We start from the raw sequence: 72,089 nt of genomic DNA, 5'->3' as shown, positions 1-72,089 counted from the left end.
ACTCCACCTCCCATGGCCGGCCAACCCTAAGGGGGAGGAGTCCCAAGTGGACTCCCCAAAGGGGGCCGGCCACCCCCCCACATGGAAGGGGGGAATCCCACCCCAAGTGGGATTCCCACCTTGGGTAGGTTTCCCTATCACATGGAAGGTTTTGGGTTCGGGTCTTATTCGGAGACTTGTAGTCCAACACTTGGGGCTTCCACCTATATAATGAGGGGCCAAGGGGAGGGGGCCGACCACCCCAAGACCACAAGGTAGCCGCACCCCTAGATGGCCGGCGCCCCCCTCTCCCCAAACCCTAGCCGCCCCACTCCTCCTTCTTCCCCGCACGCTTAGCGAAGCTCCGCCGAGATTCTCCACCACCACCGACACCACGCCGTCGTGCTGTCGGATTCAAGAGGAGCTACTACTTCCGCTGCCCGCTGGAACGGGGAGGTAGACGTCGTCTTCATCAACAACCGAACGTGTGACCGAGTACGGAGGTGCTGCCCGTTCGTGGCGCCGTGATCAAGATCTTCTACGCGCTTTTGCAAGCGGCAAGTGAACGTCTACCGCAGCAACAAGAGCCTCATCTTGTAGGCTTTGGAATCTCTTCAAAGGTGAGACTCGATAATCCCCTCGTTGCTACCGTCTTCTAGATTGCATCTTGGCTTGGATTTCGTGTTCGCGGTAGGAAAATTTTTGTTTTCTATGCTACGTTATCCAACAGTGGTATCAGAGCCGTGTCTATGCATAGATGGTTGCACGAGTAGAACACAATGGTTTTGTGGGCGTTGATGCTTTTGTTATCTTTAGTTTGAGTACTTTGCATCTTTGTGGCATAGTGGGATGAAGCGGCTCGGGCTAACTTTACATGACCGCGTTCATGAGATTTGCTCCACGCTCGACATGCAACTTGTATTGCATAAGTGGCTTTGCGGGTGTCTGTCTCTCCTACTATAGTGAAGATTCAATTTACTCTTCTATTGACAACATTAGTATCACCGTTGTGGTTCATTTTCGTAGGTAGATTAGATCTCTCTCGAAAACCCTAAACCACGTAAAATATGCAAACCAAATTAGAGAACGTCTAACTTGTTTTTGCAGGGTTTGGTGATGTGATATGGCCATAATGTGATGATGACTATGTATGAGATGATCATTATTGTATTGTGGCAACCGGCAGGAGCCTTATGGTTGTCTTTAAATTTCATGTTGAGTAGTATTTCAAAGTAGTTGTAATAGTTGCTACATGGAGGACAATCATGAAGACGGCGCCATTGACCTTGGTGCTTCGCCGACGATGATGGAGATCATGCCCGTTGATGATGGAGATCATGTCCGTGCTTTGGAGATGAAGATCAAAGGCGCAGAGACAAAAGGGCCATATCATATCACATATGAACTGCATGTGATGTTAATCCTTTTATGCATCTTATTTTGCTTAGATCGCGACGGTAGCATTATAAGATGATCCCTCTCACTAAAATATCAAGATAATAAAGTGTTCATCCTTAGTAGCACCGTTGCCAAGACTTGTCGTTTCGAAGCATCTCGTGATGATCGGGTGTGATAGAATCAACAAGTGCATACAACGGGTGCAAGCCAGTTTTGCACATGCGGATACTAAGGTGGCCTTGATGAGCCTAGCATGTACAGACATGGTCTCGGAACACGTGATACCGAAAGGTAGAGCATGAATATATGATTGATATGATGAACACTTTGAGTGTTCGCCATTGAAGTTACATCTTGTCTCGTGATGATCGGACTTGGTGTGGTGGATTTGGTTCGTGTGATCACTAAGACAATGCGAGGGATATTGTTTTGAGTGGGAGTTCACCTAGTTTTTAATTTTGTTAAATTAAAATTTGAACTCAATTTGTCATAAACTTAGTCTGAACTATTGCAAATATGTTGTAGATATGGCGTCCCCAATCAATTTTAACCAGTTCCTAGAGAAAGAAAAACTTAAGAGCAACGGTAGCAACTTCACCGACTGGTTCCGTCATGTGAGGATCTTCCTCAATGGCGGAAATCTGCAATATGTGCTTGATGCACCGCTAGGTGACCCTCCTGCAGAAACTGAAACCGATGAAGTAAAGAATGTTTACGCGACTCGGAAAACTCGGTACTCTCAAGTTCAGTGTGCCATCCTGTGCAGTCTGGAAGCCGATCTTCAAAAACGTTTTGAGCACCACGATCCACATGAGTTAGTCAATGAGTTGAAAACTATCTTTGAGACTCATGCGGCCGTGGAATGCTATGAAGCATCGAAACACTTCTTCAGCTGCATGATGGAAGAAGGCAGCTCCGTTAGTGAGCACATGCTCGCCATGACCGGGCATGCGAAGAAACTCAGTGACTTGGGAATAGTGATTCCTAACAGACTGGGGATTAATCGTGTCCTTCAATCACTGCCACCTAGTTACAAGAACTTTGTGATGAATTACAATATGCAGAACATGAACAAAGAGTTACCTGAACTCTTCGCCATGCTAAAATCTGCTGAGATTGAGATTAAGAAAGAGCACCAAGTGTTGATGGTCAACAAGACCACCAGCTTCAAGAAACAGGGCAAGTCTAAAGGCAAGAACAAGAAGAGTGGCAAGAAAGCTGCCACGCCTCCTGTGAAACCTAAGACTGGCCCTAAGCCTGATGCTGAGTGCTATTACTGCAAGGAAAAGGGACACTGAAAGCGTAATTGCTCCAAGTATTTGGTGGATCTGAAGAGCGACCTTGTCAAGAAGAAGAAAGAAGGTATATCTGATATACATGTTATAGATGTTTATCTTACTGGTTCTCGTACTAGTACCTGGGTATTTGATACTGGTTCGGTTGCTCATATTTGTAACTCGAAACAGGAACTAAAGAATAAACGAAGACTACTAAAGGATGAAGTGACCATGCGCGTTGGAAATGGATCCAAAGTCGATGTGATCGCTGTCGGCACACTTCCTCTACATCTACCTTCGGGATTAGTTTTAAGCCTCAATAATTGTTATTTTGTACCCGCGTTGAGCATGAACATTATATCTGGATCTTGTTTAATGCAAGACGGTTATTCATTCAAGTCTGAGAATAATGGTTGTTCTATTTTTATGAATAATATCTTTTATGGTCGAGCACCTGAAAAGAATGGCTTATTTCTGTTAGATCTCGATAGTAGTGATACACATATACATAACATTGATGCTAAACGAATTAAATTGAATGGTAATTTGATGTCTACGTTCCCCCTCCTTTCCTGTAGATAGTGTTGGGCCTCCAAGAGCAGAGGTTTGTAGAACAGCAGCAAGTTTTCCCTTAAGTGGATCACCCAAGGTTTATCGAACTCAGGGAGGAAGAGGTCAAAGATATCCCTCTCATGCAACCCTGCAACCACAAAGCAAGAAGTCTCTTGTGTCCCCAACACACCTAATAGGTGCACTAGTTCGGCAAAGAGATAGTGAAATACAGGTGGTATGAATATATATGAGCAGTAGCAACGGTGCCAGAAAATAGCTTGCTGGCGTGTAGTTGATGGTGGTAGTATTGCAGCAGTAGTAACACAGTGAAACAGTAAATTAGCAGTAGTAACGCAGCAGTATTTAGGAACAAGGCCTAGGGATTAGACTTTCACTAGTGGACACTCTCAACATTGATCACATAACAGAATAGATAAATGCATACTCTACACTTTTGTTGGATAATGAACACATTGCGTAGGATTACACGAACCCTTAATGCCGGAGTTAACAAGCTCCACAATTAATGTTCATATTTTAGTAACCTTATAGTGTAAGATAGATCAAAAGACTAAACCAAGTACTAACATAGCATGCACACTGTCACCTTCATGCATATGTAGGAGGAATAGATCACATCAATACTATCATAGCAATAGTTAACTTCGCAATCTACAAGAGATCATGATCATAGCATAAACCAAGTACTAACACGGATGCACACACTGTCACCATTACATCGTGCAGGAGGAATAGACTACTTTAATAACATTGCTAGAGTAGCACATAGATAAATTGTGATACAAACACATTGCAATCATAAAGAGATATAAATAAGCACCTCACTATGCCATTCATCAGTGAATAAGTATTCTGTGAAATATAGCCTAAGAGACCCACACGGTGCACACACTGTCACCTTTACACACGTGGGACAAGGAGTCTCCGGAGATCACATAAGTAAAACTCACTTGACTAGCATAATGACATCTAGATTACAAGCATCATCATATGAATCTCAATCATGTAAAGCAGCTCATGAGATTATTGTATTGAAGTACATAGGAGAGAGATGAACCACATAGCTACCGGTACAGCCCCGAGCCTCGATGGAGAACTACTCCCTCCTCATGGGAGACAACAGCGTTGATGAAGATGGCGGTGGTGTCGATGGAGAAGCCTTCCGGGGGCACTTCCCCGTTCCGGCGGCGTGCCGGAACAGAGACTCCTGTCCCCCAGATCTTGGCTTCGCGATGGCGGCGGCTCTGGAAGGTTTACGTGGGTTTCGTCGAACGCATCAGGGTTTTCGCGACGGAGGCTTTAAATAGGCGGAAGGGCAGCCTCGGAGGGTCGAAGGGGCGCCGACACTATAGGGCGGCGCGGCCAGGGCCTGGGCTGCGCCGGCCTATGGTCTGGGCCCCCTGTGGGTCCACTCTGGCGACTCTCGGGTGTTCTGGATGCTTCCGGGCAAAATAGGAACCTGGGCGTTGATTTAGTCCAATTCCGAGAATATTTCTTTACTAGGATTTCTGAAACCAAAAACAGCAGAAAACAGGAACTGGCACTTCGGCATCTTGTTAATAGGTTAGTTCCAGAAAATGCACGAATATGACATAAAGTGTGCATAAAACATGTAGATAACATCAATAATGTGGCATGGAACATAAGAAATTATCGATACGTCGGAGACGTATCAGCATCCCCAACCTTAGTTCTGCTCGTCCCGAGCAGGTAAAACGATAACAAAGATAATTTCTGAAGTGACATGCCATCATAAACTTGATCATACTATTTGTAAAGCATATGTAGCGAATGCAGCGATCAAAACAATGTATATGACATGAGTAAACAAGTGAATCATATAGCAAAGACTTTTCATGAATAGTACTTAAAGACAAGCATCAATAAGTCTTGCATAAGAGTTAACTCATAAAGCAATAATTCAAAGTAGAGGCATTGAAGCAACACAAAGGAAGATGAAGTTTCAGCGGTTGCTTTCAACTTATAACATGTATATCTCATGGATATTGTCAACATAGAGTAATATAATAAGTGCAATATGCAAGTATGTAGGAATCAATGCACAGTTCACTCAAGTGTTTGCTTCTTGAGGTGGAGAGAAATAGGTGAACTGACTCAACAATGAAAGTAAAAGAATGGTCCTCATAGAGGAAAAGCATTGATTTCTATATTTGTACTAGAGCTTTGATTTTGAAAACATGAAACAATTTTGTCAACGGTAGTAATAAAGCATATGTATCATGTAAATTATATCTTATAAGTTGCAAGCCTCATGCATAGTGTACTAATAGTGTCCGCACCTTGTCCTAATTAGCTTGGACTACCGGATCATCACAATGCACATGTTTTGACCAAGTGTCACAAAGGGGTACCTCTATGCCGCCTGTACAAAGGTCTAAGGAGAAAGCTCGCATTGGATTTCTCGCTATTGATTATTCTTCAACTTAGACATCCATACCGGGACAACATAGACAACAGATAATGGACTCCTCTTTTATGCATAAGCATGTAACAACAATTAATAAATTTCTCATTTGAGATTGAGGATATATGTCCAAAACTGAAACTTCCACCATGGATCATGGCTTTAGTTAGCGGCCCAATGTTCTTCTCTAACAATATGCATGCTTAACCATAAGGTGGTAGATCGCTCTTACTTCAGACAAGACGAACATGCATAGCAACTCACATGAAATTCAACAATGAATAGTTGATGGCGTCCCCAGTGAACATGGTTATCGCACAACAAGCAACTTAATAAGAGATAAAGTGCATAAGTACATATTCAATACCACAATAGTTTTTAAGCTATTTGTCCCATGAGCTATATATTGCAAAGGTGAATGATGGAATTCTAAAGGTAGCACTCAAGCAATTTACTTTGGAATGGCGGAAAATACCATGTAGTAGGTAGGTATGGTGGACACAAATGGCATAGTGGTTGGCTCAAGTATTTTGGATGCATGAAAAGTATTCCCTCTCGATACAAGGTTTAGGCTAGCAAGGCTTATTTGAAACAAACACAAGGATGAACCGGTGCAGCAAAACTCACATAAAAGACATATTGAAAACATTATAAGACTCTACACCGTCTTCCTTGTTGTTCAAACTCAATACTAGAAATTATCTAGACCTTAGAGAAACCAAATATGCAAACCAAATTATAGCATGCTCTATGTATTTCTTCATTAATGGGTGCAAAGCATATGATGCAAGAGCTTAATCATGAGCACAACAATTGCCAAGTATCACATTACCCAAGACATTTATAGCAATTACTACATGTATCATTTTCCAATTCCAACCATATAACAATTTAACGAAGAGGAAACTTCGCCACGAATATTATGAGCTAAGAACACATGTGTTCATACGAACCAGCGGAGCGTGTCTCTCTCCCACACAAGTACGATGTAATCCAATTTATTCTAACACAAACAAAAACAAAAGCACACAGACGCTCCAAGTAAAGTACATAAGATGTGACCGAATAAAAATATAGTTTCAAGAGAAGGAACCTGATAATTTGTCGATGAAGAAGGGGATGCCTTGGGCATCCCCAAGCTTAGACGCTTGAGTCTTCTTGAAATATGCAGGGATGAACCACCGGGGCATCCCCAAGCTTAGACTTTTCATTCTTCTTGATCATAGTATATCATCCTCCTCTCTTGACCCTTGAAAACTTCCTTCACACCAAACTTCTCATAAACTTCATTAGAGGGGTTAGTACATAATCAAAAATTCACATGTTCAGAGGTGACACAATCATTCTTAACACTTCTGGACATTGCTCAAAGCTACTGGAGGCAATGGAACAAAGAAATCCACCCAACACAGCGAAAGAAGCAATGCGAAATAAAAGGCAGAATCTGTCAAAACAGAACAGTCCGTAAAGACGAATTTTTAATAAATACTTCCGTTGCTCAGATCAGAAAACTCAAAACAAATGAAAGTTGCGTACATATCTGAGGAACACGCACATAAATTGGCATATTTTTCTGATTTATCTACAGAGAAAACAGCCCAGATTCGTGACAGATAGAAATCTGTTTCTGCGCAGAAATCCAAATCTAGTATCAACCTTCGATTAGAGGCTTCACTTGGCACAACAAAACACAAAACTAAGATAAGGAGAGGTTGCTACAGTAGTAAACAACTTCCAAGACCCAAATATAAAACAAAGTACTGTAGCAAAATAACACATGGGTTATGTCCCAAGAAGTTCTTTCTTTATAGCCATTAAGATGGGCTCAGCAGTTTTGGTGATGCACCCGCAAGAAATAGTATTTGAAGCAAAAGAGAGCTTCAAGAGGCAAAGTCAAAACACATTTAAGCCTAACATGCTTCCTATGCAGAGGAATCTTGTACACAAATGAATTCATGAAGAACAAAGTGACAAGCATAAGAGGATAAAACACGAGTAACTTCAAGATTCTCAACATAAAGAGGGGAAACTTAATATTATTAAGATGCATATAACCATATTTCCCACTCTCATAATAACTTTCAGTAGCATCATTGATGAAATCCACAATATACCCATCACTTAAAACATTCTTATCATGGTTCATATGCATAGAAGTATCATTAATTTTGGCATAAGAAGAGTTATTCTCATTAATAGTAATTGGAGCAAGATTATTATCAAGAATTTGAACATGGTAAACAAGTTGCATATTAAAAGAATTGTTTTTGGTAATCCAATCATGACTATGACAAGTTTCATAAGGGTAGTTATAACCTATATCATAGTATTCTTTATAATAATCATCAAAGATCGGAGGCACAGTGTCATCATAAGAAATAGAATAGTTATCTTTCACAGTCGGTTTATCTATGACCATACCATCGTTGTTATTAGAAGGAGATGTATCAAACACATAATGATCAGTAGCAAAAGGATTTTCAAACACCTCTTCCCCAAGCTTAGAGCTTTCTATATCATTATGGGAGGAAGCATGGATAGCACTGACACTATGGCAATTATTATCATCATCATTTTCAGAATTAGTTTCCCAGAGATTTGCAATATCAAAAGTAGTGTGCTCATTCAAATCATGATCTCTAATGTATGTAAAGGGCATAGGAAGATCATCATATTTAGATTCATTATCACAATAATCATTAGGAGCAACATACTTACGGTTACTTAGCGTTATCTCATTCACGCGGGGATACGCCGTTACCTCTTTCTTTTTATTCTCCTTCTTCTTCTTCTTCTTCTTCTTCGTTCCCTTCTTCTTCTTATTCTCTTCCTTCTCCTCATTTCCTTCTTTAGGAGGAAGAGGCTTGAAGGGTGGCTTGTCCGCATAACCTGATTTACTTTTAGAAACAATAGAAGAAACTTGGGAGGATTCCTCCTTTTCATTAATTAGTTCAAAACACATGGCGGTCCTATCATATTTTGGCAAGGTGTCATCTTCTAAAATATTTTGTATGTAAGTATTTGTATGGCTATTATCAATGCAATAAGAAAAACACCCATGCAGGACATCATCAATATCATGATCACTCATATGTAACAAAGAGATTTTTCTCGACAGTTCTTCACACCCCAAAAATAAAGTAAGTTCATCATGCTGATTAGGAGTAATTTCATCATCACAATACAAATTTGCAGCACTCATTGGGTTCAAATTATCATTGGAGGAGCATTGAAAATTAAAATGACCCACTTCATGGCAAACTTCACAAATAAAAGGATAGAGGGCATAAACTTTTTTACCAAGATCATCTAGAGTCCTAGCCCACTTTCTAGTTTTTTCATTAATATGATGGATACAATATTCATCTTCGATTTGATTAATTCCACAAGGTCTATGCATTCCACAAAAATTAACATGCTTATAGGATATAGCACTCTTAGGAGTTTGAGCATGCTTATTGCAATAATTAACAACAATTTTATTCTTCATGCAAGCCTCTTTAAATGGTTCATGATACTTATCAAAATTCTTCTTAGGCAATTCAAAATGAGAAGCAAAGGCTTTATAAAGATTTGCAGCAACTTGAGAGTCAAGACCATAAGTAGCACTCATATTTCGAAATTTATCGGTATCCATAAAAGCTTCAATGCATTCATAATCATAATTTATACCTGACTCTTTACCTTCATTGTTCTCCCATCCTTCAGCGTTCTCCTTAATCCGATCAAGAAGATCCCACCTAGCTTCAACCTCCTTGCTTGTGAAAGATCCCTCCGAACACGCGTCCAGATAGTCCTTGTGTTGTCCTGAAAGCCTCGCATAAAAATTGTTAACAATAACATTACGGGGGAGCTCATGAATGGGACATTTGAGCATTAGTGACTTCAGTCTCCCCCACGCTTGAGAAATACTCTCTCCATCACGAGGATAAAAGTTATAAATATAATTCCTATCAATATGCACTTCATGAGGAGGATAAAATTTTGAATAAAAGAGAGATGCAATTTCCTCCCAACCAAGAGAATGTCTATTCTCCAACAATTTATACCAATGCGCCGCTTTACCAGACAGCAAAACAGAGAATAGCTTCTTCCTCACTTCATCCATAGAGATACCTGCACACTTGAATAACCCGCATAATTCGTGCAAAAACAGTAAATGATCTCTAGGATGGACAGTTCCATCCCCTTTATAGTGGTTGTCCATAACACGTTCAATAATTTTCATAGGTATTTTATACGGAATACTTTCAGCAGGTGGATTTAAAATATCAGAAGCATCATTAGAGTTATCGCATATGGGAGATAAAGCATTATCAGAGCAAAATATTTCTTCCAAAGGCTGAGGAGCAAAAAGATTATTTTTATATAAACTAGCTTCCCCAAGCTTAGACTTATCCATAGTATTAGCAGTAATTGCATTCATACTAATAACATCGCTACTAGCATGCAAATAAGGTTCCATAGGTTTTTTAATTTTCGCATCAAACAATTCTAAATCAGGAAAAAGATTAAAAAGCTCACCAAATTTTTTGTTGTTTTCCATTATGCCTAACTAGTGAAAATAAAAACAAGAAACAAAAAGATGCAATTGCAGAATCTAAAGGAAATAGCTTCGAGTACTTACAACGGCGGAAAATAGCTTGGTAGCCGAGGTCCGGAGTGTGAGTACCTTTTACCTTTCCTCCCCGGCAACGGCGCCAGAAAATAGCTTGATGTCTACGTTCCCCCTCCTTTCCTGTAGACAGTGTTGGGCCTCCAAGAGCAGAGGTTTGTAGAACAGCAGCAAGTTTTCTCTTAAGTGGATCACCCAAGGTTTATCGAACTCAGGGAGGAAGAGGTCAAAGATATCCCTCTCATGCAACCCTGCAACCACAAAGCAAGAAGTCTCTTGTGTCCCCAACACACCTAATAGGTGCACTAGTTCGGCGAAGAGATAGTGAAATACAGGTGGTATGAATATATATGAGCAGTAGCAACGGTGCCAGAAAATAGCTTGTTGGCGTGTAGTTGATGGTGGTAGTATTGCAGCGATAGTAACACGGTGAAACGATGTAAACGAGCGTAATGCGCAGCGGTATTTAGGAACAAGGCCTAGGGATTAGACTTTCACTAGTGGACACTCTCAACATTGATCACATAACAGAATAGATAAATGCATACTCTACACTTTTGTTGGATGATGAACACATTGCGTAGGATTACACGAACCCTCAATGCCGGAGTTAACAAGCTCCACAATTAATGTTCATATTTTAGTAACCTTATAGTGTAAGATAGATCAAAAGACTAAACCAAGTACTAACATAGCATGCACACTGTCACCTTCATGCATATGTAGGAGGAATAGATCACATCAATACTATCATAGCAATAGTTAACTTCGCAATCTACAAGAGATCATGATCATAGCATAAACCAAGTACTAACACGGATGCACACACTGTCACCATTACATCGTGCAGGAGGAATAGACTACTTTAATAACATTGCTAGAGTAGCACATAGATAAATTGTGATACAAACACATTGCAATCATAAAGAGATATAAATAAGCACCTCACTATGCCATTCATCAGTGAATAAGTATTCTGTGAAATATAGCCTAAGAGACCCACACGGTGCACACACTGTCACCTTTACACACGTGGGACAAGGAGTCTCCGGAGATCACATAAGTAAAACTCACTTGACTAGCATAATGACATCTAGATTACAAGCATCATCATATGAATCTCAATCATGTAAAGCAGCTCATGAGATTATTGTATTGAAGTACATAGGAGAGAGATGAACCACATAGCTACCGGTACAGCCCCGAGCCTCGATGGAGAACTACTCCCTCCTCATGGGAGACAGCAGCGTTGATGAAGATGGCGGTGGTGTCGATGGAGAAGCCTTCCGGGGGCACTTCCCCGTTCCGGCGGCGTGCCGGAACAGAGACTCCTGTCCCCCAGATCTTGGCTTCGCGATGGCGGCGGCTCTGGAAGGTTTCTGTGGGTTTCGTCGAACGCATCAGGGTTTTTGCGACGGAGGCTTTAAATAGGCGGAAGGGCAGCCTCGGAGGGTCGAAGGGGCGCCGACACTATAGGGCGGCGCGGCTAGGGCCTGGGCCGCGCCGGCCTATGGTCTGGGCCCCCTGTGGGTCCACTCTGGCGACTCTCGGGTGTTCTGGATGCTTCCGGGCAAAATAGGAACCTGGGCGTTGATTTAGTCCAATTCCGAGAATATTTCTTTACTAGGATTTCTGAAACCAAAAACAGCAGAAAACGAGAGCGGCACTTCGGCATCTTGTTAATAGGTTAGTTCCAGAAAATGCACGAATATGACATAAAGTGTGCATAAAACATGTAGATAACATCAATAATGTGGCATGGAACATAAGAAATTATCGATACGTCGGAGACGTATCATAATTCTACTTATATGTGGCACTGTCGTCTTGGTCATATTGGAGTGAAACGCATGAAGAAACCCCGTACCGATGGATTACTTGAATCACTTGACTTTGAGTCACTTGATAGATGTGAAGCATGTCTAATGGGAAAAATGACTAAGACTCCATTCTCTGGTATTATGGAGCGAGCTACTGACTTATTGGAAATCATACATACCGATGTGTGCGGACCAATGAGTGTAGCATCGCGCGGTGGTTATCGTTATGTTCTAACCTTCACAGATGATCTGAGTAGATATGGGTATATCTATTTCATGAAACATAAATCCGAAACTTTCGAGAAGGTTAAGGAATTCCAAAGTGAAGTAGAAAATCAACGTAACAAGAAGATTAAATTTCTACGATCTGATCGTGGAGGTGAATATCTGAGTTATGAGTTTGGCATGCATTTATAGAAATGCGGAATATTTTCACAATTGACACCGCCGGGAACACCACAACGAAACGGTGTGTCCGAACGTCGTAATCGAACTCTCTTAGATATGGTTCGTTCTATGATGTCTCTTACTGATTTGTGATGACCCACAAGTATAGGGGATCGCAGCAGTCTTCGCGGGTAGTAAAACCCAATTTATTGATTCGACACAAGGGGAGACAAAGAATACTTGAAAGCCTTAACAACGGAGTTGTCAATTCAGTTGCACCTGGAAACAGACTTGCTCGCAAGAGTTTATCAGTAGTAACAGTTTTATAGCAGTAGCAGTAGTGAAATAACAGCAGAAGAGTAACAAAGACAGCAGTAGTGATTATAGTAAACAGCAGGATTAAAATATTGTAGGCACAGGGACGGATAACGGGCGTTGCATGGATGAGAGAAACTCATGTAACAATCAAAGCAGGGGCATTTGCAGATAATAATAAAACGGTATCCAAGTACTAATCAATCAATAGGCATGTGTTCCATATATAGTCGTACGTGCTCGCAATGAGAAACTTGCACAACATCTTTTGTCCTACCAGCCGGTGGCAGCCGGGCCTCAAGGGAATCTCTTTTGGATATTAAGGTACTCCTTTTAATAGAGTACCGGAGCAAAGCATTAACACTCCGTGAACACATGTGATCCTCACATCACTACCATCCCCTCCGGTTGTCCCGATTTCTGTCACTTCGGGGCCATTGGTTCCGGACAGCGACATGTGTATACAACTTGCAGGTAAGATCATAAACAACGAATATCTTCATGAATCAATAACATGTTCAGATCTGAGATCATGGCACTCGGGCCCTAGTGACAAGCATTAAGCATAACAAGTTGCAACAATATCATAAAAGTAACATCTACGGATACTAGGCACTATGCCCTAACAATCTTATGACTATTATATGACCAATCTCATCCAATCCCTACCATCCCCTTCAGCCTACAGTGGGGGAATTACTCACACATGGATGGGGAAACATGGCTGGTCGATGGAGAGGCGTCGGTGATGATGATGGCGATGATCTCCTCCAATTCCCCGTCCCGGCGAAGTGCCAGAACGGAGACTTCTGGCTCCTGAGACGGAGTTTCGCGATGTGGCGGCGTTCTGGAGGGTTTCTGGCGACTTCGACTTTCTCCCGTGCGTTTTTAGGTCGAAGGCAATAAGTAGTCCGAAAGAGGGCGTCGGGGGCCAGCCGAGGGGGCCACACGCTAGGGCCGCGCGCCCCCCCCTGGGCCGCGCCGCCCTAGGGTGTGGGGCCCTCGGGCCTCCACCTGACTTGCCCTTCTGGCTCCGTAAGTATTCTGGGAAAATAGGGCCTTCTGTATAAATTCCGAGGATTTTCCTGAAAGTTGGATTTCTGCACAAAAACGAGACACCAGAACAGTTCTGCTGAAAACAGCGTTAGTCCGTGTTAGTTGTATCCAAAATACACAAATTAGAGGCAAAACAATAGCAAAAGTGTTCGGGAAAGTAGATACGTTTTGGACGTATCAACTCCCCCCAAGCTTAGCTTATTGCTTGTCCTCAAGCAATTCAGTTAACAACTGAGCGATAAAAGAACTTTCACGAACACATTTGTTCATATGATGTAAATATTCTCATGTTATGGCTAACACTTAGGCAGTTCACAATAAGATACATGCAAATAAGATCATCTAATAGCTATGTCAATCATGGAAAGGCACCAACAATTAATAAAAAGCATCATGAATCATGTCTATAAGCAGGATTGCAATGTTCATATAAGGATATGATAAAGTGGTATCTCGCTTGCCCGTATTTGTGAAGGAGATATGCCCTAGAGGCAATAATAAAGTGGTTATTATTTATATCTTTATGTTTATGATAAATGTTTATATATCATGGTAGAATTGTATTAACCGAAACATTAGTACATGTGTGATATGTAGACAAACAAGAAGTCCCTAGTATGCCTCTTAAACTAGCTTGTTGATTAATGGATGATTAGTTTCATAATCATGAACATTGGATGTTATTAATAACAAGGTTATGTCATTGTGTGAATGATATAATGGACACACCCAGTTAAGCGTAGCATAAGATCTCGTCATTAAGTTATTTGCTATAAGCTTTCGATACATAGTTACCTAGTCCTTATGACCATGAGATCATATAAATCACTTATACCGGAAAGGTACTTTGATTACACCAAACACCACTGCATAAATGGGTGGCTATAAAGGTGGGATTAAGTATCCGGAAAGTATGAGTTGAGGCATATGGATCAACAGTGGGATTTGTCCATCCCGATGACGGATAGATATACTAGGCCCTCTTGGTGGAATGTCGTCTAATGTCTTGCAAGCATATGAATGAGTTCATAAGAGACCACATACCACGGTACGAGTAAAGAGTACTTGTCAGGAGACGAGGTTGAACAAGGTATAGAGTGATACCGAAGATCAAACCTCGGACAAGTAAAATATCGCGGGACAAAGGGAATTGGTAATGTATGTGAATGGTTCATTCGATCACTAAAGTCATCGTTGAATATGTGGGAGCCATTATGGATCTCCAGATCCCGCTATTGGTTATTGGTCGGAGTGAGTACTCAACCATGTCCACATAGTTCTCGAACCGTAGGGTGACACACTTAAAGTTGGATGTTGAAATGGTAGCACTTGAAATATGGAATGGAGTTCGAATATTTGTTCGGAGTCCCGGATGAGATCCCGGACATCACGAGGAGTTAGGAATGGTCCGGAGAATAAGATTCATATATAGGATGTCATTTTATGTGAAATAAAATGTCGCGGAAGGTTCTATGGAAGGTTCTAGAAGGTTCTAGAAAAGTCCGGAAGAAACCACCAAGGAAGGTGGAGTCCACATGGGACTCCACCACCATGGCCGGCCAGCCCTAGATGGGGTGGAGTCCCAAGTGGACTCCACCATAGGGGGCCGCCACCCCCACATGGGAGGTGGAAATCCCACCCTTTGGGTGGGAGTCCTAGTTGGGCTAGGTTTCACCTCTTATGGAAGGTTTTGGTTTCGGGTCTTATTCGAAGACTTGGACACCAACACTTGGGATCCACCTATATAATGAGGGGCCAAGGGAGGGGGCCGGCCACCCCAAGACCACAAGCTGGCCGCCCCCCATAGAGTGGCCGGCCACCCCTCCCAAACCCTAGCCAAGCTCCTCTCCTCCATATTGCCCGCATAGCTTAGCGAAGCTCCGCCGAACTTCTTCACCGCCACCGACACCACGCCGTCGTGCTGTCGGATTCAAGAGGAGCTACTACTTCCGCTGCCCGCTGGAACGGGGAGGTGGACGTCGTCTTCATCAACAACCGAACGTGTGACCGAGTACGGAGGTGCTGCCCGTTCGTGGCGCCGGAACCGATCGTGATCAAGATCTTCTACGCGCTTTTGCAAGCGGCAAGTGAACGTCTACCGCAGCAACAAGAGCCTCCTCTTGTAGGCTTTGGAATCTCTTCAAGGGTGAGACTCGATACCCCCTCGTTGCTACCGTCTTCTAGATTGCATCTTGGCTTGGATTGCGTGTTCGCCGTAGGAAAATTTTTGTTTTCTATGCAACGTTATCCTACAGTGGTATCAGAGCCGTGTCTATGCATAGATGGTTGCACGAGTAGAACACAATGGTTTGTGGGCGTTGATGCTTTTGTTATCTTTAGTTGAGTACTTTGCATCTTTGTGGCATAGTGGGATGAAGTGGCTCGGGCTAACTTTACATGACCGCGTTCATGAGATTTGCTCCACGCTCGACATGCAACTTGTATTGCATAAGTGGCTTTGCGGGTGTCTGTCTCTCCTACTATAGTGAAGATTCAATTTATTCTTCTATTGACAACACTTGTATCACCGTTGAGGTTCATGTTCGTAGGTAGATTGGATCTTACTCGAAAACCCTAAACCACGTAAAATATGCAAACCAAATTAGAGAACGTCTAACTTGTTTTTGCAGGGTTTGGTGATGTGATATGGCCATAATGTGATGATGACTATGTATGAGATGATCATTATTGTATTGTGGCAACCGGCAGGAGCCTTATGGTTGTCTTTAAATTTCATGTTGAGTAGTATTTCAAAGTAGTTGTAATAGTTGCTACATGGAGGACGATCATGAAGACAGCGCCATTGACCTTGGTGCTTCGCCGACGATGATGGAGATCATGCCCGTTGATGATGGAGATCATGTCCGTGCTTTGGAGATGAAGATCAAAGGCGCAAAGACAAAAGGGCCATATCATATCACATATGAACTGCATGTGATGTTAATCCTTTTATGCATCTTATTTTGCTTAGATCGCGACGGTAGCATTATAAGATGATCCCTCTCACTAAAATCTCAAGATAATAAAGTGTTCATCCTTAGTAGCACCGTTGCCAAGACTTGTCGTTTCGAAGCATCTCGTGATGATCGGGTGTGATAGAATCAACAAGTGCATACAACGGGTGCAAGACAGTTTTTGCACATGCGGATACTAAGGTGGCCTTGACGAGCCTAGCATGTACAGACATGGTCTCGGAACACGTGATATCGAAAGGTAGAGCATGAATCATATGATTGATATGATGAACACTTTGAATGTTCGCCATTGAAATCACACCTTGTCTCGTGATGATCGGACTTAGGTGCGGTGGATTTGGTTCGTGTGATCACTAAGACAATGCGAGGGATATTGTTTTGAGTGGGAGTTCACCTAGTTTTTAATTAAGTTGAATTAAAATTTGAAATCATTTTGTCATAAACTTAGTCTAAACTATTGCAAATATATGTTGTAGATATGGCGTCCTCAATCAATTTTAACCAGTTCCTAGAGAAAGAAAAGCTTAAGAGCAACGGTAGCAACTTCACCGACTGGTTCCGTCATGTGAGAATTTTCCTCAATGGCGGAAATCTGCAATATGTGCTTGATGCACCGCTAGGTGACCCTCCTGCAGAAACTAAAACCGATGAAGTAAAAGCTGTTTACGCAACTCGGAAAACTCGGTACTCTCAAGTTCAGTGTGCCATCTTATGCAGTCTGGAAGCCGATCTTCAAAAACGTTTTGAGCACCACGATCCACATGAGTTGATCAATGAGTTGAAGACTATATTTGAGACTCATGCGGCCGTGGAATGCTATGAAGCATCGAAACACTTCTTCAGCTGCATGATGGAAGAAGGCAGCTCCGTTAGTGAGCACATGCTCGCCATGACCGGGCATGCGAAGAAACTTCGATGACTTGGGAATAGTGATTCCTAATAGACTGGGGATTAATCGTGTCCTTCAATCACTGCCACCTAGTTACAAGAACTTTGTGATGAACTACAATATGCAGAACATGAACAAAGAGTTACCTGAACTCTTCTCCATGCTAAAATCTACTGAGATTGAGATCAAGAAAGAGCACCAAGTGTTGATGGTCAACAAGACCACCAGCTTCAAGAAACAGGGCAAGTCTAAAGGCAAGAACAGGAAGAGTGGCAAGAAAGCTGCCACACCTCCTGTGAAACCTAAGACTGGCCCTAAGCCTGATGCTGAGTGCTATTACTGCAAGGAGAAGGGACACTGGAAGCGTAATTGCTCCAAGTATTTGGCGGATCTGAAGAGCGGCCTTGTCAAGAAGAAGAAAGAAGGTATATCTGATATACATGTTATAGATGTTTATCTTACTGGTTCTCGTACTAGTACAGGTATTTGATATCTTGGTTCGCTGGCTCATATTTGTAACTCGAAACAGGAACTAAAGAATAAACGAAGACTACTAAAGGATGAAGTGACCATGCGCGTTGGAAATGGATCCAAAGTCGATGTGATCGCTGTCGGCACACTTCCTCTACATCTACCTTCGGGATTAGTTTTAAGCCTCAATAATTGTTATTTTGTACCCGCGTTGAGCATGAACATTATATCTGGATCTTGCTTAATGCAAGACGGTTATTCATTCAAGTCTGAGAATAATGGTTGTTCTATTTTTATGAATAATATCTTTTATGGTCGAGCACCTGAAAAGAATGGCTTATTTCTGTTAGATCTCGATAGTAGTGAAACACATATACATAACATTGATGCTAAGCGAATTAAATTGAATGATAATTCTACTTATATGTGGCACTGTCGTCTTGGTCATATTGGAGTGAAACGCATGAAGAAACTCCATATCGATGGATTACTTGAATCACTTGACTTTGAGTCACTTGATAGATGCGAAGCATGTCTAATGGGAAAAATGACTAAGACTCCATTCTCTGGTATTATGGAGCGAGCTACTGACTTATTGGAAATCATACATACCGATGTGTGCGGACCAATGAGTGTAGCATCGCGCGGTGGTTATCGTTATGTTCTAACCTTCACAGATGATCTGAGTAGATATGGGTATATCTATTTCATGAAACATAAATCCGAGACTTTTGAGAAGTTTAAGGAATTCCAAAGTGAAGTAGAAAATCAACGTAACAAGAAGATTAAATTTCTACGATCTAATCGTGGAGGTGAATATCTGAGTTATGAGTTTGGCATGCATTTAAAGAAATGCGGAATACTTTCACAATTGACACCGCCGGGAACACCACAACATAACGGTGTGTCCGAACGTCGTAATCGAACTCTCTTATATATGGTTCGTTCTATGATGTCTCTTACTGATTTGCCGTTATCATTTTGGAGTTATGCATTAGAGACAGCCGCATTCACTTTAAATAGAGCACCATCAAAATCCGTAGAAACGACACCGTATGAATTATGGTTTAATAAGAAACCTAAGCTGTCGTTCCTGAAAGTTTGGGGTTGCGAAGCCTATGTAAAGAAGTTACAACCGGACAAGCTAGAACCCAAAGCGGAGAAATGCGTCTTCATAGGATACCCTAAGGAAACTATAGGGTACACTTTCTATCACAGATCCGAAGGCAAAATCTTTGTTGCTAAGAACGGAACCTTTCTTGAGAAAGAATTTCTCACTAAAGAAGTGACTGGAAGAAAAGTAGAACTCGATGAGATTGATGAATCTATACTCGTTGATCAGAGTAGCGCAGTACCGGAAGTTGTACCAGTACCGCATACAACGACAACAGAGGAAGCTAATGATAATGATCATGAAACTTCGAACGAGGAAAGTACTGAACCTCGCAGATCGACAAGGGAACGTGCCACTCCTGATTGGTATGATCCTTGTCTAAATGTCATGATTGTGGATAACAATGATGAAGACCCTGCGACGTATGAAGAAGCGATGATGAGCCCATATTCCAACAAATGGCAAGAAGCCATGAAATCCGAAATGGGATCCATGTATGATAACAAAGTATGGACTTTGGTAGAATTACCTGATAGCCGAAAGGCTGTCGAGAATAAATGGATCTTCAAGAGAAAAACAGATGCTGATGGTAATATTACTGTCTATAAAGCTCGACTTGTCGCAAAGGGTTTCCGACAAATTCAAGGAGTTGACTACGATGAGACTTTCTCACCTGTAGCGAAGCTAAAATCTGTGAGGATTTTGTTAGCAATAGCTGCATTTTTCGATTATGAGATTTGGCAGATGGATGTCAAAACGGCGTTCCTTAATGGAGACATTGAGGAAGAGTTGTATATGGTACAACCCAAAGGTTTTGTCGATCCTAAAAATACTGACAAAGTATGCAAACTTCAGCGTTCAATTTATGGACTGAAGCAAGCATCAAGAAGTTGGAACCGACGCTTTGATAAGGTGATCAAAGACTTCGGGTTTATACAGTGTCATGGAGAGGCCTGTATTTACAAGAAAGTGAGTGGGAGCTCTGTAGCATTCCTGATATTATATGTAGATGACATATTATTGATCGGGAATGATATAGAACTATTAAGCAGTGTTAAATGTTATTTGAATAATAGTTTTTCAATGAAAGACCTTGGTGAAGCATCGTATATATTAGGCATCAAGATTTATAGAGATAGATCAAGACGCCTAATAGGGCTATCACAGAGTACATATCTGGACAAGATTCTAAAGAAGTTTAGAATGGACGAAAGTAAGAAAGGGTTCTTACCTATGTTACCAGGCAAGGTATTGAGTAAAACTCAAGGACCGGCTACGGCAGAGGAAAGAGAAAGGACGAATAACATCCCCTATGCCTCGGCAGTAGGATCTATCATGTATGCCATGCTATGTACTAGACCGGATATAGCACATGCTGTTAGTTTGACTAGTAGATATCAAAGTGATCCAGGAATGGAACACTGGACAGCGGTCAAGAATATCCTGAAGTACTTGAAAAGAACTAAGGATATGTTTCTTTGTTATGGAGGTGACCAAGAGCTCGTTGTAAACGGTTACACCGATGCAAGTTGCAACACCGATCCTGATGACTCTAAGTCACAGTCTGGGTACGTGTTTATATTGAATGGTGCTGCAGTAAGCTGGGCAAGCTCGAAGCGGTGCACGGTGGCGAAGTCTTCAACGAGAATCGAGTACATAGCGGCTTCAGAGGCTTCATCAGAAGCGGTATGGATGAAGAGGTTCATTGTAGAGCTCGGTGTGGTTCCTAGTGCATTGGACCCATTAATCATTTACTGTGATAACATGGGTGCCATCGCCAATGCACAAGAACCAAGGTCACACAAGAGGCTGAAGCATATCAAGCTGCGTTACCACTCGATTCGCGAGTACATCGAAGATGGAGAAGTAAAGATTTGCAAAGTACACACTGATCTGAATATAGCAGATCCGTTGACTAAAGCTCTCCCTAGGGCAAAGCATGACCAACACCAGAATGCCATGGGTGTTAGGTATATTACAATGTAATCTAGATTATTGACTCTAGTGCAAGTGGGAGACTGAAGGAGATATGCCCTAGAGGCAATAATAAAGTGGTTATTATTTATATCTTTATGTTTATGATAAATGTTTATAGATCGTGGTAGAATTGTATTAACTTAGAAACATTAGTACATGTGTGATATGTAGACAAACAAGAAGTCCCTAGTATGCCTCTTAAACTAGCTTGTTGATTAATGGATGATTAGTTTCATAATCATGAACATTGGATGTTATTAATAACAAGGTTATGTCATTGTGTGAATGATATAATGGACACACCCAGTTAAGCGTAGCATAAGATCTCGTCATTAAGTTATTTGCTATAAGCTTTCGATACATAGTTACCTAGTCCTTATGACCATGAGATCATATAAATCACTTATACCAGAAAGGTACTTTGATTACACCAAACACCACTGCGTAAATGGGTGGCTATAAAGGTGGGATTAAGTATCCGGAAAGTATGAGTTGAGGCATATGGATCAACAGTGGGATTTGTCCATCCCGATGACGGATAGATATACTCTGGGCCCTCTCGGTGGAATGTCGTCTAATGTCTTGCAAGCATATGAATGAGTTCATAAGAGACCACATACCACGGTACGAGTAAAGAGTACTTGTCAGGAGACGAGGTTGAACAAGGTATAGAGTGATACCGAAGATCAAACCTCGGACAAGTAAAATATCGCGGGACAAAGGGAATTGGTAATGTATGTGAATGGTTCATTCGATCACTAAAGTCATCGTTGAATATGTGGGAGCCATTATGGATCTCCAGATCCCGCTATTGGTTATTGGTCGGAGTGAGTACTCAACCATGTCCACATAGTTCTCGAACCGTAGGGTGACACACTTAAAGTTGGATGTTGAAATGGTAGCACTTGAAATATGGAATGGAGTTCGAATATTTGTTCGGAGTCCCGGATGAGATCCCGGACATCACGAGGAGTTCCGGAATGGTCCGGAGAATAAGATTCATATATAGGATGTCATTTTATGTGAAATAAAATGTCGCGGAAGGTTCTATGGAAGGTTCTAGAAGGTTCTAGAAAAGTCCGGAAGAAACCACCAAGGAAGGTGGAGTCCACATGGGACTCCACCACCATGGCCGGCCAGCCCTAGATGGGGTGGAGTCCCAAGTGGACTCCACCATAGGGGGCCGGCCACCCCCCACATGGGAGGTGGAAATCCCACCCTTTGGGTGGGAGTCCTAGTTGGGCTAGGTTTCACCTCTTATGGAAGGTTTTGGTTTCGGGTCTTATTCGAAGACTTGGACACCAACACTTGGGATCCACCTATATAATGAGGGGCCAAGGGAGGGGGCCGGCCACCCCAAGACCACAAGCTGGCCGCCCCCCATAGAGTGGCCGGCCACCCCTCCCAAACCCTAGCCAAGCTCCTCTCCTCCATATTGCCCGCATAGCTTAGCGAAGCTCCGCCGGACTTCTTCACCGCCACCGACACCACGCCGTCGTGCTGTCGGATTCAAGAGGAGATACTACTTCCGCTGCCCGCTGGAACGGGGAGGTGGACGTCGTCTTCATCAACAACCGAACATGTGACCGAGTACGGAGGTGCTGCCCGTTCGTGGCGCCGGAACCGATCGTGATCAAGATCTTCTACGCGCTTTTGCAAGCGGCAAGTGAACGTCTACCGCAGCAACAAGAGCCTCCTCTTGTAGGCTTTGGAATCTCTTCAAGGGTGAGACTCGATACCCCCTCGTTGCTACCGTCTTCTAGATTGCATCTTGGCTTGGATTGCGTGTTCGCCATAGGAAAATTTTTGTTTTCTATGCAACGTTATCCTACAATTTGTACAGCAAAACATAAATGCCCGGGCACCTTTGAAGTTCATAGAACGACTAGAAATAGTGATTGTCAAAGATAAAAGCATCAAAGTTATACCACAATCAATCATATTTTGAGACAAGCATATTACACTAAGAATGACAGTTGTGCTCTCAAGAAAGTACTCAAAGAAAGGATGGAGACTCAATGTAAAGGTAAAAGATTGACCCTTCGCAGAGGGAAGCAGGGATTAACATGTGCTAGAGCTTTTCATTTTTATAAAGACAGAAGTAAAATGGTTTTGAGAGGTGTTTGTTGTTGTCAACGAATGGTAATGGGCACTCTAACTACCTCATCAACCAGACTTTCAAGAGCGGCTCCCATGAAATTTTATTTTTGGGTGGCACTCCTTCCAACCTTGCTTTCACAAACCATGGCTAACCGAATCCTCGGGTGCCTGCCAACAATCTCATACCATGAAGGAGTGCCTTTTTATTTTAGTTTTAATTAGATGACACTCCACCCCACCTTTGCTTTCTCAAGCCATGGCTAACCGAATCCTCGGGTGCCGACCAACAATCACATACCATGGAGGAGTGTCTATTTGTAAATTTATAAAAGTTAATTAATTGGGGCTGGGAACCCCGTTGCCAGCTCTTTTTGCAAATTTATTGGATAAGTGGATGTGCCACTAGTCCATAATGAAAGTCCATCCGGAGTAAATGACAAGATTGAAAGATAAACACCACATACTTCCTCATGAGCTATAAAACATAAACACAAATTGAGGAGCATTTTGAAGGTTTTAAAGGTAGCACATGAGAATTTACTTGGAATGGTTTGAAATGCCATGCATAGGTATTTATGGTGGACACTTTGGAACAACTTGGTTTTCATGTGTTTGGAGGCACGAGCAGCGTTCCTGCTCAGTACAAGTGAAGGCTAGCAAAAGACTAGGGAGCGACAAATCAAGAGAGCAGTAACTGTCATAATCATGCTTGCGGCAAAATAGATTAACTGAGGCATAAAAGTGATACAAGAACTCTGAGGCAAAATAAATCATCGAGGCTTAATTGAATTTTGTTCAGTCATATGCATGCGTGAGCATGTGCCAAGTCGATTCAAGTGAATTATTCAGAGGAGGATACCACAATGTCATATCTATCTATGAATAAAGCAATGCAAGCAAACATCCATGACATGCTACTCATATTAATAAATTGGAGCTTAACATGAGAGATCATGAACTACTAGACTTTCTTAAGTGACATATACCTCACATGAACCAACCAAGCATGCTCACATGGATGAGTATATGTACAAAAATGAAAACAAATAGAGTTCATACCAGCCTCTCACCACAATCAGATTGTCGTAGATCGTCATTATTGCATTTTCACTTGTGTAGCTTGAATAATATGGAATGAAAACCACGCTCCAGCCACCGAAGACCATTGAACTCATAAAGAACTTTACAAAACCAAAGAAGAACAGCAAATAGTTTTGGTGTTTTCGAATTTGAAATAAGAATAAAAGGAAACAAGCAAACAAAGCAAAATCTTTTTGGATTTTCTTATAGCAAACCAACGATAGCAAATAAAGAAAAATGAAAGAAAGAAACCAAAATAACAAATGGTAAAGAGAAACAACAGAAATATTTTTGGTCTTTTTGTGTTTTAGGAAAGAAACAAAACAAAAACAAGAGAATGAAGACTAGAAGAAACACATAAAAGCAGGATGACAGAAATCTGCCAAAACCTGACAGCAGTACAGAAATCGATTTTTACAAAAATCTTCCGTTGCTCAGATCGAAAAGTGTTCAACTAATTAAAGTTAGATAACAACCTGGGGAACATGCACAAAAATTGGCAGCTCAAAATAACGTTCTGGCTGTAGAAACAGTCCAGAATCTGTTTTCAGGCAGCACCTCCCCAAATATCATCTCCCTCTCATTAGAAAACCACTCAAAGAAACTAAACAGGTATATACAAGTATCCAGCAACCATAATATGCAAAGAATAAGTGATGCCGGTATACCTCCCCCCAAGCTTAGGCTTTTTCCTAAGTGGAGATCAATCCCATGGTGCCCATGAAGAAGCACCTTCGTAGTACGAAGATGGATCATATTCCGGGTATGTGCTGGAAGAAGCACCCGGATACGTGACGGTGTAGTCGTAGGAGGGCTCGGCGTCCTTGGAGTCATGCTGCTGGTGGAAGCCTTGTATCTTCAATTGCTCATCCACCTCCTCCTTGGAGCGCGACCATGGTTTCATGTCAATACTAAACAAATCTGGCTGTGGCAAAAGGATTTCCCTCTCTTCCCCGTCAGCAAACAATATTCTATAGACAATATTATCTAAACTAGAGTCGGCGGTAACAAATTGGTGACTCTTCATAGCAGCAATATCGAGCCTCATAGGGGTTATTTTTACATCAGTAGGGTCAAGAGGAAGATCTAAATATGCTAAAATGCGCGAAGCAATAACTCCTCCAAATATAGGCCCCTTGTTAGACAAGCGGCGAGCAACAAGAGCACCAAGATGATAACGTGTGTCCCCAGTGAGTACAGAAATTAAGAAACCAAGGTGATAGCTAGATATGTTACTAGTGTTCTCCCTACCAAGAATGCTAGTGCCAATGTAATAAGCAAAATACTTAATGGCGGGGAGTTGAATGTTTCTTATCTTGCCGCGCTGAATGGTGCGACAGTCATCATTGGTGATCCCTCGATAGAGCTCCAGCAATTCCTTGGGATTGTCCTCGATCCTCCTTGCTGTACCTACAGGGACAATACCTAGTGCAGCACAAAAAATTTCCAACTTCATAGTAATAGGTTTACCATAGATCTTGAATGAAACTGCCGGGTGAAAGTGCTTATTGTCGAACTTGAAGCTCTCCACAAAGATTTTAGTGAGCGTGTAGTATTGCTCACTCTCATCTCCCACATAGGTGGTTAAACCCGCCTTACCGACAAGGGTCAAGAAATCATCCAACAACCCTGCATTTCTCAAAAAGTCATAACATGGGAAGGATGAAGCATTAGGGGCTCCATTGTCCTCTTCGGGTGCGAAGCTTGGTGCGATGAGGTCCTCATTATAGGATTGCCTGAATCGGGTGGATGACCTCGAGGGCCTCCCCGTGCTTGTTGTCTCCCCTTGGAACACCTCTCCAAAGTTATAATTATCCATCTTCCTTTTCTGAAATTTTTCAACAATCATTATAAAATTTGATTTGGTGTCATATAATTGAGGAAAACTACCATAGGAACTTGCTAGAGTACTAAACATGCATCAAAACGAATTTCTACCACTTAGAACAAGCATGCAAGCTCACTAAACATGTTACCTACAGCAGCAAAATATTCAAGATATACTCCACCAAACAAAATTCTACTTGGATAATCGGAGGAGTCACATACCGGAGAGCAAATGTGCCAAATTTCAGACAGAAATCTGGGCTGAGCAAAGAGATCGAGAAATCTGGAGCTCTTGAGCAAAAACGCGAGTGAGAGGAACCTGGTGCGAGTTTTTTCGGGAGAGAGAAGAGAATGGGAGGAAGAGCTGCTGAAATGGGGCAAAGGGGGACCCACACACCAGGGTGGCGCGCCCCCCTTGCTGGCCGCGTCGACCTGTGGGGTGCCACCCTGGGGTGCCCCACTGGTCATCCCCAGGTGCTCCCAGGTGCCTCGTCGAAAAATAGGACCAACGGTATAATTTTTTTGAATTTTTGAAAACTTTGAAAAATGCACATTTCTGGGTATTAAGTTTATTATTACTGGCGAGGAAAATTTTTGAAATCTCTAATTAACTAAGGAACTTTGCAAAATAAAAGTACTACAGCAAGTAGAACAAGTGGAGGAAGAAAGAGATGTTGTTTACCTCCTCTATGCATATAAAAAGTATTTGTTAACAAGGTTGATCAAGTCTTGCCACCAAATAAATTTTACATAGCATAAGAAGAAATAAACCTCAAATCAATCATGTTACCTTGAATTGTATTGATATGGATCCAATCACAAGAGTTTGATATTCTTCTTTAGGCTCATATATAGGACAATCGATAGTTCCAACTTTGATAGTTCTCACATTAGAAATAGTATTAACTCCACATGCTTTCTCAATCCTCTTGGGAAAATAAACGGTATGCTCCTTGTCATCAATATTGAAAGTAACTTTTCCCTTATTGCAATCAATAACAGCCCCTGCGGTGTTAAGAAAAGGTCTCCCAAGAATAATAGACATATTATCATCTTCAGGCATTTCCAACACAACAAAATCAGTTAATATCAAGCAGTTATTAGTAACTTGAACATGAACATCCTCACATATACCAACAGGAATAGCAGTAGATTTATCAGCCATTTGCAAATATATATCAGTCGGTATCAACTTATCTAAGTAAAGTCTCTTATAAAGAGAAAAAGGCATAACACTAACACCGGCTCCCAAGTCACATAGAGCAGTTCTAACATAATTATTCTTAATTGAACAAGGAATAGTTGGAATACCTGGGTCGCCAAGCTTCTTTGGAACCTTACCATTAAAAGAGTAATTAGCAAGCATAGTGGAAATCTCCTCATTAGGAATTTTCCTTTTGTTAGACACAATATCTTTCATATACTTTGAATAAGGAGGAAATTTAATAGCATCAGTCAAAGGTATTTGCAAGAATAAAGGTTTCATCCAATCACAAAATTTATTATAGTGTTCTTCTTCCTTTGATTTTAATTTCTTAGCAGGAAAAGGCATTTGCTTTTGAACCCAAGGTTCTCTTTAATTACCATGTTTCTCAGCAATAAAATCTTCTTTAGTGTACTTTAATTTTTAGCATGCTTTTCAGGTTCTTCTTCAACCTCTTCTTTATCAGGAGTATCATTCTTATCATTATCTTTATCATGTTCATTACCACTTTCAGTTTCAGCATCAGAATAGAAATACTATTAGGATCATTAACAGGTTCAGAGGATTCTACAACATTCTTATGTTTCTTTTTCTTTTTCTTAGATGGAGCACTAGTTTTAGTTCGTTGAGAATCTTGTTCAACTCTTTTGGGATGCCCCTCAGGATATAGAGGATCCTGGGTAGAAACACCACCTCTAGTTGTTACTTCATAAGCATGTTTTTCTTTAGAATTATTTCCCAACAAGTCATTTTGCACTTTAGTGAGTTGATCAATTTGAGTTTGAACCATATGAAAATGTTTAACAAGAATCTTAACATCATTGGAGGTTCCCTCTACAATACCATGCAATTCACTAATAGCTCGAGAATTTTCCATTAAATGATTCTCTACTCTCATATTAAAATTTTCTTGCTTAACAATATAATTATCAAACTCATCTAAGCATTGTGCAGGAGGTTTCGAATACGGAATATCTTCCCTAGTAAAGCGTTGAAGGGAGCTTACCTCAATCATGGATGAAGGGGGAATTATCTCACATAAATCTTCTATAGGAGGTAAATTCTTCACATCCTCAGGTTGAATACCCTTCTCCTTGAGAGACTTCTTGGCTTCCCTCATATCTTCATCATTTAATTTAATCATACCCCTCTTCTTCAGTATCGGTGTCGGGGTTGGTTCAGGTGTAGACCAATCATCATGATTCCGGCCTATTCTAGCCAATAATTCTTCAGCGTCTGCAGAGTTCTTTTCTGAAAACACAACCAGCACAACTATCCAGGTATGCCCTAGACTCAATGGTTAGTCCACTATAAAATATATCAAGTAAATCATGCTTTTCCAAATCATGATCAGGCCGAGCTCTAATAAGAGAGCAAAATCTCGCCCAAGCCTCAGGCAATTTCTCTCCATCTTCCTGGTCAAAATTATAAATTCTCTGCAAAGCAATATGTTGAGCACTAGCAGGAAAGTATTTACAGAAGAAAACATCAAGCAATTCTTTTGGACTTTTAATAGAATCAGGTGGCAAACTATTATACCAAGTTTTAGCGTCATCCTTTAATGAGAATGGAAAGATTTTAGCAACAAAGTAAGTACGCTTCTTAACATCATCAGAAAACAAGCTACTTAGAGTAGATAACTCAATCATGTGTTCAACAGCACTTTCTTTTTCAGTACCACAAAAGGGTGTTTTCTCAACAATAGCTATATGAGATAGATCAAGAGAAAAATCATAATCTTTATCCTTAATGTTTATAGGAGATGTGGCAAATTTAGGATCAGGAGACAGTTTATATCTAACAGCATGTTCTGCAAGCAACTTTTTAATTTTTCTTGCATCAGTAGTAGCATTGCATTTTTCAATAAAATCATCATCAAGCTCCACATAATCTTCATCAGGATCATCACTAGAATAATCAAGTTCAGTTGAATTAACAGGTGTAGTAGCATTAGGAGTTTCAGTATTTTCAATTTGTCTAGACCTAGCAATCGTAGCATCTAGAAAAGATCCCAATGAACCACTATCATCAAGCACAGCAGAAGCATCATTAATATTATAAGAATTTTCAGATTCAGCAGAAGTACCAGCATGTGAAGCATGTGGCGGTGAAACAAGTTTATCAATCACAGATGGTGAATCAAGAGCAGCAGAGGTACTCAGAGTTGTACCTTTTCTTGTAGTGGATGGTAATATGGCGACCTTAGTATCGCGAGGTTTACCCATGATGGAGAATTTGCAGCGAACAATATCAATCCAAGTGAACTTCCAAATAAAGCTATGCTCCCCGGCAACGGCGCCAGAAAACAGTCTTGATGACCCACAAGTATAGGGGATCGCAGCAGTCTTCGCGGGTAGTAAAACCCAATTTATTGATTCGACACAAGGGGAGACAAAGAATACTTGAAAGCCTTAACAACGGAGTTGTCAATTCAGTTGCACCTGGAAACAGACTTGCTCGCAAGAGTTTATCAGTAGTAACAGTTTTATAGCAGTAGCAGTAGTGAAATAACAGCAGAAGAGTAACAAAGACAGCAGTAGTGATTATATAGTAAACAGCAGGATTAAAATACTGTAGGCACATGGACGGATAACGGGTGTTGCATGGATGAGAGAAACTCATGTAACAATCAAAGCAGGGGCATTTGCAGATAATAATAAAACGGTATCCAAGTACTAATCAATCAATAGGCATGTGTTCCATATATAGTCGTACGTGCTCGCAATGAGAAACTTGCACAACATCTTTTGTCCTACCAGCCGGTGGTAGCCGGGCCTCAAGGGAATCTACTGGATATTAAGGTACTCCTTTTAATAGAGTACCGGAGCAAAGCATTAACACTCCGTGAACACATGTGATCCTCACATCACTACCATCCCCTCCGGTTGTCCCGATTTCTGTCACTTCGGGGCCATTGGTTCCGGACAGCGACATGTGTATACAACTTGCAGGTAAGATCATAAACAACGAATATCTTCATGAATCAATAACATGTTCAGATCTGAGATCATGGCACTCGGGCCCTAGTGACAAGCATTAAGCATAACAAGTTGCAACAATATCATAAAAGTAACATCTACGGATACTAGGCACTATGCCCTAACAATCTTATGACTATTACATGACCAATCTCATCCAATCCCTACCATCCCCTTCAGCCTACACCGGGGGAATTACTCACACATGGATGGGGAAACATGGCTGGTCGATGGAGAGGCATCGGTGATGATGATAGCGATGATCTCCTCCAATTCCCCGTCCCGGCGGAGTGCCAGAACGGAGACTTCTGGCTCCTGAGACGGAGTTTCGCGATGTGGCGGCGTTCTGGAGGGTTTCTGGCGACTTCGACTTTCTCCCGTGCGTTTTTAGGTCGAAGACAATAAGTAGTCCGAAAGAGGGCGTCGGGGGCCAGCCGAGGGGGCCACACGCTAGGGCCGCGCGCCCCCCTCCTGGGCCGCGCCGCCCTAGGGTGTGGGGCCCTCGGGCCTCCACCTGACTTGCCCTTCTGGCTCCGTAAGTATTCTGGGAAAATAGGGCCTTCTGTATAAATTCCGAGGATTTTCCTGAAAGTTGGATTTCTGCACAAAAACGAGACACTGTAACGATTCTGAAAACAGCGTTAGTCCGTGTTAGTTGTATCCAAAATACACAAATTAGAGGCAAAACAATAGCAAAAGTGTTCGGGAAAGTAGATACGTTTTGGACGTATCAATTTGCCGTTATCATTTTGGAGTTATGCATTAGAGACAGCCGCATTCACTTTAAATAGAGCACCATCAAAATCCGTTGAAACGACACCGTATGAATTATGGTTTAATAAGAAACCTAAGCTGTCGTTCCTTAAAGTTTGGGGTTGCGAAGCCTATGTAAAAAAGTTACAACCGGACAAGCTAGAACCCAAAGCGGAGAAATGCGTCTTCATAGGATACCCTAAGGAAACTATAGGGTACACTTTCTATCACAGATCCGAAGGCAAGATCTTTGTTGCTAAGAACGGAACCTTTCTTGAGAAAGAATTTCTCACTAAAGAAGTGACAGGAAGAAAAGTAGAACTCGATGAGATTGAAGAATCTCTGCTCGTTGATCAGAGTAGCGCAGTACCGGAAGATGTTCCTGTGCCGCCTACACCGGCAACAGAGGAAACTAATGATAATGATCATGAAACTTCAAATGAGATAACTACTAAACCTCGCAGATCAACAAGGGAACGTGCCACTCCTGATTGGTATGATCCTTGTCTAAATGTCATGATTGTGGACAACAATGATGAAGACCCTGCGACGTATGAAGAAGCGATGATGAGCCCAGATTCCAACAAATGGCAAGAAGCCATGAAATCCGAAAAGGGATCCATGTATGATAACAAAGTATGGACTTTGGTTGACTTACCTGATAGCCGCAAGGCTATCGAGAATAAATGGATCTTCAAGAGAAAAACAGATGCTGATGGTAATATTACTGTCTATAAAGCTCAACTTGTCGCAAAGGGTTTCCGACAAATTCAAGGTGTTGACTACGATGAGACTTTCTCACCTGTAGCGAAGCTAAAATCTGTGAGGATTTTGTTAGCAATAGCTGCATTTTTCGATTATGAGATTTGGCAGATGGATGTCAAAACGGCGTTCCTTAATGGAGACATTGAGGAAGAGTTGTATATGGTACAACCCAAAGGTTTTGTCGATCCTAAAAATGCTGACAAAGTATGCAAGCTTGAGCGTTCAATCTATGGACTGAAGCAAGCATCGAGAAGTTGGAACCGACGCTTTGATAAGGTGATCAAAGACTTCGGGTTTATACAGTGTCATGGAGAGGCCTGTATTTACAAGAAAGTAAGTGGGAGCTCTGTAGCGTTCCTGATATTATATGTAGATGACATATTATTGATTGGGAATGATATAGAACTATTAAGCAGTGTAAAAGGTTATTTGAATAATAGTTTTTCAATGAAAGACCTTGGTGAAGCATCATATATATTAGGCATCAAGATTTATAGAGATAGATCAAGACGTCTAATAGGGCTATCACAGAGTACATACCTGGACAAGATTCTAAAGAAGTTTAGAATGGACGAAAGTAAGAAAGGATTCTTACCTATGTTACCAGGCAAGGTCTTGAGTAAGACTCAAGGTCCGGCTACGGCAGAAGAAAGAGAAAGGATGAGTCAGATCCCCTATGCCTCGGCAGTAGGCTCTATCATGTATGCCATGCTATGTACAAGACCGGATATAGCACATGCTGTTAGTTTGACTAGCAGATATCAAAGTGATCCAGGAATGGAACACTGGACAGCGGTCAAGAATATCCTGAAGTACTTGAAAAGAACTAAGGATATGTTTCTTTGTTATGGAGGTGACCAAGAGCTCGTTGTAACAAGTTACACCGATGCAAGTTGGAACAACGATCCCGATGACTCTAAGTCACAATGCAGGTACGTGTTTATATTGAATGGTGCTGCGATAAGCTGGGCAAGCTCGAAGCGGTGCACGGTGGCGAAATCCTCAACAGAAATCGGAGTACATAGCGGCTTCAGAGGCTTCATCAGAAGCGGTATGGATGAAGAGGTTCATTATAGAGCTCGGTGTGGTTCCTAGTGCATTGGACCCACTAGTCATCTACTGTGACAACATGGGTGCCATCGCCAATGCACAAGAACCAAGGTCACTGATACGTCTCCAACGTATCGATAATTTCTTATGATCCATGCCACATTATTGATGTTATCTACATGTTTTATGCACACTTTATGTCATATTCGTGCATTTTCTGGAACTAACCTATTAACAAGATGCCGAAGTGCCGATTCTTTGTTTCTAGTTTTTGGTTTCAGAAATCCTAGTAAGGAAATATTCTCGGAATTGGACGAAATCAAAGCCCGGGGGCCTATTTTCTCACGAAGCTTCCGAAGTCCGAAGGAGAGACGAAGAGGGGCCACGGAGGGGCCACACCCTAGGGCGGCGCGGCCCCCCCTTGGCCGCGCGGCCCTGTGGTGTGGGGCCCCGTGCCGCCTCTTGACCTGCCCTTCCGCCTACAAATAGCCTCCGTGATGTAACCCCCGGTACCGAGAGCCACGATACGGAAAACCTTCCAGAGACGCCGCCGCCGCCGATCCCATCTCGGGGGATCCAGGAGATCGCCTCCGGCACCTTGCCGGAGAGGGGAATCATCTCCCGGAGGACTCTACACCGCCATGGTCGCCTCCGGAGTGATGAGTGAGTAGTCTACCCCTGGACTATGGGTCCATAGCAGTAGCTAGATGGTTGTCTTCTCCCCATTGTGCTATCATTGTCGGATCTTGTGAGCTGCCTAACATGATCAAGATCATCTATCTGTAATTCTATATGTTGCGTTTGTTGGGATCCGATGAATAGAGAATACTTGTTATGTTGATTATCAAAGTTATATCTACGTGTTATTTATGATCTTGCATGCTTTCCGTTACTAGTAGATGCTCTGGCCAAGTAGATGCTTGTAACTCCAAGAGGGAGTACTTATGCTCTATAGTGGGTTCATGCCTGCATTGACACCTGGGACAGTGATGTAAAGTTCTAAGGTTGTGTTGTCTTGTTGCCACTAGGGATAAAACATTAGTGCTATGTTCAAGGATGTAGTCACTAGTTACATTACGCGCCATACTTAATGCAATTGTCTGTTGTTAGCAACTTAATACTTGGAGGGGTTCGGATGATAACTTTGAAGGTGGACTTTTTAGGCATAGATGCGGTTGGATGACGGTCTATGTACTTTGTCGTAATGCCCAATTAAATCTCACTATACTCATCATGATATGTATGTGCATGGTCATGCTCTCTTTATTTGTCAATTGCCCAACTCGTAATTTGTTCACCCAACATGCTGTTTGGCTTATGGGAGAGACACCTCTAGTGAACTGTGGACCCCGGTCCAATTCTCTTTCTTGAAATACAATCTCTCGCAATACTTGTTCTACTGTTTTTACGCAAACAATCATCTTCCACACAATATGGTTAATCCTTTGTTACAGCAAGCCGGTGAGATTGACAACCTCACTGTTTCGTTGGGGCAAAGTACTTTGGTTGTGTTGTGCAGGTTCCACGTTGGCGCCGGAATCCCTGGTGTTGCGCCGCACTACATCCCGCCGCCATCAACCTTCAACGTGCTTCTTGGCTCCTCCTGGCTCGATAAACCTTGGTTTCTTTCTGAGGGAAAACTTGCTGCTGTGCGCATCATACCTTCCTCTTGGGGTTCCCAACGAACGTGTGAGTTACACGCCATCAAGCATATTTTTCTGGCGCCGTTGCCGGGGAGATCAAGACACGCTGCAAGGGGAGTCTCCACTTCTCAATCTCTTTACTTTGTTTTTGTCTTGCTTAGTTTTATTTACTACTTTGTTTGCTGCACTAAATCAAAATACAAAAAAATTAGTTGCTAGTTTTACTTTATTTGCTATCCTGTTTGCTATATCAAAAACACAAAAAAAATTAGTTTACTTGCATTTACTTTATCTAGTTTGCTTTATTTACTGTTGCTAAAATGGCCAACGCTGAAAACACTAAGTTGTGTGACTTCACAACCACAAATAATAATGATTTCTTATGCACACCTATTGCTCCACCTGCTACTACAGCAGAATTCTTTGAAATTAAACCTGCTTTACTGAATCTTGTTATGCGAGAGCAATTTTCTGGTGTTAGTTCTGATGATGCTGCTGCCCATCTTAATAATTTTGTTGAACTATGTGAAATGCAAAAATATAAAGATGTAGATGGTGATATTATTAAACTAAAATTGTTCCCTTTCTCATTAAGAGGCAGAGCTAAAGATTGGTTGCTATCTCTGCCTAAAAATAGTATTGATTCATGGACTAAATGCAAGGATGCTTTTATTGGTAGATATTATCCCCCTGCTAAAATTATATCTTTGAGGAGTAGCATAATGAATTTTAAACAATTAGATACTGAACATGTTGCTCAAGCTTGGGAAAGAATGAAATCTCTGGTTAAAAATTGCCCAACTCATGGACTGACTACTTGGATGATCATCCAAAACTTCTATGCAGGACTAAATTTTTCTTCACGGAATTTATTGGATTCAGCTGCTGGAGGTACTTTTATGTCCATCACTCTTGGTGAAGCAACAAAGCTTCTTGATAATATGATGATCAACTACTCTGAATGGCACACGGAAAGAGCTCCACAAGGTAAGAAGGTAAATTCTGTCGAAGAAACCTCTTCCTTGAGTGATAAGATCGATGCTATTATGTCTATGCTTGTGAATGATAGGACTAATATTGATCCTAATAATGTTCCATTAGCTTCATTGGTTGCACAAGAAGAACATGTTGATGTAAACTTCATTAAAAATAATAATTTCAACAACAATGCTTACCGGAACAATTCTAGTAACAACTATAGGCCATATCCTTATAATAATGGCAACGGCTATGGTAATTCTTATGGGAATTCTTACAACAATAATAGGAATTCACCCCCTGGACTTGAAGCCATGCTTAAGGAATTTATTAGTACACAAACTGCTTTTAACAAATCTGTTGAAGAAAAGCTTGGGAAAATTGATATACTTGCTTCTAAAGTCGATAGTCTTGTCATTGATGTTGATCTTTTGAAATCAAAAGTTTTGCCTAATGAGAATCATCGTAATAAAATTGTTACTACAGCAAATGCCATTCAAGTTAGAATTAATGAGAATATAAGATTAATGGCTGAACTGCGTGCTAGGTGGGATAGAGAAGAAAATGAAAAACTAGCTAAAGAGAAGAATATAGCTAAAGTTTGGACTATTACCACCACTAGTAATGCTAATGCTAAACATGTTGTTGCACCTCCTACTCATACTAATAAAAGAATTGGTGTTAGCAATGTTTCCACTTCTAATGCAAAGCGCGAAAAACTGCTAAATCGCTAAAATCATTGAAACTGCTTTGTGATAAAGTCATGAAATTTTTTCCAACATTGGGGATGATGATCCCATTGCTTTAGATTATAATGGTTTGAATTTTTATGATTGCCACATCTCTGAAGTTATAAAGTTCTTGCAAAAACTTGCTAAAAGTCCTAATGCTAGTGCTATAAATTTGGCTTTCACGCATCATATTACAAATGCTCTCATAAAAGCTAGAGAAGAGAAACTAGAGCGTGAAGCCTCTATTCCTAAAAAGCTAGAAGATGGTTGGGAGCCCATCATTAAGATGAAGGTTAAAGATTTTGATTGTAATGCTTTATGTGATCTTGGTGCAAGTATTTCTGTTATGCCTAAGAAAATTTATAATATGCTTGACTTGCCACCACTGAAAAATTGTTATTTGGATGTTAATCTTGCTGATCATTCTACAAAGAAACCTTTGGGTAAAGTTGATAATGTTCGTATTACCGTTAACAATAACCTTGTTCCCGTTGATTTTGTTGTTTTGGATATTGAATGCAATGCATCTTGTCCCATTATATTGGGAAGACCTTTTCTTCGAACTGTTGGTGCTATTATTGATATGAAGGAAGGTAATATAAAATATCAATTTCCTCTCAAGAAAGATATGGAACACTTCCCTAGAAAGAGAATGAAGGTACCTTTTGATTCTATTATGAGAACAAATTATGATGTTGACACTTCGTCTCTTGATAATACTTGATACACACTTTCTGCGCCTAGCTGAAAGGCGTTAAAGAAAAGCGCTTATGGGAGACAAGCCATGTTTTTACCTACAGTACTTTGTTTTTATTTTGTGTCTTGGAAGTTGTTTACTACTGTAGCAACCTCTCCTTATCTTAGTTTTGTGTTTTGTTGTGCCAAGTTAAGCCGTTGATAGAAAAGTAAGTACTAGATTTGGATTACTGCACAGTTCCAGATTTCTTTGCTGTCACGAATCTGGGTCCACCTCCCTGTAGGTAGCTCAGAAAATTAAGCCAATTTACGTGCATGATCCTCAGATATGTACGCAACTTTCATTCAATTTGAGCATTTTCATTTGAGCAAGTCTGGTGCCATTTTAAAATTCGTCAATACGAACTGCTCTGTTTTGACAGATTCTGTCTTTTATTTCGCATTGCCTCTTTCGCTATGTTGGATGAATTTCTTTGATCCACTAATGTCCAGTAGCATTATGCAATGTCCAGAAGTGTTAAGAATGATTGTGTCACCTCTGAATATGTCAATTTATATTGTGCACTAACCCTCTAATGAGTTGTTTCGAGTTTGGTGTGGAGGAAGTTTTCAAGGATCAAGAGAGGAGTATGATGCAACATGATCAAGGAGAGTGAAAGCTCTAAGCTTGGGGATGCCCCGGTGGTTCACCCCTGCATATTCTAAGAAGACTCAAGCGTCTAAGCTTTGGGATGCCCAAGGCATCCCCTTCTTCATCGACAACATTATCAGGTTCCTCCCCTGAAACTATATTTTTATTCCATCACATCTTATGTGCTTTTTCTTGGAGCGTCGGTTTGTTTTTGTTTTTTGTTTTGTTTGAATAAAATGGATCCTAGCATTCACTTTATGGGAGAGAGACACGCTCCGCTGTAGCATATGGACAAGTATGTCCTTGGTTTCTACTCATAGTATTCATGGCGAAGTTTCTCCTTCGTTAAATTGTTATATGGTTGGAATTGGAAAATGATACATGTAGTAATTGCTATAAATGTCTTGGGTAATGTGATACTTGGCAATTGTTGTGCTCATGTTTAAGCTCTTGCATCATATGCTTTGCACCCATTAATGAAGAAATACATAGAGCATGCTAAAATTTGGTTTGCATATTTGGTTTCTCGAAGGTCTAGATAATTTCTAGTATTGAGTTTGAACAACAAGGAAGACGGTGTAGAGTCTTATAATGTTTTCAATATGTCTTTTATGTGAGTTTTGCTGCACCGGTTCATCCTTGTGTTTGTTTCAAATAAGCCTTGCTAGCCTAAACCTTGTATCGAGAGGGAATACTTCTCATGCATCCAAAATACTTGAGCCAACCACTATGCCATTTGTGTCCACCATACCTACCTATACTACATGGTATTTTCCGCCATTCCAAAGTAAATTGCTTGAGTGCTACCTTTAAAATTCCATCATTCACCTTTGCAATATATAGCTCATGGGACAAATAGCTTAAAAACTATTGTGGTATTGAATATGTAATTATGCACTTTATCTCTTATTAAGTTGCTTGTTGCGCGATAACCATGTTCACTGGGGACGCCATCAATTATTCATTGTTGAATTTCATGTGAGTTGCTATGCATGTCCGTCTTGTCTGAAGTAAGAGAGATCTACCACCTTATGGTTAAGCATGCATATGTTAGAGAAGAACATTGAGCCGCTAACTAAAGCCATGATCCATGGTGGAAGTTTCAGTTTTGGACAACAATCCTCAAATCTCAAATGAGAAAATTATTAATTGTTGTTATATGCTTATGCATAAAAGAGGAGTCCATTATCTGTTGTCTATGTTGTCCCGGTATGGATGTCTAAGTTGAAGAATAATCAATAGCGAGAAATCCAATGCGAGCTTTCTCCTTAGACCTTTGTACAGGCGGCATAGAGGTACCACTTTGTGACACTTGGTAAAAACAATGCATTGTGATGATCCGGTAGTCCAAGCTAATTAGGACAAGGTGCGGGCACTATTAGTATACTATGCATGAGGCTTGCAACTTATAAGATATAATTTACATGATGCATATGCTTTATTACTACCGTTGACAAAATTGTTTCATGTTTTCAAAATCAAAGCTCTAGCACAAATATAGCAATCGATGCTTTTCCTCTATGGAGGACCATTCTTTTACTTTCAATGTTGAGTCAGTTCACCTATTTCTCTCCACCCCAAGAAGCAAACACTTGTGTGAACTGTGCATTGATTCCTACATACTTGCTTATTGCACTTATTATATTACTCTATGTTGATAATATCCATGAGATATACATGTTATAAGTTGAAAGCAACCGCTGAAACTTAATCTTCTTTTGTGTTGCTTCAATACCTTTACTTTGAATTATTGCTTTATGAGTTAACTCTTATGCAAGACTTATTAATGCTTGTCTTGAAGTGCTATTCATGAAAAGTCTTTGCTTTATGATTCACTTGTTTACTCATGTCATATACATTGTTTTGATCGCTGCATTCACTACATATGCTTTACAAATAGTATGATCAAGATTATGATGGCATGTCACTCCAGAAATTATCTGTGTTATCGTTTTACCTGCTCGGGACGAGCAGAACTAAGCTTGGGGATGCTGATACGTCTCTGACGTATCGATAATTTCTTATGATCCATGCCACATTATTGATGTTATCTACATGTTTTATGCACACATTATGTCATATTCGTGCATTTTCTGGAACTAACCTATTAACAAGATGCCGAAGTGCCGATTCTTTGTTTTCTGCTGTTTTTGGTTTCAGAAATCCTAGTAAGGAAATATTCTCGGAATTGGACGAAATCAAAGCCCGGGGGCCTATTTTCTCACGAAGCTTCCAAGTCCGAAGGAGAGACGAAGAGGGGCCACGGAGGGGCCACACCCTAGGGCGGCGCGGCCCCCCTTGGCCGCGCGGCCCTGTGGTGTGGGGCCCCGTGCCGCCTCTTGACCTGCCCTTCCGCCTACAAATAGCCTCCGTGACGAAACCCCCGCATGCAGAGCCACGATACGGAAAACCTTCCAGAGACGCCGCCGCCGCCGATCCCATCTCGGGGGATCCAGGAGATCGCCTCCGGCACCTTGCCGGAGAGGGGAATCATCTCCCGGAGGACTCTACACCGCCATGGTCGCCTCCGGAGTGATGAGTGAGTAGTCTACCCCTGGACTATGGGTCCATAGCAGTAGCTAGATGGTTGTCTTCTCCCCATTGTGCTATCATTGTCGGATCTTGTGAGCTGCCTAACATGATCAAGATCATCTATCTGTAATTCTATATGTTGCGTTTGTTGGGATCCGATGAATAGAGAATACTTGTTATGTTGATTATCAAAGTTATATCTACGTGTTATTTATGATCTTGCATGCTTTCCGTTACTAGTAGATGCTCTGGCCAAGTAGATGCTTGTAACTCCAAGAGGGAGTACTTATGCTCGATAGTGGGTTCATGCCTGCATTGACACCTGGGACAGTGACAGAAAGTTCTAAGGTTGTGTTGTGTTGTTGCCACTAGGGATAAAACATTAGTGCTATGTTCAAGGATGTAGTCACTAGTTACATTACGCGCCATACTTAATGCAATTGTCTGTTGTTAGCAACTTAATACTGGAGGGGGTTCGGATGATAACCTGAAGGTGGACTTTTTAGGCATAGATGCAGTTGGATGACGGTCTATGTACTTTGTCGTAATGCCCAATTAAATCTCACTATACTCATCATGATATGTATGTGCATGGTCATGCTCTCTTTATTTGTCAATTGCCCAACTGTAATTTGTTCACCCAACATGCTGTTTGTCTTATGGGAGAGACACCTCTAGTGAACTGTGGACCCCGGTCCAATTCTCTTTACTGAAATACAATCTACTGCAATACTTGTTCTACTGTTTTCTACAAACAATCATCTTCCACACAATACGGTTAATCCTTTGTTACAGCAAGCCGGTGAGATTGACAACCTCACTGTTTCGTTGGGGCAAAGTACTTTGGTTGTGTTGTGCAGGTTCCACGTTGGCGCCGGAATCCCTGGTGTTGCGCCGCACTACATCCCGCCGCCATCAACCTTCAACGTGCTTCTTGGCTCCTCCTGGTTCGATAAACCTTGGTTTCTTTCTGAGGGAAAACTTGCTGCTGTGCGCGTCATACCTTCCTCTTGGGGTTCCCAACGAACGTGTGAGTTACACGCCATCAGTCACACAAGAGGCTGAAGCATATCAAGCTGCGTTATCATTCGATTCGCGAGTACATCGAAGATGGAGAAGTAAAGATTTGCAAAGTACACACTGATCTGAATGTAGCCGATCCGTTGACTAAAGCTCTCCCTAGGGCAAAGCATGACCAACACCAGAATGCCATGGGTGTTAGGTACCTTACAATGTAATCTAGATTATTGACTCTAGTGCAAGTGGGAGACTGTTGGAGATATGCCCAAGAGGCAATAATAAAAGTGGTTATTATATATCTTTATATTTATGATAAATGTTTATATACCATGCTATAATTGTATTAACCGAAACATTGATACATGTGTGTTATGTAAACAACAAAGAGTCCCTAGTAAGCCTCTTAACTAGCTTGTTGATTAATAGATGATTAGTTTCATAATCATGAACATTGGATGTTATTAATAACAAGGTTATATCATTGTATGAATGATGTAATGGACACACCCAATTAAGCGTAGCATAAGATCACGTCATTAAGTTATTTGCTATAAGCTTTCGATACATAGTTACCTAGTCCTTATGACCATGAGATCATGTAAATCACTTATACCGGAAAGTTACTTTGATTACATCAAACGCCACTGCGTAAATGGGTGGTTATAAAGGTGGGATTAAGTATCCGGAAAGTATGAGTTGAGGCATATGAATCAACAGTGGGATTTGTCCATCCCGATGACGGATATATATACTCTGGGCTCTCTCGGTGGAATGTCGTCTAATGTCTTGCAAGCATATGAATAAGTTCATAAGAGACCACATACCACGGTACGAGTAAAGAGTACTTGTCAGGCGACGAGGTTGAACAAGGTATAGAGTGATACCGATGATCAAACCTCGGACAAGTAAAATATCGTGTGACAAAGGGAATTGGTATCGTATGTGAATGGTTCATTCGATCACTAAGTCATCGTTGAATATGTGGGAGCCATTATGGATCTCCAGATCCCGCTATTGGTTATTGGTCGGAGTGAGTACTCAACCATGTCCGCATAGTTCGCGAACCGTAGGGTGACACACTTAAAGTTGGATGTTGAAATGGTAGAACTTGAATATGGAATGGAGTTCGAATATTTGGTCGGAGTCCCGGATAAGATCCCGGACATCACGAGGAGTTCCGGAATGGTCCGGAGAATAAGATTCATATATAGAAAGTCATTTTATAAGATTTAAAATGATCCGGAAGGTTCTATGGAAGGTTCTAGAAGGTTCTAGAAAAGTCCGGAAGAAACCACTAAGGAAGGCGGAGTCCCGGAGGGACTCCACCTCCCATGGCCGGCCAACCCTAAGGGGGAGGAGTCCCAAGTGGACTCCCCAAAGGGGGCCGGCCACCCCCCCCACATGGAAGGGGGGAATCCCACCCCAAGTGGGATTCCCACCTTGGGTAGGTTTCCCTATCACATGGAAGGTTTTGGGTTCGGGTCTTATTCGGAGACTTGTAGTCCAACACTTGGGGCTTCCACCTATATAATGAGGGGCCAAGGGGAGGGGGCCGGCCACCCCAAGACCACAAGGTGGCCGCACCCCTAGATGGCCGGCGCCCCCCTCTCCCCAAGCCCTAGCCGCCCCACTCCTCCTTCTTCCCCGCACCCTTAGCGAAGCTCCGCCGGGATTCTCCACCACCACCGACAGCACGCCGTCGTGCTGTTGGATTCAAGAGGAGCTACTACTTCCGCTGCCCGCTGGAACGGGGAGGTGGACGTTGTCTTCATCAACAACCGAACGTGTGAACGAGTACGGAGGTGCTGCCCGTCCGTGGCGCCGTGATCAAGATCTTCTACGCGCTTTTGCAAGCGGCAAGTGAACGTCTACCGCAGCAACAAGAGCCTCATCTTGTAGGCTTTGGAATCTCTTCAAAGGTGAGACTCGATAATCCCCTCGTTGCTACCGTCTTCTAGATTGCATCTTGGCTTGGATTTCGTGTTTACGGTAGGAAATTTTTTGTTTTCTATGTTACATTATCCAACAGTCCTCGTCGATATGGAGGATGAACTCGAAGCACGTCGCTTCCTGCGAAGACGACGACGTCGCAGGAGACGTCGAGCGACGGGGTGATGTTGCTCTAGCATGGCGGGCCTGGCCGCGGCGACCGCGCCCGCAGCCTCGACCGCCTTGCCGGCCAGCTAGACCAGCCATGGATTCCCTCGTGGGTTTCTGGGGAGGCGGCCGAGTGTGCGTCCCTTTTTATATATGCCGGAGGCAGTCGAGTGGTGCGTCGCGCTTGGAAACGGCATTTACTCAAATGGTAGAGGTGGACGGCGGCCGCTCGGCAGGTGAGACATCGCCATTAACGTGACACAGACTCCGAAGCGATGCCTCGTCGCCTAACGCGTCTGAGAAGACCTAGGTCGCTGACATGCGTCGGTGCAACATCCACTTGGTCGTATCGAAGGGCATATTTAGATCACTTTTATGAATGGAGAATCCGATTACTATGCATCGGGCCGCTAGCCCATGATCAAACACATTTTTGAAGGGCGCGGTGGCAAACGGATCAAAAGCCTCGGCCCGGTGGAGATGCCCTACTCACGGAGTACCGCCCGCAAACAGAACCTCCTCGCCCGTTTCCATTCTCCCGTCACAAATCTTCTCGCGAGGTGGCCTGACGGATGTCGCCGCCATGAGCTGCCCCCCTCGCTTTCCCACCGCGCGCTCCTCTATACTTCTGGTTTCCGCGCCATCGACGCACGCGAGGAAGGAGCGCCGACCGCACCGAGCTCTCATCCCTCCTAGTCCTAGCTACGCCCCGCCTCCTCGCAGATCCGCCTCCTCCACAGGTATGGATGGAAAGCCTCTTCTTCTTCTTTTTGATGTTGATTTCTTGTAAAATCTAGATGCTGTAATTCAGTTTGCTACCATAGAAACAGCTACTCCAGAATCCAGATGCTTGTTTTTTGTGAATCATAGATTCTTATTGATTTTGTAATTCAAGTTCAGTCGAAATTAAGTTCAGCTGAATTACATGCAAATGCCCGTGATCAATATTATTCTTAGCATGCATCATGTCTGATGTGGCACTGCCAAGAATGATGTGCTTGTTGTTCTTGTCAGTGATGCTGGTTCATTTATGATCTGTATGCTTGCCATTTCAGTGTGGAATTATCACTTTTCATGATGAATCAAAATTGGGGCCCTTGGCTCCCTCTCAACGAAAAAAGTTGTTGTGTGGGATTCAGTGGCGGAACACACCATAGTTCCTATCCTGTTCCACTTAATAATTTGATATTGTAGTTCTCATGTGAGATAACTTTTTGCAATGGACATTGTGGTTAATGCTCCTGTAAGTATATAGTATGAAGTGGGAGATGGAGATAGGTTCACTTCTGTCACGCTTGTATTCTATTGCCTCGGTTGTTCCCATTGTTGTAATTGTTCCTTCCGTAGTGTGATACAATTGATCCGGTGATAATAATGCACCCATGACTCAACTGTAAGCTCCAAATGCTCTCTTTCCCCACTTGTTTCTTTTTCATATCAGTAGTGACTAAATTGCATTTTTCTTGGCATCTGATATAAAGTAATTAGCAGGAGGACTAGCATGAAAAGAACTCTATTGATTACATGTTACTCTGTCTTTTATTCTTAGTTGTCTTGTTCATCATACATTCATACTATTGCTGCACTGTTTGATAAAAACTTGTCTGTATCTGTCGAATTCTTAGAAACTAGATATGCATAATAATCTTGATACCAATGATTCCATGGGTATGAAGAGGACGAAATGTTGTTTCTAGTATTCCCTTCATTACTCCTAGCTTCTAGGAGAAGAAAGACTCCATACCAAACAAAGACTCCTAGCTACTAAGCGCTTGAATTCATCTTCCAGTTTCCACTGTATTATTTCTCGCTCATGTGTATAATTGTTATCTAGCTTACATTGCATTCACTTATTGACCGAAGTTTTTTTTAGATCACTAGCTAGAGGTAAACAGTTATTGTTTCCTGTTCGCCAAATCATAACTTAGTTATTCTATTGCAAATGAGAATTTTGCTATTGATAGCAAGCAATATTGTCAAAAAGGCTTGGTATTCCTAACATTAGGGTATGAATATTTGTTTGTTAGCATGATGGATAAAATGTACCATTCAGACAAAAATAAACTTTGGAAGAAGATTATCCAATATAAATACAACACCAATAGTAATATTTTCTATTGTTCTAGTAGCAATAATGCTTCCCCTCTTTGGAAGAGGGTGATGTGCGCTTGTAAAGCTGCCAAAATGGGTTACCAGTTGAGGGTAGGAAACAGAAAATCTATGAAATTTTGGGAGGATTGCTGGCTCGGGAGCACTAGCTTGGCTATTGTCTACTGGGATTTATATATTATTTGTTATGAGTAGGGGAACAGTGAATGATGTGATCGGAGAGAATCAGTTGAGGTTAACATCTTGTGTAAGTGGAAGGAACTGGTTGCTTTAACTGAAAGTATATTGCTTAATGTTGATGTATGCTGTTTTTAACTTTAGAGCTGTTGTTTCTCAGTCTGTTAAGCCACAACAAACTTCTTATTTGAACTTAGCCAAACTACAGAATGTAGCTCATACAAGATGTCTTTTCTGTGCTCAACGCCTAATCATGGAAGTGTTTATCAATCTATTCTTTGAGTGTGATATTGCTAGATTCTGGTGGTCAGAATAATTTTTGAAAAAAAAAATGCGACCAACCCAGGCACTAGCAGCCGTTTGCATTTTTTATAGAAGAAAACTCCTGAGCACCCGCCGAACCCAAGGTTCGAACCCGGGTGGGCAGCGTGCGCTCCCGCACGCCTAGCCACCAGACCGACGGTCTGTTCTCGTCAGAATAATTTTCATCTTTGATTGTCCTATAACTATGAGCAGCTAGCTAGTAGATGGTTGAGCGATAAAAAGTATACTTTGATTAATATGTTCTCAGCTGCTATGCTGTGGACTTTGTGGAAAATAAGAAATGATAATCATTTCGGCAAGATTGTTGGTTGTGGAATGCAGGTTCTTCGGCAAACACTGTCGCGCATGTTACAAAGGTGATGGCCACTGTGCCCCGTGATCTAGAAAAGACGCTGGATGGAGCTAATGGCCATGCTGGATGCGAAGTGTCGAGAAGTGCCCAGAATTTGATGACGAGGAAGTGAGGGCAAATGCTGTTTGGAGCTTGGTTGTCAACATGGATGAAGTTGTACCTGGAGAGACCTTTTATGTTCTGAAGAGCTGCTTTTGCTGGGAGATGTAATAGTTAGATTACAGAATCTTTGTCCTTAGGAAAGTATTTGAATGAGAAGTGTTAAGTTTGTAGGTCGTGTCGGAAGAAGGAAGGGATTTTTTTGAATTCCTGTACTGTAATAATGATGTTGTAAAGTCTGATGTTTCATGTCAAATGGAATGGAACGGTGGTGAAACCGCCATCTAGCTCTAAGAAAAATACTACTTATGTGTCATGGAAAACTATGTACACCCTCTGATGCATAATAAGTGTCATGGATAGGAGGGAGTAGTATATGTGCATTTTCTTGTTGTCCCAACTTATTGCAGCATTTTGAACCTGGAAGTTGTGAAGAAGGAACCATTGGCATGCTCTATTTATAATGTACCAAGACCCAAAAAAAATTACTGTCTATATATCTGTTAACTAATTTTGAGGCAAGTATTTTCATGATTGGTCTTTGAAGAAATATTAGTATCATTCTTTTGTTATTCTCTGTGATGCTTGTAATCATGACATGCAAAGTTGAATAAATGGCAAGTATAACAATAAAACACATACAAAGTTCTTTCTTTGATCCATTATTGTCATGGTCTGCATTTAAGAAGTTTGCACCAGCTCAGATCAATTAGAACATAGGCAGCTCAAGAGCTTTGTTACTTCGGGAATCAGCTTGTACTGCTATTGTCTTAGTTCAGCACTTGTACTATTGTCTAGTTCACATCATAGGTGGCAAGTGGCAACTTTTACACCGCATCCAAACACCATTATACAACTTAAAATAACAGATAGAAAGTAGTAGCCATCCACTACACTAGACCGAGCACCTAACCAAAACTGCTGACTAAGCTAAGTGATCTTCAGCGCTAGCTGCAGCAAATTGCCAGGAAGACATCAACATAGGTCATCAATCTGATTCAAACCCCCTGTCCTTGACATCGTGGCCTGGTCGACTCACCCCTCTCAGCTGAAGAGGCAACTGTCTATCTAGCAGAGCATCCTCCTCCCTCATCAACAGCATCAGTACACTCTTCCTTGTGCCAACCAGGTCGCTGAAGCTTACTATGCCACGGGATCTCACATATTTGACAAACTTGTACATGTTCATCTTGCCTTTGTTCTTTCCGGTGACCAATGCAAACTCACCCAAGTTTCCCCAGCCATTGATGGAAGGCCAGCAATGATCCGGCAGAAGTGTTTCATTTGCATCATTCCAGATCCTTTTTATTATCTCATCGTACACTGGAAAGAGTCTCAGCGCCTCGGAGAAGTACACAACTGCTCTCAGAAATGCCTTTCTCAGCTTATCTTTGTTTGCCGTGTTCTCAGGGTAATTAGCCAGAGCAAAGAACATGGAGTTTAAGCACTTGCCGCCCCCCATTTTTGACCTGCCACAAAGTGCACAAACTCTTATTGAGCTACTACTATAAAGAAAGTTTAGATGTCAATGTGTCTAGCAGCAACAGAAATATGATACCATGCCTGTTGTATAACATGAATGGCACTCAGCTCTTTCAGTATCAGATCGCAAACCAAAATAAACTCAACATAGTAGGGAAGCAAGTTGCCAATATGTATTGCTTTTGAAATACAAAACCAAAGAAAAAAATGCTCCATATCGAAGAAAAATATCTCAATCATGCTGTAACTTCTGAATGTAGCAATCTTACTCTAACTTTTTCATGAATATATAGATTTTGCAATAAATTTTGTAAATAAGACGATATCTAATACGTACTTGATGCGGTGGTCTCCATCAATGCCCATGCTTATGGCATTGAACTCCTGTGGAACATGGACGTCGGAGCATGTGTACCATGATGACCACTTGTTGTCTTTAAACCTTCTGAAGCCCACAATGTAGAGGTTATAGTCACAGACGAGCAATTGAACCCTCATCTTTGTCTTGGACTTGTTGCGAAGCTCGATTGCGTGGTAACTGTGCCCAGACACAGGATCCAACCGTAGTGTCTGGGGGCCCTTGGGATTGGCCTCGTCCACCGGAAAGAGCTTCTTGCCTTTGGCATTGCTCGGATTGTGGTGTGGCGTAATTGGCTTCTCGCAGAAAACGCCAGGCCCAATCTTCTTGGCTCTCTTCATCTGTCCCTTCATCAGCTTGTTATATCGATGCGTGAGCGCATGGCTACTACATCCTCCAACATCAAATGGCGCCGTAACCTTGATGCTCTGCACATGAAAACCCCCAAAATTCTGTCAGCCCCAGCATCTAAGTCCTAAACAATGTGTATATACAAGCATTCACAAATTAAGGACATTCATTTCAGTGCAATGCATCACATGAACTAGAACTTGAAAGTCTTTCAATTTGGTTCAAATTAGACCTGATACCGTTGGTATGATTGAACCCAACGCATATTGTTCTATTAACCAACCTGATACTACTTATGCGGTGAAATATAGGCCAGCATTCCATTTCCAGTACAGAATAAAGAAAGAAAGAGAAATAACGGATTGGCAGTCAGTTGGCATAAAATTCAGATATTTGCAACAAGCTTTGCATCGTCAGAAAATGGAATGAATCAAGCATCCGTGAACAGCTGCAGCACATCGAGCCGTAGGATACAATCCTGCACATCTATCCGCCAACCACTGTAAGGGCGGCGACGCCAGCGGCCGAGGCCGACCAACAGCGAAGGATGTTTCAGGTACAACGCCGGCCACCGACCCAGTGGTGCCCTTGAGGATTGCCTTCGCCTGATCACTGCTGCAGGAGGAGGCCCTCACGCGCACCGCGACGTCGGGCCGGGAAACTGGACGAACGCACCCGTGCGCGATGACCAGACGCGGCGGCACTTGCCAAGAGTGGCACCGCTTGGTTGTAGACCAGTTGCAGCCAGCGGCGCTGCAGATCCGGCCATCCGGGTCGCTGCCGCTGTCCGCGAGTGGGCTACTGCCGAGCGCTGCCACTCTTGGGCAAGTGTCGTCGCGGCGCGTTCGTCCAGTTTCACGGGGCTCCTCCCGCAGAAGTCATCCGGCGAAGGTAATGTGGAAGACGCGGCTGGATCGGCTGCCGGAGGCGTCGACTAGACAACATGCGAGACGTACAAGAGGCAAAAAAGTATGCTACTTTGGGACGGGATTTGCCTTCCAGCACGGAGCAGAAGGAGTACGAGCGGCCGAGGACGACGGGGCAGGACGCCATCACGCGCGCCGCGACGGCGAGCCGGGAACCTGGACGAACGCGCCGCGCGCCATGACCGGCACGGAAACTGCATGAACGCGACGCGCCGGCACTTGCCCACGAGTGGCGACGCTGCAGCGCAGTGCCAGCGAGTGGGCTACTGCCGAGCGCCGCCAACTCTTGGGCATGTGCCGTCGAGGCGCGTCCATGGAGTTGCCCTGCCAGCCGTGGCGCGCGGCCGTTCGTGCGGTAGCCCGACCCGACCTCGCGGGGCGCGTGATGGCCTCCTCCTGCACAAGTCATCCGTCGATGGACACCGCGCTGAGTCGGCCGCCGGCGTCGTCGCCTTAACAAAGTCGGCGGCCATGCGAGAGGTACATAACATAGAGGCACCAAAAAAAAAAGATATTCTTTTCAAGCATGGATTTGCATGGGCAATGGCGAGCGAGCTCGTGGCCGTTACCTCAACGTTGATCTGTCGGGGCGCGCAGGGCGGACCGCCCATCTCCGGTAGTGGGGGACACACCTCGGTCTGCTCTGGTATCGGCCCCAGGTTCTCATCTTCCACCTGTGGCTCCTCCACGGGCTCCGGCTCCCACCTCCTACGGCGAGGAGGACGGGGAGCCTTCTCCGCCTTGGTCTCCCCATGGCGCGAGTGCACCGGTGCCATGGTAGAGAGGGGAAGGATGGACGAGGAGGAGCAAAGCCCCTTCCTTGCCCCTTTATTTTCCTCTCCTTTCGTCCCGTAGCGGTAGCGCTCTGCAAAATTTTTGTTTTCTTGCGCAGTTGCGTCTGCTGTCTAGCTTTCACACAGGAGGAGGATGACCAACACAAACTTTTTTTTGAAACAAAGATTTTGATATTATGCCCGTTCTTGTTTTATCGAAAAAAATTAGACGTTTTATTTTTACACTTGGACGATGTAACTATTATGTGTTATTAATAAAGCTATCCATGATGGCTTTCTCCAAAAACAAAAAACGTTTTAACTGATATAGTCTTATTTTGAAGGAATTTTAACTGATATAGTGTAAAGAATATGGCGATGATGCATGGCCTCTCTCTGGTGAACCAAATTGGTCGTAATTCGGTGGAAGCTGAGTCCGATTCAATGGAGGTAATCCAAATTTGTGAAGGAAAAATCGAATGTGGAATGAGGCAACTGTAATATATGTTGTAATATATGCTGATATACTGGCACAAGCTGCAAACATAGGGAAGGCTGATTAGCATTGTGGGAGAGACATAAATTTAGTTTCTCATGAGTTGGCTAGGGATAGTTTTTCTAAAAAAATCTTGTTGTAATTGGGTCGATGAGCCCCCTAGCTTTCTTTTACCAGCTCTCCTGAACGATGTAACTGTACTTTGATGTGGAAGCAGCAAATTTCTGACGCACTCTTTTCCTTATCAGGGTTCCTAAGGGGACTGAAAGGTTTTTAATGAGACGGCTTATTTGCTCGGTTTAGTATAAATATTTTTGAGATAAATACATCAATGGTCACTGGACTTAGACCCATTGCTCGCTTTCATCACCATACTCAGAGCGAAGACATGAGGTTGCATCGTATACGGTCACTGGTGGAGGTAGAGCGTTGTATTTGCTGACGTGGCAGTGTGTCGACCCCACATGTCAGGCCCAACCAACAATATAGACTATTTTCAAATAGTAATAACAGGAAGGGCCAAAGGAAGGGCCAAATTGCAAAGATGAAAGGGAATGCATCCAACCGCCGTCGCCTTGCCGTGCGCCGCCTGCCCCGTCGTGTCCCCGGTTGGGCCCGTCCCCCATCTCTCTTGGTCGAGAACCGGTGGCGGCGGCCACGCGCCCTCGCCCCATCCCCGTCCGCCGCCCGCAGGTGATGCACGGATGCGACGTGGCCACGCTCCTCTCCTTCCTCTTCCTCGTGCATGTCCAGGGAAAGGTGCTGGCCAAATCGAGGACGAATCTCGCCCAAATCGAGTCTTGGCGAGAGAGCACAGTACTCCGGCGAGCCATACATCACCGTCCCCCACTACCGGACATGCTCCCCCTCCTGGAAGAGGTCCATCCCGGTGAAGTTGTTGTCCAAGAGCCGGCCTCGGTGTTGACAAGCACGGCGTCCATGAACGTCCCTGCGCACGCGGAGACGCACGACGTGCGGGTGGCTGCAGACGACCGCGACAAGACTTGTGGAGGGAGGACGGCCCTAGCGCGTGCGGCCAAGGGCCTACCAGTGGCGCGCGCCGTCGTGGACCCTGCCGAGGGCGGGCGTGTGTGGATGCGAGGACGGCCCTAGAGCGCGCGGCGGAGGGCCTGCCGGTGGCGCGCGAGCCGCACTGGGGAGAGGTGGCGAGGTGCCAGGGAGGTTGGAGTAGACCTTGCGCGTCGGGGCATCGTGGGAAGAGACGACGGCGGCGCGCCCGCACTGCCTTGCATTCTCGAGACGGCGGTGCCCTGCCCTGCATCCAGGTGGAGGAAGACCTAGTCGTCTCTTGTGGGAGAGACACAAGTTTAGTTTCTCATGAGTTGGCTAGGGATAGTTTTTCTAAAAAAATCTTGTTGTAACTGGGTCGATGAGCCCCTAGCTTTCTTTTACCAGCTCTCTTGAACGATGTAACTGTACTTTGATGTGGAAGCAGCAAATTTCTGACGCACTATTTTCCTTATCAGGGTTCCCAAGGGGACTGAAAGGTTTTTAATGAGACGGCTTATTTGCTCGGTTTAGTATAAATATTTTTTACCTCAAAAATAATACAGCAGTTATTTTATACTCCAACGAGACAAATTTTCCCCTCCAACGGTGAGACCCAATTTGCCCGGGCTCATTCGTTTCTGTCCGCGGAAACATAGGGGGCCCAAGGAGCGACGGTGCGACACAATTAGAGTATCTCTAGGAGAGCCCTTATTCTTTCGAACCGAAAAAACTGAGTTCAGTCTCCCGAAAAACAAAAATCGAGCGATTTTTAGCGTGGCACAGAACAGCACCCGAATTCGGGACCGAAAAACGTCGATTTCAAAAATTGCCGGCAAAGTGATCATCGCAACCAAGTAGTAGAACTGAAATTCAAACATATTTAAGCATAGTTCGGGTTGCTATGATCGATAGATACATTGCATTTGAGGTGGTCATCGGCGACCACCTCCAAAACTAACTAATTTCGCTGGCGGCGAGCTACTATACGCGCCGCGGCAGACTACGCCGTCGGTGGCCTACTTGGAGTCGAGGTCGACGACCTCCCGCTTCACGCGACGGACGGCCGCCTCCTTCTGCGCGTCCTCGTACTCCCGAACGGCACGGATGGCTTCCGCTTCCTCGCGGCGGAAGCGCGCGCGCGCCTCGGCGGCGGAGATGACGGACACCTGCTGCACCGCCGTCGCCTCCTCCTCATCGTTGAGGACGAAGTCCCCGGACTGCAGCTGGAGGGTGCGCACCGGAGGCACCTCCTCCTCCTCCTCCTCCTCCTCCTCCTCCTCCGCGTCGCTGTCGGAGGCGGGCCGCCACAGCGGACGGCCGGACACGGCCGAGGACGACCCCTCGCCGCTATTTGCATAGCGCGCGAGCTTCCCCAGCGGCGTCAGACCCCAGTTGGTCCAGCGCCGCGCGCTCCGCTTCCGAGCGCCTTCGCTGCGGTTCCATTTGCGCCGCTCGACCTCCGACTGGAAGACGGGGGGCGCGGCGGAGAGTTGCTCCCGCCAATCCGCCCGCGTCCGCTGCCTCCGCTGTTCGCCCCGGCCATGCGGTCGCGGTGGTGGTGGAAAGAGAGGAGAAGCGGCGGCGGCGGTGGCGGCGGCTCCGCGATTGCTCGCTGGAATTCCAACAGTGCGCGCGGCGGAGGGGGCTTTGGCGGCGGAGGGAGTAGGGTTTTGGAACGCAACTCCCCTCCGCGGCCTGTATATATACTGGTCGACGGTCCAGTTTCTCGGGCCCCGAACTCCCGATACGGGCCGGCCCACCGATTCGGGTGCTGTTCTGCGCCACTTTCGGCCCGAACCCGTAAATCCGCCGGAAAAATTCAGTTCCGGCAGGATATACGGGCTATGTTAGAGATGCTCTTAGTCCGTTATTATCCGTCGTCTCTACTCAATCATGTTTCCATGGGGTAGTAAAGACAATATGTTTTTACCTCTGTTTCATCTACGTGTTTCTCATGTCATAAAGCTTGGATGGGGCTTCATACAAGCATTCGCACAAATTTGAATTGCAGTGCTGGAATATACGAAGGCCACTCATGTTGCGAAAACTAGACACACCAAGCTAACACTTCATTGAAGATTAACAGAATCTATTGTGATCTGAAAATACGCAGCAGAATCAACGTGAACTTCAACACGACTTGTGTACTAACCTCACGGATTGGAAGGAAACATAGCAGCATCTATGGAGGAAATGTCTACGCACTTGACAAGACGCTCTAAAAGCCAATGTCTGATCGAGTGCTTAAGATTTTAGAAGTGAGAACTGTAGTAGCAAATCAACACACATGGATATCAATTTTTTTTTAAGTGAAAAACCTCTCAACTTGAGAGGAAATAACATGGGGTGAAGACACCGAAATCTTATTCCACTATTATTAAATGAGGATCCAACAAGCTCTTCTTAAGATAGCACTAGAGGATCTCACGCATAAAGATACAAGTAAAACAGAGATGCCAACAACAATATTTAGGGCACAAGAGCTAGGGATTGGGTCAATCTCACCAAAAACAGTGAAATCACAGCTTGAAGGAGGCAATGCTACAAATCTGGTCTTCACAACTTTGTGAGCAATTCCCGGTGCTTCATTTGAGCTTGTTTCTTTAACTTCCCTATCCCCCTTCACTCTTTGTTTCCTTTTCCTTTCTTCGAGGGGGCTATCTAGATGTATTTTCATCAATTCACCTAGTGGTGGCTGGATGGGAGGCTTATATATCCCCTCCCTCCCCTCCCCCTGATACGTCTCCAACGTATCTATAATTTCTGATGTTCCATGCTTGTTTTATGACAATACCTACATGTTTTGTTCACACTTTATATCGTTTTGATGCATTTTCCGGAACTAACCTATTGACGAGATGCCGAAGTGCCAGTTCCTGTTTTCTGCTGTTTTTGGTTTCAGAAATCCTAGTAAGGAAATATTCTCGGAATTGGACGAAATCAACGCCCAACATCTTATAATTCCACGAAGCTTTCAGAACACCAGAGAGGCACCAGAGGGGAGCCCTATGGGCCCCACACATGTGGGCGGCGCGGCCCAGGGGGGCGCGCCCCCTGTTGTCTGGCGACCCCAGACCCCTTCCGACTCCGTTTCTCCGCATATTTAAGCCGTCCTGACCTAAAAACTTCGGAGGAATAAGCCACGGTACGAGAAACCTTCCAGAGCCGCCGCCATCGCGAAGCCAAGATCTGGGGGACAGGAGTCTCTGTTCCGGCACGCCGCCGGGACGGGGAATTGCCCCCGGAAGGCATATCCATCGACACCACCGCCATCTTCATCAATGCTGCTGTCTCCCATGAGGAGGGAGTAGTTCTCCATCGAGGCTAAGGGCTGTACCGGTAGCTATGTGGTTAAATTCTCTCCCATGTACTTCAATACAATGATCTCATGAGCTGCCTTACATGATTGAGATTCATATGAGTTTTGTATCACTATTAATCTATGTGCTACTCTAGTGATGTTATTAAAGTACTCTATTCCTCCTCCATGATGTAATGGTGACAGTGTGTGCATCATGTAGTACTTGGCGTAGTTTATGATTGTGATCTCTTGTAGATTATGAAGTTAATTATTACTATGATGGTATTGATGTGATCTATTCCTCCTTTCATAGTCTGTTGGTGACAGTGTGCATGCTATGTTAGTACTTGGTATAATTGCGTTGGTATATCATGCACTCTAAGGTTATTTAAATATGAACATCGAATGTTGTGGAGCTTGTTAACTCCGGCATTGAGGTGCTCTTGTAGCCCTACACAATTAGTGGTGTTCATCATCCAACAAGAGAGTGTAGAGTGGTTTTATTATGTGATCAATGTTGAGAGTGTCCACTAGTGAAAGTATGATCCCTAGGCCTTGTTTCCGAATAGCAAAGTTACACCACAAAGATTCCTATCTCCCACGTCAACTGCACGCCAGCAAGCTATTTTCTGGCGCCGTTACTGAAAGAACATCTCTCACATTATGTTTTGTGTGTTTGATGTCAATGTATGTGATACACTAATGTTTGTTTAAGTGGTACAGGGATTACATAGATACATTTTCATGTGTGTTGTATGTGGTCAGTTCTGTCAAAAGAAAGCAGCAAAAAGTTCATCAGGCCGGATAATCTGGGCCGGATATTGTGGAAATATCTGGCCCCCAGTTTTCGGCTAAGTCTTTGAGGAAAAACAAGTCAGTATAGGGGTCGGACATTTGCCCGGATATTGTCCCGGTTTTGTCCCAGGGCCGGAATATCCGGGCCGGACATTTCGGAAATATCCGGCCCCCTCGATTTTGGCTAAGGACCTGAAGAAAAACAAGTCTGGCATGGGGCCGGTGATGACGCGTAAAGCACACGCTCGTTGGGAACCCCAAGTGGAAGGTGTGATGCGTACAGCAGCAAGTTTCCCTCAGTAAGAAACCAAGGTTTATCGAACCAGTAGGAGTCAAGAAGCACGTTGAAGGTTGATGGCGGCGTGATGTAGTGCGGCGCAACACCAGGGATTCCGGCGCCAACGTGGAACCTGCACAACACAACCAAAGTACTTTGCCCCAACGAAACAGTGAGGTTGTCAATCTCACCGGCTTGCTGTAACAAAGGATTAACCGTATTGTGTGGAAGATGATTGTTTGCAGAAAACAGTAGAACAAGTATTGCAGTAGATTGTATTTCAGTAAAGAGAATTGGACCGGGGTCCACAGTTCACTAGAGGTGTCTCTCCCATAAGACAAATAGCATGTTGGGTGAACAAATTACAGTTGGGCAATTGACAAATAAAGAGAGCATGACCATGCACATACATATCATGATGAGTATAGTGAGATTTAATTGGGCATTACGACAAAGTACATAGACCGCCATCCAACTGCATCTATGCCTAAAAAGTCCACCTTCAGGTTATCATCCGAACCCCCTCCAGTATTAAGTTGCTAACAACAGACAATTGCATTAAGTATTGCGCGTAATGTAACTAGTGACTACATCCTTGAACATAGCACCAATGTTTTATCCCTAGTGGCAACAGCACATCCATAACCTTAGAGGTTTTGTCACCCCTCCAGATTCACGGAGACATGAACCCACTATCGAGCATAAATACTCCCTCTTGGAGTTACTAGCATCAACTTGGCCAGAGCATCTACTAATAACGGAGAGCATGCAAGATCATAAACAACACATAGATATAACTTTGATAATCAACATAACAAGTATTCTCTATTCATCGGATCCCAACAAACGCAACATATAGAATTACAGATAGATGATCTTGATCATGTTAGGCAGCTCACAAGATCCGACAATGATAGCACAATGGGGAGAAGACAACCATCTAGGTACTGCTATGGACCCATAGTCCAGGGGTAGACTACTCACACCTTACTCCGGAGGCGACCATGGCGGCGTAGAGTCCTCCGGGAGATGATTCCCCTCTCCGGCAGGGTGCCGGAGGCGATCTCCTGGATCCCCCGAGATGGGATCGGCGTTGGCGGCGTCTCTGGAAGGTTTTCCGTATCGTGGCTCTCGGTACTGGGGGTTTCGTCACGGAGGCTTTAAGTAGGCGGAAGGGCAAGTCAAGAGGCGGCACGGGGGGCCCAGACCATAGGCCGGCGCGGCCAGGGGTGGGGCCGCGCCGCCCTAGGGTTTGGCCACCCCGTGGCGCCTCTTCGTTTCGTCTTCGGACTTCTGGAAGCTTCGTGGAAAAATAGGCCCCTGGGCGTTGATTTCGTTCAATTCCGAGAATATTTCGTTACTAGGATTTCTGAAACCAAAAACAGCAGAAAACAGCAACTGGCACTTCGGCATCTTGTTAATAGGTTAGTTCCAGAAAATGCACGAATATGACATAAAGTGTGCATAAAACATGTAGATAACATCAATAATGTGGCATGGAACATAAGAAATTATCGATACGTCGGAGACGTATCAGCATCCCCAAGCTTAGTTCTGCTCGTCCCGAGCAGGTAAAACGATAACACAGATAATTTCTGGAGTGACATGCCATCATAATCTTGATCATACTATTTGTAAAGCATATGTAGTGAATGCAGCGATCAAAACAATGTATATGACATGAGTAAACAAGTGAATCATAAAGCAAAGACTTTTCATGAATAGCACTTCAAGACAAGCATCAATAAGTCTTGCATAAGAGTTAACTCATAAAGCAATAATTCATAGTAAAAGCATCGAAGCAACACAAAAGAAGATTAAGTTTCAGCGGTTGCTTTCAACTTGTAACATGTATATCTCATGGATATTGTCAACATAGAGTAATATAATAGGTGCAATAAGCAAGTATGTAGGAATCAATGCACAGTTCACACAAGTGTTTGCTTCTTGAGGTGGAGAGAAATAGGTGAACTGACTCAACATTGAAAGTAAAAGAATGGTCCTCCATAGAGGAAAAGCATCGATTGCTATATTTGTGCTAGAGCTTTGATTTTGAAAACATGAAACAATTTTGTCAACGGTAGTAATAAAGCATATGCATCATGTAAATTATATCTTATAAGTTGCAAGCCTCATGCATAGTGTACTAATAGTGCCCGCACCTTGTCCTAATTAGCTTGGACTACCTGGATTATCACCGCAATACATATGCTTTAACCAAGTATCACAAAGGGGTACCTCTATGCCGCCTGTACAAAGGTCTAAGGAGAAAGCTCGCATTTGGATTTCTCGCTTTTGATTATTCTCAACTTAGACATCCATACCGGGACAACATAGACAACAGATAATGGACTCCTCTTTTAATGCTTAAGCATTCAACAACAATTAATTCTTTTCTCATTAGAGATTTGAGGATGTTTGTCCAAAACTGAAACTTCCACCATGGATCATGGCTTTAGTTAGCGGCCCAATGTTCTTCTCTAACAATATGCATGCTCAAACCATTCAACTCAGTGTAGATCGCCCTTACTTCAGACAAGACGAACATGCATAGCAACTCACATGAAATTCAACAATGAAGAGTTGATGGCGTCCCCAGTGAACATGGTTATCGCACAACGAGCAACTTAATAAGAGATAAAGTGCATAATTTCATATTCAATACCACAATAGTTTTTAAGCTATTTATCCCATGAGCTATATATTGCAAAGGTGAATGATGGAATTTTAAAGGTAGCACTCAAGCAATTTACTTTGGAATGGCGGAAAATACCATGTAGTAGGTAGGTATGGTGGACACAAATGGCATAGTGGTTGGCTCAAGTATTTTGGATGCATGAGAAGTATTCCCTCTCGATACAAGGTTTAGGCTAGCAAGGCTTATTTGAAACAAACACAAGGATGAACCGGTGCAGCAAAACTCACATAAAAGACATATTGAAAACATTATAAGACTCTACATCGTCTTCCTTGTTGTTCAAACTCAATACTAGAAATTATCTAGACCTTAGAGAAACCAAATATGCAAACCAAATTTTAGCGTGCTCTACGTATTTCTTCATTAATGGGTGCAAAGCATATGATGCAAGAGCTTAATCATGAGCACAACAATTGCTAAGTATCACATTACCCAAGACATTAATAGCAATTACTACATGTATCATTTTCCAATTCCAACCATATAACAATTTAACGAAGGAGAAACTTCTCCATGAATACTATGAGTAGAAACCAAGGACATACTTGTCCATATGCTACAGCGGAGCGTGTCTCTCTCCCATAAAGTGAATGCTAGGATCCATTTTATTCAAACAAAACAAAAAACAAAAACAAACCGACGCTCCAAGAAAAAGCACATAAGATGTGATGGAATAAAAATATAGTTTCAGGGAGGAACTGATAATGTTGTCGATGAAGAAGGGGATGCCTTGGGCATCCCCAAGCTTAGACGCTTGAGTCTTCTTAATATATGCAGGGGTGAACCACCGGGGCATCCCCAAGCTTAGAGCTTTCACTCTCCTTGATCATGTTGCATCATACTCCTCTCTTGATCCTTGAAAACTTCCTCCACACCAAACTCGAAACAACTCATTAGAGGGTTAGTGCACAATATAAATTAACATATTCAGAGGTGACACAATCATTCTTAACACTTCTGGACATTGCATAATGCTACTGGACATTAGTGGATCAAAGAAATTCATCCAACATAGCAAAAGAGGCAATGCGAAATAAAAGGCAGAATCTATCAAAACAGAACAGTTCGTATTGACGAATTTTAAAATGGCACCAGACTTGCTCAAATGAAAATGCTCAAATTGAATGAAAGTTGCGTACATATCTGAGGATCATGCACGTAAATTGGCTTAATTTTCTGAGCTACCTACAGGGAGGTGGACCCAGATTCATGACAGCAAAGAAATCTGGAACTGCGCAGTAATCCAAATCTAGTACTTACTTTTCTATCAATGGCTTAACTTGGCACAACAAAACACAAAACTAAGATAAGGAGAGGTTGCTACAGTAGTAAACAACTTCCAAGACACAAAATAAAAACAAAGTACTGTAGGTAAAAACATGGGTTGTCTTCCATAAGCGCTTTTCTTTAACGCCTTTCAGCTAGGCGCAGAAAGTGTGTATCAAGTATTATCAAAGGGTGGTGCATTCTCAGCGGGGTGCGGAGTTTTCTCAACCAGGCATAATATATTAGATACATAAGTTTTAGCATCTCCCTTTTCATTAGTCTTAGGCGTGCTACTCTCATCAAACAAATTTTCAGGAACAAGCCAAGCATAGTTATTCTCTAGTGCATCATTCATAGCTAAGAGTTTACATGGTATTGGTGCTTTGATCTCCCCACCATCATCAATATTATTAGTGTATCTTATTCTATCCATGTCCATCTTTTCAAGGAGACTAACAAAATTAGTATGAGAACCAAGCATATTAAATTTAGCAAAGACCTTTCTAGCTTCTCTTGCTAGACCACCAAATTCTCTAAGAAGGGTTTCTAAAACGAAATCTTTCTTTTCCCCTTCTTCCATATCACCAAGTGTGAGAAACATGTGTTGGATTATAGGATTAAGATTAACAAATTTAGTTTCCAACAGGCGAACTAAATGCGCAGCAGCAATTTCATAAGTAGGCGCAAGGTCTACCAGGTGTCTATCTTCAAAATTTTCAATGGTACTAACATGATTGAAAAATTCTTCTATATTATTTCTCCCAACTATAGACCCACGTCCCACCGGTATGTTTTTTGTGGTAAAATTAAAAGGAAACATGATGAAATAAGTAAAGTAAATGCAAGTAACTAATTTTTTTGTGTTTTTGATATAGCAAACAAGATAGCAAAATAAAGTAAAACTAGCAACTAATTTTTTTTGTATTTTGATTTAGTGCAGCAAACAAAGTAGTAAATAAAACTAAGCAAGACAAAAACAAAGTAAAGAGATTGAGAAGTGGAGACTCCCCTTGCAGCGTGTCTTGATCTCCCCGGCAACGGCGCCAGAAATTTAGCTTGATGACGCGTAAAGCACACGCTCGTTGGGAACCCCAAGTGGAAGGTGTGATGCGTACAGCAGCAAGTTTCCCTCAGTAACAAACCAAGGTTTATCGAACCAGTAGGAGTCAAGAAGCACGTTGAAGGTTGATGGCGGCGTGATGTAGTGCGGCGCAACACCAGGGATTCCGGCGCCAACGTGGAACCTGCACAACACAACCAAAGTACTTTGCCCCAACGAAACAGTGAGGTTGTCAATCTCACCGGCTTGCTGTAACAAAGGATTAACCATATTGTGTGGAAGATGATTGTTTGCAGAAAACAGTAGAACAAGTATTGCAGTAGATTGTATTTCAGTAAAGAGAATTGGACCGGGGTCCACAGTTCACTAGAGGTGTCTCTCCCATAAGACAAACAGCATGTTGGGTGAACAAATTACAGTTGGGCAATTGACAAATAAAGAGAGCATGACCATGCACATACATATCATGATGAGTATAGTGAGATTTAATTGGGCATTACGACAAAGTACATAGACCGCCATCCAACTGCATCTATGCCTAAAAAGTCCACCTTCAGGTTATCATCCGAACCCCCTCCAGTATTAAGTTGCTAACAACAGACAATTGCATTAAGTATTGCGCGTAATGTAACTAGTGACTACATCCTTGAACATAGCACCAATGTTTTATCCCTAGTGGCAACAGCACATCCATAACCTTAGAGGTTCTTGTCACCCCTCCAGATTCACAGAGACATGAACCCACTATCGAGCATAAATACTCCCTCTTGGAGTTACTAGCATCAACTTGGCCAGAGCATCTACTAATAACGGAGAGCATGCAAGATCATAAACAACACATAGATATAACTTTGATAATCAAGATAACAAGTATTCTCTATTCATCGGATCCCAACAAACGCAACATATAGAATTACAGATAGATGATCTTGATCATGTTAGGCAGCTCACAAGATCCGACAATGATAGCACAATGGGGAGAAGACAACCATCTAGCTACTGCTATGGACCCATAGTCCAGGGGTAGACTACTCACACATCACTCCGGAGGCGACCATGGCGGCGTAGAGTCCTCCGGGAGATGATTCCCCTCTCCGGCAGGGTGCCGGAGGCGATCTCCTGGATCCCCGAGATGGGATCGGCGTTGGCGGCGTCTGCGAAGGTTTTCCGTATCGTGGCTCTCGGTACTGGGGGTTTCGTCACGGAGGCTTTAAGTAGGCGGAAGGGCAAGTCAAGAGGCGGCACGGGGGGCCCAGACCATAGGCCGGCGCGGCCAGGGGTGGGGCCGCGCCGCCCTAGGGTTTGGCCACCCCGTGGCCCCTCTTCGTTTCGTCTTCGGACTTCTGGAAGCTTCGTGGAAAAATAGGCCCCTGGGCGTTGATTTCGTCCAATTCCGAGAATATTTCGTTACTAGGATTTCTGAAACCAAAAACAATGAAAACAAAGAATCGGCACTTCGGCATCTTGTTAATAGGTTAGTTCCAGAAAATGCACGAATATGACATAAAGTGTGCATAAAACATGTAGATAACATCAATAATGTGGCATGGAACATAAGAAATTATCGATACGTCGGAGACGTATCAGCCGGACATTTGGCCGGATTTTGTCATAGTTATGTCCCTGAGGCCGGATTATCCGGGGGGGGGGGGGCGGATTATCCAGCCCTTACTTAGGCCGGAATATCCGGCCCCCCGGAAGCTGCAACGGCTCATTTTCTGGGGGGGGGGGATATAAATACCCCCCTTCTTCTACCTTGGATGCTTGCTCAATCATTGCACAAGAAATCTTCCAAGCCACCTCCATTAGAGCCACCTCAAGAAACACATGATTTGCAAGATCTCCTTCCTCCCCCAACCAAAGCTCTTGATCTTTGGAGATTCGAAGGAGAAGACACCGATCTACATCCTCACCGAAGCGTTTTTCATTTCCCCCTCTCTTGTTTGAGGGATCTCATGCTAGTGTTCCTATTTGGTTCCCTAGTTGATTTGTGTTGATGTGTTGTTGTTGATTGTTGTATTGTTACAGATTTGGGAGCCTCCAATTCAGTTGTGGATGTGTGCCCCAAGAACCTTGTAAAGGCCCGGTTTCCGCCTCGAGGAAATCCCTTAGTGGAAGTGGGCTAGGCCTTCGTGGAGTTGCTCACCGGAGATCTGAGTGAAGCCTCCGTGGCTGTTGGTTTGGCTTTCGTAGCAACCACACTCCTCCAAACGTAGACGTACCTTCTTGCCAAGGAAGGGAACTACGGGAATCATCTCCGTGTCATCGCGTGCTCCACTCTCGGTTACCTCTATCCTATTCTATCTCTTATATTTCTTAGCTATATCTTGCTTAGTTGTTTGCCTTGTCATATAGGTAAATTCACTTAGTTGCATATCTAGAGAATTTACCTTTGTGTCAAGCCTAAATTGAAAAAGAACGAAAAATTGGTTAGCACCTATTCACCCCCCCCCCCTCTAGGTGCGGCATACGATCCTTTCAATTGGTATCAGAGCCTCGGCTCTTATTTCGGGCTTAACCGCCTAAGAGTATGCCGGACGATGGACCTAAGGAAGGGGAGGCTAAGATGGTCACCATGGATGATATCAATTCGTTGAGGTCATCCATGGATGCTCAAATGGAAAGCATGAGAAAGATGATTTCCGAGCTTTTGACTCTGCCCCGTCCCGTGGCTCCCACCAAAGAGGTCAATGTCACGGATGCGTTAGAAGAGGGTGATAATTCGGTATTACCCTCCTCTACCACACCCGTGGATGGTGATCACATAAACACTAACAAATCTACCGTTGCATCTCTTAGAGGAACTAGTGGAGGTGAGAGCTACAATCGAGTGGCTCCACCTTTTCTATCTCCCGATATACCGGTTCCTCACCCTCATATAAACATTCGAGGCGACCCACCTAAGTTTTCCGTTAATGATTACGATACTTGGCTTGAGTTTAGCTCTCATGTTCGCAGTGCCTCCAATGAACTTTGGAGAATCATCGTGGAAGGCTTCAAGCCTTACAACCCCGACAAGTTGACTAGAAGAGAAGCGGTTGATAGTCAACTCAACAACACCGCCTTGCACATGATTCAAACTGCTGTGGGGACAAAGGAGTTGTCTCGTGTTCGGCATTTCACCACCGCTAAGGATGCTTGGGATGGTTTGGCCGCGAGTTGCATTGGAAGTGAGAGCACAAGAAGGAACAAGTATAATGCTCTTCGGAATAAAGCCGAAGGATTCATGAGGCTACCGGATGAAGATCATGAAGACATGTATGGAAGACTTCTCACCGTTGCCGGCTCCTTCCGGAATGTTGGTGCCACTCACATTAATGACTCTTGGATCAAGGAAAAGTACATTGAGTGCATGAAGCCGTTTGAGCCTATTGATGTCAAGACTCTCGTCGGTAGAGAATGCTATGCCTCTCTCACCTCTCAACAAGCCGTGCACGAGATGCAAGCTCTCAAGGTGCTTGAGCAAAACTCTCATGGTTCCCGCAATCGTGCCATTGGGATGACAAAAGGGTCCAACCTTGCCTTGGTGGTCAACTCCGGTGAAGAAGTGATTCCTCAAGAATCTTATAGGGCATCTTGGAGCATGACCTATCCGGAAGACTTGGAACACCACTACCATGACCACATGGCGTTCCATGCAAACACCTTTTGGATTGATCCTTCCAAGGCCAAGGAAGACAACATCAAGAGAAACAACTCAAGGGGTCCCTCAAGCTCGGGCCCAAGAACAAGATCTTTCTACAATTGCAATGACAAGCGCCATTTCATTGCCGAATGTCCCTATGAAAATAGGGAGACTCATGGTGGAAGGCTCATCCCCAAGGACAAGAGCAAAGACTCAAAGGGCAAATATTCAAAGCCTCCTAACAAGAAATTCTATAACAAGAACAAGAAGGGCAAAAGGCCCTCAAGGATTGTGCTAGTGGCTAATGAAGAATACTCTTCCGATGAGATTGAAAGTGCTAGTGATGATGAAGAGGAAAGCTCAAGAGAAGTGGCCGCCATTGTCACCACCAACATTCCCTCTTCCTCTCTCTTTGATTCACCCAATGAGAACCCTCAACGCAAGAATGCACATTGCTTCATGGCAAGGTCCACCTTGGACACATCTATTGTGCTATCAACTCAAGAAGAGTATACCTCCGGAGATGAAGATGTTGATGATGAAGAAGATGCAACCTCAAATGGATTGGTTGCCCTTGCCTCCCTCTCTACTAACTCCTCATCAACAAGTGAATCTCCCAATGAGGTCATTCATGTGGAGGAAAAAAGTTGCCTCATGGCTAAATCTTCCGAGGTATCATCTCCTAACCCCTCTATGCCTAACATTTCTAATGATCTAGGGGTTGACCCCGCTAGTCTAAAAGTGAAACAAGAAATGCTAGAGTTTGATGATTTCATTAGTAACCTACAAGGTAACACTAAGAAGCATGTTTCAAGTCTCATGGTACGTATAGCTCAACTAAATGATATTCTTGAGAAAAAGTGCCAAATAGAGAGAGAAGACTCTCTAGAAATACATGCTCTTAAAAATGCTCTTGAGGAATGTCAAGAAACTATAGCATCTCTTGAAGAGAGGCTAGAAAATATTGAAGAACCTCAAGATAAACTTAACAAGCTCACTAAAGCTAGAGATCTTGCTAGAGCTAAGACTAAAGTGCTTATAAAGGAAAAGGCCAAATTTGGTGTTGATCATGAGAAACTTGTGAAGGATATAGATGAACTAGACAAGGCTCACAAAGCCTTGAAGAGTGAATACTCTCTCCTCTCCGAGTCTTATGAGAAACTTCAAATTAGGCTTGCTTCATATGACATACCTAGTACCTCTACTCCTTCATGTGATCATGCAAATATTATTGAGGAAAATGCTAGGTTGAAGGATGAACTTTCTAAGGCCTCCTATCCCCAAAGTAAACTTTCCTTGGATGATCTTTTGAGTAAGCAAAGGTAAAACAATTGGAAGGAGGGACTTGGTTATAATACCAAGGCTAAAAAGGCAAACAAGAAAAAGGAAAAGCCCGCATATGAGAAAGCTAATGGTGAAACCCGAAAGGGCAAAACCATTAATGATGATGGTGCGGGAATAGATAACCCTCACTATGTTCTCTTTAAAGATTATTATGGTGATGTTTATGCTAAATATGTTGGTCCATATGATGGTTATGTTGCTTGGTCTATTTGGGTCCCAAAGACCCTTGTTGCTAACAAAAGAGGACCCATTGAAAAATGGGTACCTAAATCCAAGAATTGATCTCATGTAGGACTATGCCGCCGGAGGTTCAAAATGGGTACTTGATAGTGGATGTACAAGTCATATGACCGGCGGCATGAACCTCGTCAAGGAGTTGAGGCCCAACATAAATCATATCACCGTCTCCTTTGGCGATAATTCTACATCCGAGGTATTGGGTTTTGGCAAGGTTGTGGTTGCACACAACATTACTCTTGTGGATGTCATGCTTGTCAAAACCCTTGGTTACAATTTGCTTTCCGTTTCCGCCCTTGGCAAGATGGGTTTCGCCGTCTTTATTGATAATGATATTGTGGTCCTCTTGTGGAGCAAGACTCTAAAAGTCGCATTCGTTGGGTATCGCGAACACAACTTGTATGTGGTGGACTTTTCGGGGACCACCACGACAAGTGCGATGTGCCTATTCGGAAAGGCGGACGTGGGTTGGTTGTGGCATCGCCGCCTAGCCCATGTCAACATGAGAACTTTGCAAAGTCTTCACAAGGGGAACCATATTGTGGGACTAATGGAAAATGTGTCTTTTGCCAAAGATCGTGTTTGTAGGGCTTGTGTTGAAGGCAAAATGCATGACTCTCCGCATCCAAGCAAGACCATCATCTCTTCCAAGAGGATCTTGGAGCTCCTTCATGTGGATCTCTTTGGTCCCGTTACTCATGCAAGTCTTGGTGCGAAGAAACATTGCTTGGTGATTGTCGATGACTACTCAAGATACACTTGGGTCTACTTTCTCAAGACGAAAGATGAGACTCAACCAATATTCATTGACTTTGCTACCGAGGTGCAACGCCAACACAACCTCCTCATTATGGCAATAAGAAGTGACAACGGCTCCGAGTTCAAGAACTACACACTCAATGATTTTCTTAGTGATGAGGGGATTCGCCATAAATATTCCGCTGCTTACACCCCTCAACAAAATGGTGTTGCGGAGAGGAAGAACCGGACTCTTATGTATATGGCAAGGTCTATGATGGCGGAGTATAAATCCCGCTATAACTTTTGGGCCGAAGCCATCTCCACCGCTTGTCACTCCTCTAACCGGCTCTATCTCCGCAAGGGCTTGAACAAGACTCCATATGAAATACTCACCGGGAACAAGCCTAATATCTCATACTTCAAGGTGTTCGGGTGTAAGTGTTTCTACAAAATCAAAGGGGTTTGTTTATCTAAATTTGCTCCTAAAGCTTTGGAGGGTATATTTGTTGGTTACGGTGCCGAGTCTCACACTTATAGAATCTTTGATATAGCCTCCGGGATTATCATTGAATCTTGTAGTGTGAGGTTCGAAGAAAATGATGGCTCCCAAGTGGGGCAAGTTGATGTTTGTGCAGGTGATGAAATACCTCAAGATGCCATAGTAAGAATGGGTGTGGGATTTTTCCGCCCCATTGAGGGACACGGTGTGGCGTCTCGGGAAGGACTATGCTCTACCACGGTGGAGCCCTCATCCTCTCAACATCAACAAACCCCATCTAGTGAAGCAAATGATGCACCAACCCAAGAACAAGAACAAAACCCTCCCTCTTGTGTGCAAGATCAAGGACAAGATCAAGGACAAGATCGAGGACAAGATCAAGGACAAGATCAAGGTCAAGATCAACCAAGAATTCATGATGGCTCCAACGAGTATCCATTGGATATTTGCTCCGCACCAAATGATGTCCAAGATCAAGCACATGAGGTTGAGCACTCTCAAGAAATTGAAGTTGCTCAAGTTGAAGGTCAAGACGGGGACCCAAAAGATCAAGTTGATCAAGTGATACCTCCAAGGCCAAGAAGAACCAAGGAGGAGATCGAGGCCCGTCGTCTAGCAAGAAGAGAAAGGAACCTTGAGCTTCGTGATCACACTCATGATAAGGTTCTTGGTGATATAAGGGCAAAGGTTTCCACAAGAAGACAATTGGCCAACTTTAGCAATCATCATGCTTATATCTCCTTAGTGGAACCCAAGAAAGTATTTGAAGCCCTTGAAGATTCGGATTGGTTGGAAGCTATGCACGAAGAACTCAACAACTTCAAGCGCAACAAAGTGTGGACCTTAGTAGAGAAGCCAAAGGGGTGCCGCAATGTTATTGGCACTAAATGGATATTCAAGAACAAGCAAGATGAGTTTGGAAATGTTGTGAGGAACAAGGCAAGATTGGTGGCTCAAGGGTTCTCTCAAGTTGAGGGAATTGACTTTGGAGAAACCTATGCTCCCGTGGCTCGCCTTGAGTCCATCCGTATCCTTCTTCCTTATGCATCACATCATAACTTTAAGTTACAACAAATGGATGTGAAAAGTGCATTTCTTAATGGTCCTTTGCATGAAGAGGTTTATGTTAAGCAACCCCCGGGGTTCGAGGATCTCAACTTCCCTAACCATGTCTACAAGCTTGATAAAGCTCTTTATGGTCTCAAACAAGCTCCTAGGGCTTGGTATGAGCACCTTAAAGAATTATTGGTAGACCGTGGGTTTGATGTTGGGCTAATCGATCCCACTCTTTTTACTAAGAGGGTCAATGGGGAGCTTTTCGTTTGCCAATTATATGTTGATGATATTATCTTTGGCTCTACTAACAAAGCTTTGAATGATGAATTCTCAAAGCTTATGACCGATAGGTTTGAGATGTCTATGATGGGAGAGATGAAGTTCTTCCTTGGTTTTGAGATCAAGCAATTGAGAGGAGGAACCTTCATCAACCAAGCAAAATATCTCCAAGACATGCTCAAGAGGTTCAAGATGACCGAGATGAAAGGTGTTGCCACTCCTATGGTTACCAAATGTCATCTTGCACTTGATCCCAATGGTAAAGAGGTGGATCAAAAGGTATATCGCTCCATGATTGGATCCTTGCTTTACCTTTGTGCATCTAGACCGGACATAGTGTTGAGTGTTGGTGTGTGTGCAAGGTATCAAGCTTCTCCTAAGGAGAGCCACATGATAGCTCTCAAAAGAATCTTTCGATATTTGGTTGATACCCCAAGATATGGTATTTGGTACCCCAAAGGCTCAAGTTTTATTCTCAATGGATACACCGATGCGGATTGGGCGGGAGACAAGGATGATAGGAAATCAACCTCCGGGGCTTGCCAATTTCTTGGTAGGTCCTTGGTGTGTTGGTCATCTAAGAAGAAAAATTGTATATCTCTCTCCACCGCCGAAGCCGAATATGTTGCCGCCGCAAGTGGATGCACTCAATTGTTATGGATGAGGCAAACTTTAAAGGAATACGGTGTCATTTGTGACAAAGTGCCTCTATTATGTGACAATGAAAGTGCCATCAAGATTGCCTATAATCCGGTGCAACATTCAAGAATGAAGCATATTGAGATCCGGAATCATTTCATTAGGGATCATGTTGCCCGTGGTGATATTGAGCTTATCTATGTTCCTACCAAAGATCAACTTGCCGATATATTCACGAAGCCTCTTGATGAAGCAAGGTTCACTTATTTGAGGAATGAGCTAAATATCATTGATTCAAGGAGTATAGCTTGACCATCTTGCAAACACACCTTCGTCTCAAAACTTTATTTGGTTTAGATGTGGGCATGGAAATAGGGGGAGTGCGGTTTAAATTATTGAGCTATCCCTCCCCCCATAATGCCAACATTAAGAAATCATTCTCTTTATATCATATGTTGATAGGTGAGCTTCAATGATGAGTAGTGGCTTGGGCCCAAGATATATCTTCGCGGTGCCATGCCACAACACTCATATATGGTGGCCTAGGCCACCACACTCTTCTTTGTGAAGAATTGGAGTTATTTGGATCTTATCGCCTTTTATTTGACAACTCCATGTTCTTATGGGAAATCACTCTAGTTTGGCCTTATTTGCTCATATCTTGCAAACTTGAGTGATCATGTACCATTAACAGTTTGTACCTTCTAAACCTAAGCCTACTCTCTCATATGAGCCACTTCCATCTTGCTCATTTGTCATGTTTGGTAAAAACTTGGAGTTTGAGGATTTTCGGTCGGATGATCTAGGTTGCCCCATCTTATTGGTAATATGCATCTTATCTGTGACGTGATACATTATTGCATCACATATGGGAATATGCAAATAACCAACTAAAGATAGGCAGGATTTCCGGTGTTCTGGAAATTTCCAGAAAACCGGATAATCCGGCCCCAGAGCAACCCGGAAAATCCGGCCCGGCCGGATTATCCGCCCTAAACTAGGGCCGGATTATCCGGCCTGGGCAGGTCTTGAAGGGGTTGAGGACGAGGCCGCGGGGGCAAATGGTTCAGAACCAGCCCCCACGCGCCTCTCTCTCCTCTCTCTCCCCTCAAGGTTGCCGGAACTCCTCCTCCTCGCCGGAGACGCTCCGTCCGCTCCCTCTCGGAGTTTTTGGGTGGATCGGGTGCCTCTCCTCCCTAGCTACCTTCTCCTCCAAGCGGTTTCCACAATGGATGTGGGTATGATTCACAATCTCTAACCCTAGATGTTGTGTTTTATATGTGCTATTTTCTTGGTGGAAATGGTGTCTAGTTGTTCCAAATCAAGTGTAGTATACTCCTCTTGCATGCTATGAGGCCGATCTGGTCTTAGACAAGTTTTTGATTGGAAGAACTGCAAGTATCGCTGGGCCGGATTATCCGGCCCCCGCGCAGACCGGATTATCTGGCCTGGCCGGATTATCCGCCCCCAGGGGACACCGGATTATCCGGCCCGGAGCTTCATCGCCGCTGCAGTTTTGTTTCAATATATCATGTCTAGATTTGTACCGACTTATAGTATGTTTCTAGAGTATATTACTGTATCTTACATGACTTATGAGCTTTACCTTCTCTTTGCTACCCGCCTTTACTTCTCACAGGTGGTGCTTCTCGGGGTGGTCGGAGACGCCCTAGGCATGATCGATCAAGTGACGAGTTTTCACCCAATGCACCTCGCAAGTCCGTCGCTTCAAGGCGGAAGAACAAGGAAGTGAGGGAGAACTACAAGACCATGGACCCTATCTCTTATTCCGCTATCCGCATGAAGAACTGGTATGAAGACCTCCCAAGGGATGAAGAGATTGAGGGCAGGAGATACTGGTGCATGGAGCAGGAGTTCATCTACAAGGAAATCTATGAGCCCATGAAGAATCTGAGACCCATGCAAGCTATAGATGTGGACCTTCTGGCAGTCAACAATCACTTTGAAGATGCAATCTGGGTAGCTGGCAGGATGGGCTTGAAGGATATCATGAAGATTCAATGTGACTATAGCCCAGAGTTGGTGAAGCAATTCTTTGCCACATTGGCAATCAAGAAAGATGATGCCCGCACTATGGAATGGATGACTGGCTCCACTCACTGTAGTGCCACTCTGCGCCGATTTGCTGGTATTCTTGGAGTTCCTGCAGAAGGTGGTCATCGCCTTCATGGACCACAGAAGACAGATAAGAATGCACTGCTTCATCTCTATACCTCAGCGGGAACAGTTGGTTCTGCCAAGGGACTGCTTCCCATCTACAGTCAGTTGCTCCGGTTCTTTCGGGCCACCAAATTTGTCCAAGTGGTGGTAACAATGATGCTCTCCGGGGTGCTCTTGTGGATCTTATGCACCTCAGCTTTAAGTGTGCTCGTGATGTTGATGAGGAACGGAACTACACTCTTGATGTCATGGACTTCATCTTCCATGAGATCCATGA

At 43.3% G+C, this 72,089-nt stretch overlaps 1 protein-coding gene and 1 long non-coding RNA gene across 2 annotated transcripts; one reads left to right on the top strand and one right to left on the bottom strand.

Moving 5' to 3' along the window:
* The first annotated feature begins 43,857 nt into the window (after nt 1-43,857).
* Nucleotides 43,858-46,948, top strand: LOC127297614 (uncharacterized). Its single transcript, XR_007849285.1, has 2 exons — nt 43,858-44,096; nt 46,288-46,948. It is a non-coding gene; the product is annotated as an uncharacterized lncRNA (long non-coding RNA).
* A 173-nt stretch (nt 46,949-47,121) lies between these two features.
* LOC127349326 (uncharacterized) lies at nt 47,122-50,336 on the bottom strand. The gene is made up of 3 exons (XM_051375062.2): nt 50,104-50,336; nt 48,237-48,685; nt 47,122-47,886 (listed from the first exon to the last, which is right to left on the bottom strand). The coding sequence occupies exons 1-3, from the start codon at nt 50,308-50,310 to the stop codon at nt 47,406-47,408; spliced, it is 1,137 nt and encodes a 378-aa protein (XP_051231022.1). The 5' UTR covers nt 50,311-50,336; the 3' UTR covers nt 47,122-47,405.
* Between the last annotated feature and the right edge of the window lie 21,753 nt (nt 50,337-72,089).

Source organism: Lolium perenne, chromosome 4 (genome assembly GCF_019359855.2).
Source record: "Lolium perenne isolate Kyuss_39 chromosome 4, Kyuss_2.0, whole genome shotgun sequence".
Classification (NCBI taxonomy): Eukaryota; Viridiplantae; Streptophyta; class Magnoliopsida; order Poales; family Poaceae; genus Lolium; species Lolium perenne.
The sequence above is the reverse complement of the archived record's forward strand: the minus strand, read 5'-3'. Positions and strand labels throughout refer to the sequence as shown.

What these genes read in the sequence shown, in the direction of transcription:
- LOC127349326 (XM_051375062.2), bottom strand. Translation starts at nt 50,310, where the DNA reads ATGGCACCGGTGCACTCGCGCCATGGGGAGACCAAGGCGGAGAAGGCT. An exon ending in CCCGACAGATCAACGTTGAG is followed by an intron (nt 48,686 to 50,103) that starts GTAACGGCCACG and finishes TTTCATGTGCAG; the next exon opens with AGCATCAAGGTTACGGCGCC. An exon ending in GATGGAGACCACCGCATCAA is followed by an intron (nt 47,887 to 48,236) that starts GTACGTATTAGA and finishes ACTTTGTGGCAG; the next exon opens with GTCAAAAATGGGGGGCGGCA.